At 45.7% G+C, this 71679-nt stretch overlaps 2 protein-coding genes across 4 annotated transcripts; both read left to right on the forward strand.

Annotated features, from left to right (window-relative positions):
- Positions 1 to 20608: 20608 nt before the first annotated feature.
- LOC122692723 (translation initiation factor IF-2-like) lies at positions 20609 to 21497 on the forward strand. The gene is made up of 2 exons (XM_043900566.1): positions 20609 to 20703; positions 20791 to 21497. Exon 2 carries the CDS (start codon positions 20883 to 20885, stop codon positions 21495 to 21497), a length of 615 nt encoding a protein of 204 aa, XP_043756501.1. The 5' UTR covers positions 20609 to 20703; positions 20791 to 20882.
- A 1486-nt stretch (positions 21498 to 22983) lies between these two features.
- IRX5 (iroquois homeobox 5) lies at positions 22984 to 46195 on the forward strand. 3 transcript variants are annotated; one of them, XM_043898494.1, is made up of 4 exons: positions 22984 to 23742; positions 24811 to 25216; positions 25366 to 26145; positions 46093 to 46195. In XM_043898494.1, exons 1-4 carry the CDS (start codon positions 23494 to 23496, stop codon positions 46155 to 46157), a joined length of 1500 nt encoding a protein of 499 aa, XP_043754429.1. In that variant the 5' UTR covers positions 22984 to 23493; the 3' UTR covers positions 46158 to 46195. The 3 variants fall into 3 exon arrangements, with proteins under 3 accessions (XP_043754429.1, XP_043754430.1, XP_043754431.1); XM_043898495.1 differs by lacking the exon at positions 46093 to 46195 and adding an exon at positions 41606 to 41670; XM_043898496.1 differs by lacking the exon at positions 46093 to 46195 and having other exon boundaries at positions 22985 to 23742; positions 25366 to 26465.
- The last annotated feature ends 25484 nt before the right edge of the window (positions 46196 to 71679 follow it).

The raw sequence follows: 71679 nt of genomic DNA on the forward strand, positions 1-71679 counted from the left end.
AGTTAGATAGTTTTATGGTTAATGTACTGTGGTATAAATAAATATAGCTTAGCCTAAGTGTCTCCACTGAAAATATGTATGTCATAAAATGACAAATAAAATAGGTCAATAACCAAACCCACAGTAAATAATTCAAGCACTAAAGTACATAACATTAGAATAAACTAAAACGAGCCTTCTTCAACACTGACCATAAATATATTCACCATGACTTTTCAAAATGAAAAACAAAAATGTCCTAAGTGGGGAGAAAAGAGAGAAGAAATTGCTCATTTGTACCCTTTTGATAAAATCTAAATAATCACACATTATATTCATGAGAAGAGGCTGTAGGAGAATGAATCTAGGCTATGCATCTGGGTAAGGATCTAGTAATATTCTACACCACTCATTTATTTCACAACATAATGACCTATTAGGTGCTCAAAAGATCATTGTTTATCTGAAATATAATTTACAAGTGCTCTGGCTGTCACATAAATAAAAGAAGCTAGATATCAGGAGTATCATCAACTTTTCTTGGAGGTGTTTAGACCTCTAAGACCTATGGAAAGGGAAAGAGTTTGAGATTGTAAAGGAAACCACTCCACTGCTGGCTATAAAGCACACCTTGATTCTGACTGCATCTGGGGGCAAAACCTATTGGGGGAAGAATGTCCCATTCCGGTTATTTTTCAGAGTAGGAGACTGTGGATTATCTGTTGTTGTTGTTCATTTGCTAAGTCATTTCCGACTCTTTGCAACCCCATGGACTGCAGCACACCCTTCTCCAAATAGGATCAGGAGATGATGCAGACAAGGCCAGAGTCCCCCTTCATGGCTCCCCTGGCACAAGCCTTGCTACTGGGTCATCTGTTCAGTCAGGAGACAAAAGATGTCCTGATTTGTGGCTTTGGGGAAATAGGGTAGCAGGGTGAACTCTATGGAGCCTCTTGAGAACAGAGCGTGGTGACAAAGACCATCATAGCATTAGCAAGCCTCCTCTACTTGCTTCCCTGATGCTAATAATGTCAGTGTTTTAATAACCCCACTGTTTTAGGTTTTAATTTACATGGTTATTTGGTTTGAGTATTTTATAGAGTTTATGACCATTTGATGGGGAAGGCAATGGCAACCCACTCCAGTACTCTTGCCTGGAAAATCCCATGGACAGAGGAGCCTGGTAGGCTGTAGACCATGGGGTCAAGAAGAGTCAGACACGACTGAGCGACTTCACTTTCACTTTTCACTTTCATGCATTGGAGAAGGAAATGGCAACCCACTCCAGTGTTCTTGCCTGGAGAATCCCAGGGACAGGAGCCTGGTGGGCTGCCGTCTATGGGGTCGCACAGAGTCGGACACGACTGACGCGACTTAGCAGCAGCGGCAGCATGACCATTTGAGCCATTTGAGGCAGGTGTACTTGCCTTTAATGTCTACTGGCCTAACTGATGCTTTGCTATACTGTCTACTTTATTATTTCAAAGACAGGATATCAGTAAAGCTGTGCAGTTTTTCTCATAGACTGAGAATTCTAGACAGTATACTAGGTCATGGACATGGGTATTCCCCCTCTAGCCTTACCCAGTTTATGAAAAGCTCAACTCTACCTTCCAGGTCCAAATTCCACATAGCCCAGCAAAACACAGGCAGAGCACCAAAGATATTACCAAATCACTTTATGATAAGGTTTTAGCTCTCATATCATTCACAGTAAGCATCTCATATGTCTATCTCATTAAGACACCTGGGTTAAGGATTAATTTTACAAACTCTTATACATGTCCAGTGTATGCCATTGCATCTTTCACTCCACCAATAAAGGACATTTCAGGCCGCTGCAATTGATTGGCAAGTAGGGGCAGATTACTCGTTGTTTATGCTATTCTGAAGGGAAAAAATTCAGGAATTTAGAAACTATAAAGGTAAACTTAGTGAAGCCTCGAAAGGCTATTTAGAGACAGGGCAGAAGAAAGGGGACATTTTCCTTCCTTTGAGCAGGGTTTGGCAAACTGTAGCCCATGGGCTAAATCCAGCCTGCAGCCTGTTTTCATAAATGTTATTGGAACACTTTTGTAAAAGTGTCATTGGAACTCAGCCACACCCACTTGTCTATGGCTGCCTTTGCGTTGCAGTGACAAAACAGTTGCAACAGACATTGTCTAGCCCACAAAGCCAAAAATATCCATTATCTGGCTCCTTCGAGAAAAAGTTTGCCAAGTCCTGCTTTAGAGGCTCTCTCTGTGAGGAGGATGGGAACCCCAGGGGAGCTGCTCCATCCTGGAAAGTTAGTTCCCCACCCCTGACCTTGAGTGCCTCTTCTCTGGTCTCCCCAGCCCTGAGGCATCCAGATGCTGGTTTCAGGGTTATGTAGTAATTGCTCCTACCTAATGGCCTGAAACACATCCCTCTTTCCAGTTGTGAGATACCCAACGAAGACACAAGGATACGAGGTTATCAGAAGTGTGGCTGAATCTGTAAGTTTCCCTTCCAGCTTCACATTTAAAACTGACAGAGCTCCTGGGTCTCCTTCATCTGTACATTTGACATCAAATGCAGGAAAATCCCCCAGAGGATGATGTTAAAGGATATATGGGATTTCACCAGAAAAGAGTGAGTGGAGGGAAGGCCTTCCAGACAGAAGAGGCCACAGATGCACAGTTGTTACCTGTGATGATGGAGGCGTATGATGGAAATGGTAGTCCGTGCTGTGATCTACTTTAGGAAAACCAGCCTCTGGAGAGAAGGGTGCATGGGCTGGAGTGGTAGAAATGATGTCAGATGGGTCCTCTGGTCAGGTGGAGAGCAGCCTTGTGAATGGGGCTGAGAAGCTGGGGAGCATTAGGCAGAGCGTGTCTCTAAAGGATTTAAGCAAGCGGGTGACATGGTCTGATCTCTATGTTAGGAAGATCACTCTGACAGCTCGGGTAAGGTAGGAGGGGGAGAGGAGCTATCTTTGCCCTCCCATAGGCTGCTGTTCCCTCCCCATCACATCCACTCTGAAAAGCCCTAATCACCCTTTTCTTTGTACTCCAAACAGTTTGATCTTCTTCCCCAGGGATCTCAGAGCACCTTCTAGACAACTGCAAAAGTGGTATAATTCCCATCCCAATCATTATTTTCTTGACTGCCTCCTACTCCCATGCTTCTCCACTTATCTGGAGTAAAGGGCCAATTGCTTACTGTTGTTTTGTTTCATTCCTATTTTCTAATCTTCTGCAGACCAATATTTTTGTAAAATATAAAATTATGTACTTGGATATCACAGCAATTTCAAAGAACTATTTAGGTTTCTAAAACACTTTCTTTTCTTTTTGGTGTCACAGGCTGATAAGTATTTGTGGGCTTCCAGTTTCTGGTCCAACATGTAAAAAGCTTAGATGTCAACAACTCTAATATAAAACAAGTAAAATGCTGAACAAACTGAAAAATCATCAATCCTGCAAGAGTCATAAGAGAAGTGAGGTTACAGGGCAAACATTTGCCCCCAAAATTGGAGAGAGAGACAGGTGAATACAGAAAACCATAACTTAGAAGAGCAGAAACCCACAAGCAGAAACCTCCATGAGAGCAATAGTGGGGTAGGAGAACCTGAATTGTAATTGACCAGATGCCAGAGGCTCAGTGTAGACAACTCTGAGAAGCAACGGGGAGACCCAGGGGGACCCAATCAGAGGAAGTTTCCCCACACTTTTATGAGTTTTACCTCCAGGAGCTCAACCAGATTCTCACAGTGAATATCCAGAAAGAAAAAAAGACATACAAAAAACACAAAAAACATTGAGTTTCTGTAAGGGGGAGGGGAAAAGGAATTATTTTAAAATGTTCCAGAACTCTCATCTTAACAAGATCTGTCCTCAGGGGAAACTATTTTAATAGAGTCTAACCTGCTAGGGTATTACCAGAGCCTAACTGACCTGAGGGAAAACAAACACTCATTTCCAGTGAGCTCGAGCCTTCCACAGGGAAGAAGGGAAATATGTAACTCCAGCCCACCCTAGTCACCCTGTCCTAGCTAATGAGGAGGAAGACTAAGAAGGATTGTGAAGTTCAGGCAAGAGGCATAGGCTCATTAAATCAGAGACCTAATCTCATTCACTGCTGGTAAGAATGCAAAACAATACAGCCACTTTTATAAGACAGTTTGGCAGCTTCTTATATATCTAAATACTCTTACATATGGTCCAACAATAGCACTCTATGGTATTTACCCAAAAGAGTTAAACATTTATATCCATATAAAAACCTACACACAGATGTTTACAGCTCCTTTATTCATAATTGCCAAAACTTGGAAGCAACCAAAATGTACTTCATTAGGTAAATGGATAAACTCTGGTACATACAGAAAATGAAATATTATTCAGCACTAAATAGAAATGAGTTGTAAAGCCATAATAAAACAAAGAGAAACCTTAAGTGCATATTATTAACTGAAAGAAGCCAATCTGAAAAGTCTAAATACTTGATGATTCTAACAGTATAACATTATAGAAAAGGCACAACTATGAAGACACTAAAAAGATCAGTGGCTGTCAGGGGTTGGTGGAGAGGAAATGAGTAACAGGCAAAGCACAGAGGATTCCTAGGGCAGTGAAACTATTCTGTATGATACTTTAATGGTGAATCCACATCATTACACATTTGTCCAGATCCACAGAATGTAAAACATCAACAGTGAACCTTAATGTAAACTATGGACAATGGGTGATGGTGTCAATACAGGTTCATCAACTGTAACAAGTGTACTACTCTGGAGGGGAATGTGGACCCTGGTAAGCAAACAAGTCACAACTCTTTCTCAGCCACTCAAGAATATCTAGGAGCTACTATCCACATATGTTCCAGTCCCCTGCTTCGAATAACAATTCCACCAGCCCCACCTCAACAGGTAGAAGAAAGTCAAGGCAGCCTGAATCCTTTCTTTTTCTTCCTGCTGTGAACATCGCAGTGCCCTCTGGAGGAATAGATGTTCATTTCTATGGGATCTGAGAGTCGTAAGTTGTCCTCCCAATGTATGTCAATGATAGTAAACAGATACAGACAGAAATATCATAGAGAGCTACCTTCAGAATTTATAGTCCTCCAGCTAGACTACAAACTGTGAGGGAAGGATCTTGCCCAGTGTGGTCCCTACTCAATGGCCAGCACTGTCCAGTACCCTGTACCCAATACCCAGTACATGCTAAGTAAGGGCTTGTGGGTGAATGTTGAAAGTAATATGATCCAGATAATGTTACTTACTAATCACTTAAGCATATATTGTAATCCAAACTCGCCAAGCTTCTAAAAACAAAACTATTCTCCAGTCCTTTTTTCCTGGAAGTGTTTTGCCCCTCCCTCTCTATCTTTAAATCCCTCTGCACAATTGAAATTTAGTGTACTTAATCCATTGAGCTGTTTAGGGGACAGCTATCGCCAGGAACAGTCTTTCACTTTCCTTTCTTTATATACTTCCGAACTACATCTTTTTTTTTTTTTAAACAAATGTTGCCCAGTAATATTGAACAGTTCATCTCAGACTTGCTTTCCATGGGATCATTACAGCTGTATCACACGAGGAAAAAACATTTAATAATGAAAGAGAACACTTTTTTTTTTTTTTTAAGAAACCTGCCTTTCAGAGAAAAGAAAATGGACTGATATGAAATAGATCGTGTTCTTTGACTGCTTCAAGATTGTGAGTTCCAACCCCCCTCGATATTCTACTAGTACCTCAAAACCAACTGATCTGCCCACACTGTCTTTTCTCCATTAGACCTTCTTCTCTTAGGTTCCCTGTCTTGAACCACCACCACCACAACCTAACTGCTGCAGCCTTCAGGACATCCTTACTGACATGCTCTTCCTTTGCCTGCATTTGTAACCCTTCAGTCACATGTCCTTTTATTTCTAGCATCTTAACATCTCACATCAATCCACTGACATCCCTCCTTCCCCTGGCCACTTTCTCAGCTCCTGCAACTGATCTCACTCCTGGACAACTACTTGCAAAAACCACTGAAAGAGTCTCTTATCATCCAGTCTTGCTGGTCTCCAATGGACTCCCCATATCACCACTGAAAGTTTTACCTCCATAATGCAGAGCTGATCTGGTGAAAGGAAGATGAAGTCCAAGCTGCTCTGTCTGGCATATAAACTGCTGTTCCAGCCTGGCCCCTGCTTACTCTCATTTCTTTTCCATCTCTGCACACATATCTCCTGCTTCCTTCGAGCTCCTCACTGACTCCCAAAGGCACCAGGCTTCCCCTTCTTTCAGGACTCACCGTGCTGAGCTGAAATGGTCTGTTTATGCCTCTGTAGCCATGGCAGATGCTAAGCTCCAAGCTCCACAAAGACAAACACTGCATGCTGCTCACCGTTTCAACTCTAGGCCTGAGTCCAATGCCCACTTTGTTGAATGCAGGGAACATGTATTCAGATTTGATTCCCTGAATTTATCACAATGTTAAAACCCAGCAGGTATGCATAAATAGTAATGAATACATGGAACATTCTTTTGGTTAAAATCCAGTTCTGAGATTAACATGCTCTACCTTGTTACTTGTACCCATACTGGGTGCCAAAACCTTTGGATGGCACGTACAGATGGTGAGTTAGACATTTATTTTTGACGTCTGTAAAACAAAATATTATGAAGAATAGGGTTGTGATACAAGCATCTGAAGACTGAATTTCCAGAACTGGGGACAAGCATCTTCAAGTTGGCAGCATCTGCTTTGGAGTCAAAAGATCCTTATTACCATTGAGGCATTTCATCTTCCCAGGACTCAGCTTCTTCATGTGAAAAACACGTCTTCTCCAGCTTCAAAAGCCTGCAAGTGGGAGCTGCCTGCTATTTTTATGCATTGAATTTGAAAGGTGTTTTGAATAAAAAGACTTCTGGAAAGAAAAATTAAATAGCCTGCTAATGTGTCTTGCAATTGACACTTCAGTATATTCATACATAAAGCTTAAAGATGGCAGGTAGGCTAAGGTAATTTAGCAATGTAAGTTGTTCTAGAAACACTTTGTGGATAAAATATACATAAACAATTATAGACAAAATTATAAAGTGCTCGGTATTTTAAAAGAATATACAGAGAATATAGCAATCACAGCAGAGTCAGGAAGTCTAGTGGTAACCAACCTATGATTTGCAGTATTTGTAAAAAAAAATTTTAAACTATCTAAAATAGCACCATTTTCTGTTTCTCTTCTTCTTTTTTTTTTTCTTAAACTGCTAGATAAACAGTATTACAAGATGATTCCACAATGCTGGGTCATTATGTATATTTGGAGCTTTTAATTCGCCCACCTCATGTAGCACTTTCATAAGACCCAATTCATCTTGGTGTCCTTGTTGGCAATGGTATACAGTTGAGGGTACTGGAATTTATATTATTATATGTAAAGCCCTGAGTGTCTTAATTTGGATGTCTTTTATAACCACTTTGATCAAATCTATGATTTATATAAACTTAAAGAACTCTAATGGTCCCTTAGGTGGCTTCCTTTTTCCAAGTTCCTGACATAAAGGGCCTCAGTCATATTAGAGACTCCTGGTTTAGCCTCCTAAAATTGGATGCATATTTAGAAAAGACTCTCAGCTCTCTTCCTACCTTGAATGCTTGAAAAAAATGCAGAGAAATACTTGTATTTTCTTAGGGTGCCCAAAACAGTTTCTTAGTAAAGCCATCAGCTCTATTACCATCTTACAAACATGTTCTTTATGTAACTTTTATCTACATGTGATCTTGCAGTTTTAATTTTGGAGCTCTTCTAAAAGAATTTAAAGTTCTTTTATTTTAAACCTAAAATAAATAAAACATTTCAAAGTATTATATAGTCTTAAAGGTTATGCATTTAAGACGTTAGAAAGCTACAAAATATTTTATCCCTTATCAAATATAAAGGGAAGAAAATATTTTGGTTTTCATGAACTGAGCTTCATAACAAAAACATACTCCCAAGCCCTGGTTTTAGGAGGAAGAGTATTCACTTGTTTTTTCTCTCAAACGCACATAATTCAAATATTACTCTTAAAGAAAGCCTGCCACATTTCTGGTGAGTTCCTAAAACATAGGAAGCTATTAAGTATACTTTGGGGCAGTCACAAACCATTTTAATGTCGCGGGAAATTCTAGCCAGACCAGACTGCACCCCACTTGCAACGAAATGCACTGCAGCTCGTTTCTTTCTCTTCCTAATGTCTTTTTTTCCCCATATCATGTATATGCTCCATCCCAGTTGAAGCCCACCATTTTCTGTGAGGCCTGTTCCAGCAGCTTCAGCTTTCCTAGTCTCTTTCCTAAATTCTGAAGGTTCTGGATTTCTAATAACACATAATCATGCTGGTCTCTATCTCCGTTTCTTTCTACTTCTCCCCTGTCCCCATCCGCTAGTCTAAGAATCAAGAGAGCCACTCCAAGAGCTCAGGGTCTGTGTTGCTGGTCTTTATCATTAGGGGTCCCAGTGCCTAAAGTGCTAGACAAAGATGCTTCCCTTGCTGCTTCATGACGAGTGACCACTGGTATTCATAGATTCCATGTGTCCACAATATCTTTTGTCCAGGTCATTTTCAAGGGCAAGGGCTATTTTATTGTCTTATGTAATTTATATCACTGTGGTCATGGCCATAATGGGTTAAAAATGAAGTTATATTTAGAATCACTGCAAGATTGGGGGTCTGCTTGGCCTAAGGTAGGTCCCTAAGGCCTCACTCAAAAAAATTAAAAATTTATAATATTGACTTTTGTTAGAAGGATTATTGTAACCCCTTAATGACATCCAAAGTTTTCTAAAAAGAAATGGGGCTACATCTTCAGTAAGAGCGCTAAAGGCAATATATGGTAGAAAATCAAAATAAAATTATCCTTGAAAATTCTTTCAGAGGGTTTCTCCCAAAATATAACATAGATGGCTTTGTATATGCTTCATTACATCTCAGTAAGTATACCAGCATAATTTCTACCAGAGTTGGAAACAAAGCCATTCTTCCACTAAGCATCATATAAAGTAGCTGCATTTTAGGGGCCAGGTACTAGAAAAGATGGGTTTCCCAGGTGGCTTAGTGGTAAAATATCCACCTGCCAATGCAGGAGACTCAGAAGACACAGGTTTGATCCCTGGGTCAGGAAGATCCCCTGGAAAAGGAAATGGCAACTCACTCCAGTATTCTTGCCTGGAAAATCCCACAGATCAAGGAGCCTGGCAGGCTATAGTCCACAGGGTTGCAAAAGAGTCGGACACAGCTGAGCATGCCTGCACTAGAAAAGATACTTTTTGTTTTTCATTTCCTTCTTTTTCTTCCTACATGCATATAGTTGAATTAGATGGGCATGAAATGCAACACAGCTGAACACAAATTGTAAAGATAATGAATTTATTCTACAAATAAAATCTGCAGGCAACACGGTAGTGACAAAAGTTAAAGTCTACAAATTGAAAAACTATTACAATATACCCTTGAATGTTAAGTCTCCTATTAACACTTGGAAATCTTCCCCAAGTAACCTGTCAGCTTTGCAGCCCTGTTCTATAGTGTATGTCTGCCTTTATTCCATTACACAGAAATTGCTTCCCCCGCCCCCAAAAGTCAGTCTTTTCTCCAAAGTATTTCTCTAGAAATAAGAAGAAAATCTAGTTTGTGGAAAAATGGTTTTTGGTTTTTTTTTTTTATATCTAGCTACAAGTTATTTAAAATAGTCTGTATGTTTTGAAATCATAGACAAATCCAGTTAAAGCAAAAATACCACAAAAATGTAGATGTTCTCTTTGTCTCCCCTTCCATACACACAAAATCAATTCTAGTCTTAAAAAGACTCTATGTAATTATCATATGACCCACAATCACACTCCTGGGCATTTATCCCAGGAAAATGAAAACTTATGTTCACATAAAAATCTGTACATGCATGTTTACAGCAGTTTTATTCATAATAGTGAAAAACCAGAAACAACACTAAAGTCTCAACTGGTAAAATGGTTAAACAAACTCTGGGGCAACCATACCATGGGATATTACCCAACCATAAAAAGAACAGAATATTGATAAATGCAAGTTGAATCTCCAGAAAATTGTGCTGAGTAAGAAAAGTCAATCCCAAGAGGTTATATACTATATGATTCCATTTATAGAACATCCTTGAAAAGAAATTAAAGATTATAGGGAAGGAGAACAGCCTAGTGATTGCTAAGATTAAGGAAGAGGACCAGGAGAGAAGCATGTATGACTACAGAAGGGCAGGGTGAGGAATCCTTCTGGTGATGGAAGTTCTATATCTGGGCTGTAATGACACCAATGTCCAGGTTGTGATACTTTCCCTACAGAGGGGAAACTTACTAACTAAAGGTACAGAGGACCTCTCCATTATTTAGTAAAACTGCATGTGAAATCTGTAATTATCTCAACATAGAAAGTTTAATTAAAAATAAAAAATATTCTAGCCTAAAAAACTCACTTTGCTGTACGGAGTTCTGAGTTTAAGAATTTTTCATAGCACTCTGTGAAAACTATAGAAGTGGATGAAGTACAAACTAGGTCATGTACAAAAACAGTCACTCACCACTACTTCTTCAGGTGTCATCAGCATCTGTGCATCTCTCCAGTCCCCTCATTAAGGGCTACCTCTGGTCAGACATAGTCCTTGACAGTGTTCACACCACACAAGCCAGAGGCCTGCCTGCCACAGAGGAATACTTCCGTTTTCCTTCAGCCGCCACAAAGGCCACAACAAGGAATTTCCCAATGACAAGGCAACCCCTCATTATTCAGTCTGCCCAAATACAAGAACTCTGTGAAAGACTGGATGTCAACCTTCTTTATATAAACCAAATATTCAAACACGTAACAAATGCTCTGCCAGTTGAGATGATTTTTCCCTCATACCTGAGTTGAGCTAATAGATTTTTTGAAAAGAAAATGTTCCATTCCAGAGGGACTATTATAGAGAATTAAAATTATATATACGGATACCTTTTAAGTCTTTCTTCTTCCATAAATATAATAGGGTCGCATTAAATTTTAGATCTATTCTAATGATATCAGATTGCCAGAAGAATTGCTATAATGGAGAAAGTGATTTTTCTCAGGGGGGAACCCTCTTTTTCACGTATAAACATTCATTCAGTCCAATAAAGTCATTTTAGAAAAAAAGTCAACATATAAAATTGATTTTATTTTTTCTATACTTTGATTAAAACAGCATTCAGTAACATACTATAACACTAAGCATTTCAAATAAAATTGGTGATCAAGAAGGGCATAACCTCCTTCTGCATGACAACTGTGGATTTTAATTGGAAAAATCCTGTAATCTATAAGTAAGAATATCCAAAACATATTTAAACCACTTGAGCACTTGATTTTTCCATGTCCTTTGCATCTAGATTGAATAGACCACAGGAAATTTCAAATACTGATTGCTGAATCTAAAAGGGGGAAAAAAAAAAAAGATTTAGTTGTCATGATCACTGTTACCATCAACCCCTAATATCTTCTTATAGTTCACCAACCTCACTTAATTTTGCCCAGCTGCTTTATGCTTGGGAGAAGACAAATCACTAATCAATCATGTACACTAATTAAAAATGCTACCTTTTGGAGGCATTGTAATACCTTAGTAATAGGGGTGAGGATTTCCTCTAACTGCTTACTTTTAAACATTTTTGATAACACATGAACCAGGATGCAGTGAACATTTGCAAATGCTTAATTCTAGAGTCTACATAAAATATCAAATTGCCCCCCTCAAAAGTGGTGGTACAATTCTGCAACTGGTTGAGGTCACATGGAAAATAGAATTATATGCTAATTTGTTCCTATATTAAGTTATCATAGAGGGTCAGACCAAACAGAGTAAAATGAATTCTGGAAAAAAATTAACTAAGTAGATTGGTATGTACCGTATCAAAGTAAACTGTTTATCTTAATAGATACAAATGCAAGAAAGGTTTTTCAAACGGGGCATTTTCTCCTTTTCGAAAAAAATAAATGTTTTAACCAACCCCAGGCAATGACTTGCATGATTTAAAAACACTTTATCTAAATAGTTTTTCCCTAAAGGAGAACAAGGGCAGGATAGTTTTTTTCAAGGGGAGAAAAGAAATGGAAAAGGGCAGAGTATCCAAAAGAGAATAATTTCCCCAGAAAAAGCTTTGTTTTATCTATGTACCTATTAAATTTTACTCACATAAATAGTTCTGCACATGTATTATAAAATGAATAGCCAGGTTTAAACTACATGATGGGGTCAGGAGGTGCTTACCATATATATTTATTATTTTACTCCAAAATAAACTAAACAATAACATAGATGTTTTCCTTAACACAGATTTGTCTCAAGAAAATATGCTTTATTTTTTTAAATTACTGAGGAGAAAGATCTATATTTATTTTTTTCTGGAGGGTATACTCTGTAGATAAGTCTTATCCATAGGTAAGTTCTTAGGATATGAGATCAACTTGGAAAACTATAAACCAAATTAATGATTGAAGAATTTGGGCTGTCAGTTTCACATATGATGATGGTGCAAGCTTTATATTTCTATTTTCAAAGGTCCTTTATAAAAAAAGGGAAAGAATTTGGAGGAGAGGATAATGGAGAACTAAAATCTTATAGCATTTGAAACCAAGGGACCAGTATTTTTTTATAAAGTATCCAGTTTATTGCAGGACACAACTAGGACGAGTAACAGAAATCATCTGTCTCACACCCTCAGGCAAATTCCTGGGGAAAAAAAAAAAACAAAATGATAATTTTTGTTCTAGAGTCTATCCTATTTTCCATTGAAAGACCTGTTTGTATTTTTCATTTTATTGCAACATTTCCGAAGCAGTGCTGCAAAAGAACTAGCACTCACAAAGAGTCATCTGAATTTTCTTTAAATCAAAACTCATTAATTTCTAAAGGGACTTTACCTATTGCTTTCAATAAAATTTCATTACTATTAGTTATCATAAAATATGTTAGGTTATACCAGTTTAGGCATAAGATCTTCAGGCTCCTCAATGAACTATAAAACAAAGCTATATACTACTTTACTATCATTCTTGTTTGAAGGGCCTTATATTTTAGGGCCTTAATCCATTAAAAAGTTGAGAATTACATTTGGAAAGGAGGGGAAAGTCTAACCAAAATGGAAGCATGCACTGCTGCCTAAAATATCAGGACTTAAGTAAATTAATCTTCATTCCCAGTGAAAGCAATCTGATGTCCAGGGACTGGAAATTATTCTACCATAAAATACAGCACATTAAATACTACAATAGACCCATTTGAAATGTCTTAACATAATTATTATGTCATCTACAAATGACTGGATATAGACTTATATGTTAATATTCAATACCAGAGGTTCTAATGCAAAAGATGCTGAAATGGTAAATATATTAAGTTGGCTAAAGGTAACAGCAAGTAAACCAGTGTCTATTCTATGACTAAATGTAAGACTCCAAATAAGATTTGAAAAAGAATCGATAAAAGCAAGGGCAGAATATTTGGACCCTGGTTATCACAAATAACACTATCATTCTGATGGTTTGCATATAAAACTCCTTATCTCCACTAGTTGAAAAGAATGAAAAGCTTCTCACAACCAGCTAAAAAGAAAGTCTTTACCATGCTCCTTGAAAAAGCTCATTTTCACATTACTCAGGCTTCATTATGCTAAATCAATATTCGTTTAGTCACTGGGGTTATTGACATATTTTAAAATAAAAGTATACCCTTCAGCTACTGCACTCATTACAGGTAATTTGTCTTGTCAGAGAGCAGGGAATATTATCCTAGTCTTTCAGGGGCTGACAGCCCATGGAAATACCTCCCCATGGTTACAACTGTAAATAATTTTAAGGTAAAATATTGAAAAATCAATGACTGTTTCCTGCAATCTGTCACAAACAAATCAATCATAATCTGCACTGCCAGAGAGTATGATTTGAAGGAGATGGGAGCAGATGTAATTCTTGGCTGGAATCTCTCATTTCAAAATCACTTCACATAATGGTGTCATCATTTAAACACTTAACAGTCAGCGCAACTGCCACTGTAACATCTAGTTGGACAAAACCACAAGGAGGAGGAGGAGAAAATGCCATCACTATTATGTTAACAAACATTTAATTTAAATGGTTGCTGCATTAGGAAATTTCAGCTGAAAACAGTTTTACCTGCCCCCTTTCACAGTTTTAAATTAATCAAGGCTGAGTCTCTGTGTACTAATGCTTAATAAATTAGTCCATGACTAAAGCACATATTCCTTTTATTTTAAAAGTCCATTATAGAGAACAAAACTTGGAATTAATAAATAAAACATTTGAATTTTAGAATAATCCATTATTCTATCTATATTTCAAAGACAAAAAAATAGTGTCATAGATGTCAAGATTATACTTTTAAAATAGGTTTAAAGGTCTCAGTTGCCCAGATATTAAATTTTATATTTTCCTTCTATTAATAAATATTACATTTCAACTTTGTAATACTGAAGCACAATTTAGAATGACGAGCAAGACTTAGTCAATTCAAAAATACCCTTGTATTCCATACACAAGCTATACCATAGACTGATATTTTAAAAGCTGGAGTAATAACCCAAGTAATATGAAGTGTAAAAGTTGGTCAAGGTCATAATATTGAATTGTTCTGCAAATGTAAACTGCCTTCCAAGTAATCACTTTTAGATAATTTTTTTCCAGGCCACATGTTAACAGCTCTTCAGCTGCTTCCAACCTCTAAGCTAGGCCAGAATAAAAGAATCTGAGATTGGTATGCTTCTTCTTCCTATTATGTTAACCAAAAGTGTCATTTGATTTAAAGATTACAGAGTCTTCTTCTTGAAGTTTTTTGTTTTTAACTCTATACTAGCTGTTTAATAGAAGAAACTGATTTTAGCTACTACTACTGTTGCTTACCCATTTCCCAGTTATATAATTAGACATCATAAAGTCCTTCATTATTCCATTAACATCCTTCTATATAGTTTGGGGAGTAGATGTTTTTGACTAGAAAAGTATATCATTTTTCTTAAAAAGGAAAAAAAATTACATAAATACCATAACACAATTTAAGCCTTTATAAACATTCTTCGAAATAGAATGATTGAATGATAGACTGATATTTTATAAAAGGATTTGACTGTTTTTAATTTAACTTGCACAGTCAAGGCAGCAGCAGAGCCTGAAAAGATGGAAGCTTTTCCTTTTGATACAAATTTTCTAATTTTTGATTTTTGTTGTTCAAGAATCGTAGATTCACTCTTGGACACCAACATTAGGTTTTTGACACTGAACAAGCATGCGGAGAAATGCTCAGAGATCTCATCCAGAATAAAACAGAGTCCTCCATTCCATGGGAATCCCTGCAACAGCTGCAGAAAGCAGCAAGCCAACCTAGTGAGAGGAAAGGGAAAGTATTACCCACAGCCCAGGATTACACAGAAAATGGGAAGGACCTAAAGCTGACAGCTAGGGAAGGGACCCGAGCGGCGGAGCGCCCGGCCTCCCACGCGCTGCACGGCCCGGCTGGGCCTGGAGAGCGCCTTGGCAGAGCTCTGGAACCAGTTGTCAACCAGCGAGTCTCCCACTCTGAGCTGGGTGGTGGCTGACAGTAAACTGCCCTGCAGACAGCGTGTGCCCCCAGAGAGGGCAACAAAGCCAGGGAGGTCAATGAGGACAGCTAAGCAACTGCTCAATGCGTGCACATCAACCACACACTACAATGACACCTCCTGGGATGGGTAGGCCACCATCACAGCGCTAATTCTCAGCAAGAAGCTATTTTAAGGGTGCTGAGTAGGCCTAGCTGTGATTTATCAGCCCTCCCAACACAGCAGTTCAAAAACTCAGCAGAGAAAAATCAGATTGTTTCCATACCCCAAATTTAAAGAAACCGCTGCCTCCTAGATAAAGTTCTTATATGTAATAAAGGCACAGGATTACAGAGAAAAGTATTTTCTTAAAAGAGATAATATTACCTCCCTATCTTCAGAATCTCCTCCTTCCAAAAGCCAGTACAGTGGCTCCATTATGGACAGTAGATTCTTAAAGAGAAAAACAGCAAGAGTTAGCTTCATCTTTCCTACCACTTCCTTCCTTCACTGAATTACAATTTAATTGCCTATACTTCAATTGATTTTATTCCTGAATGATATATTTCTCAAAAAGCATACCTGAACCATTTCCACCAGAGAACATTTAGTATAACCTTCTCAATTCATCAACCATAATCTATTATTGTTGGAAAGGACATGCTTTCTTCATCTTTTCAAAAGTAGGGAACTCCCTTTCACACACCTATTTTATATAAAATGAGAATTAGTTTTAATATATTTAAATGCCATTAATATATAAGTAATAAATATGAATCTTAATAAATTTTGTTGAATAACAGATATAAAATCCAACCAATTTGCCTATATGTTTCGATTTTCCTATATTCATTCTTAGGAAGGAAAAAAAAAATCTAATCCTCTGTCTTTTAAATTCAACAAGTTTATAAGTGGTTAAAAAAACAAAACCAAAAACTAAGCTTAAAGACAAACAAAGAGGAATCAGATTGTTCACTGTATAACATTGCTTTGTATCTGTGTTTTCTAAGTCACTATAATACTTCAGTTCTTGGTCATAAATGAAAACCTATAAGGCTCAATCAGTTACAGAAGAACACAAAGGTGCTATTTAAAAACAATTAGATATTACTTCATTTAATATTGAGAATCACTTTAATGCCTTTGAAAGTATTCACAGAGAAGCACTGATTCTATAGCAGACTGTACTCGAGTTGCCTTCTGTAGAATTAGCTTTTTTTTTTTTGGTCCTCTAACCATCTTTTTTACTTAAGAAAATATTCTCTATCGCTGAATCCAGTATTTTGCTCTCCCCACTAGACAGCACAAATATTCTGCACAATTTTTTTTCTTATGGCTTTTCTCATCTGCTTGTGTTCAGCAGCCCCTATTCTGATGAGAAGGGACAAGTTTTGTGCACACCTGTATGTCCTTTGTCATTTAGAGAGTTTAGTACCTATGACTAGAACTGATACCCCATTATATTTATTCTAAAAAGAATTGGGGTAATGAAAATAATAAAAAGCTGGATTTGATATAAATATTTCCTTCAAATAATAATTCTATCTTTATAACACATCATAACCTTAGTCTTGATTTTTATGAAAAGCACTGAGTTCATAAATTTCACTATCCAAAGATACCATTAAAAAATAAATCATTCAGTACATTTCCATGAAGCAAAATGCTCCTACTTATTAATACATTGGTAAAATTGTAGCAAAGACCTCAAGTGACCTTCTTTCCATTCTGTACTGAGACCGTCCCTATTACCAATATAAATACTTTGGTAAAACAAACACTGATGCTATTTTGGGTTTACTCCCAAATATACAAGCACAACTGTGCAGACACTCACTTACAGATGAGCGAGGGGATGCTCAAGGACAAATTTCAGTCAACACTTGGAGGAACCCCATAGTTCAGATGTGAACTTAGCTGAAAACATCCAAATGTATTATGGAAGCATCATACTCATAACCTGCACAGAAAATAAAAATGATTCTGTTTAAGGAAATATAGAAGTCTGGTTAAATACTTCTGAGATATTAGATATGAATATCTAATCTAATTTTCTCCAAGGTATCACTTTATATTACTGCAAATAAACAAGTAAAGACTGTATCAAGGTGTGGAATATCATTAACCTGAGAAAAGGCTAGAAAAATGGATTTCATAAAAGATAACTGCAGGAGAAAATTACATTCTCTTTTCCTGAACAAATGTTAAGTGCATCCTCACTAATAAAGATTTAAATTTTAACTACATTTGTATATACTGGTTTTCAATTTTGAAGCATCTAAGTTAATTTACCACGCTAAATTGGTACTTAGGTATACTTCAGCTATAAAAATACTACGCATTTATGCAGAAGTTAAGTCATGAGTACTACACTCCATAGTGCTATGAAAGCAAACCAGAGTCATTACCAAACAAAAATAATAATAATTCCAAGGTTTTACATCTTTTCAGAGTTGTATCAGCTGCTATTCTATTAAGGACAATTATTCTCTATAAAAACAGCTAACATTTATACCAAAAAGATGTTAAAACTACAGGAGTCAACACAATGTAGACACTGAAGGGAAATATGTAAAGATATTGAGGTACTACCACACAAAACAAGCTCTGCTATCTCAGAGTGAAAACGTTATTCCAAAATACGATACTGTTTTCATAATCTGTTTTAAAAAACATGTTTAATTCACTCAGGATCACATGATCTCATTTACTTGCACATTATCAACTGAAAAACACTGAAAATTTCCCCAAGATTTCTATACTGTAAAAATATATAATTACATATTAATACATTAATTATTACTTGGTATTATTTATTAGACCAGATGACAGGTAATTAGCTCATATTCCAGTTTCATCTCTTTTAACATAGCATATCATACTTGAAAATAATAGATGGATAATAACACTGGGATGCTGATACTGGCTGCCAGAAAAAAAAATTTTGATGGGGGAGTTGGGGGATAACTAAAGCAATTATCTCAAAAGTAATGCTCCTGTTTTCGTTTCAGCAAACAAGTCTAAATAAATCATTCTTTGATTTTAGTTTCCCATATAATGCCAGGCAGCTAATTATTCCTGGAGTCACGAGTAAGCTGTGACTCCATACCTGGCCTCTCCTATCATAATGCCTATGGCCTCCTCCACTTTCATTTCCTTTTTCTACAATGAGTTTTAATATTAAAGAAAAACACTCACACATCTTACATACACACTGATGGACAGCCAGCTTCCAGGAAATCATGAGCTACAAAGAGAGGGGGGGAAATCTTAATGCAATACTTATGTTGAAGGGTATTAGGTGCTGGGTAAGCCAAGGGGTAATATAATCAACAGCATACGTCTTGCTATTGTTTTGGCATTCAGAGATCTGAAGTAAAGGACGGTAATATTATTTTAGTGGTCATCTAGGTTATGATTCAGATCCTTAAACTAATCAGAGTCTAAATGCACTGTCTTCACTTGCTCATCAATTCGAATTTACAGAAACACATTTTGGAAGAAATAAAACAGTTTTCTTCTGTGTCTGGAAATAAAACAAGGCATTCCATAAACAATGTAGCTAAGTACTTGAGAAGAAAAAAGAAAATGTTTTAGATCATGAAGACATCCTAAGAGACTTTTTTAAAAAAATGAAGGGACATAAATTTCTTATATATTTACTTTTTCATTACATTCCTGTTTCTGCACATTAAACATGTCTTCCTCTACATATTTTTTTCTGAATACTAATAAACGTTTGCTTAATAACATACTAGGTTATTCATGCTTTCCTTTCTAAATCAGAAACCATTATTCCACAAAGATGGAGCACAAAGAAAGCAGACAGAGGCATTGCCAAAAAAGCCACAAGTAGTATCAATACATGCCAGAACACTTACATTGAACTATCATTTCTCTCAAACTTCTACTGCCAAAGTGCTCACAAAATCTGGAACTCAAAGACAGATTTCTAGTGCAATTAAATTCTCCAGAAGCAAAACTGTACAAAAATATGCCGCCTTTCTTATGTCACCATTTTATAGACAACATTTTCTCAGGATCTTAATTAAGATAACGATGCACACCTGTGTCAACATTCTCTGGCAAGACAGCCTTATCAATCATAATCCTTTAAGTACACTCCAAAACAGCAAAGCGATATGACAGAAGCAATCTGTTGCCTTTCCTAGCCTCAGTGTTGTGTCTCTCCCACAAGAATGATGAGATCTTTAAAATACAGCAGATCTACTTTTATAAGTCTTTAAAGTTTTTACTGTAAAAAGTTATTACGCTAAATAAACAGGAATAACCTCTTTTGCACTTGATTTAAACAATGACAACTGTACAGCCAAAACTCTAAGAGCAAGCTCCACACCATGTCTTAGCAATACAATTGTGTTGTTATTTTAAAGCTCTAAATTTTAAGAGTAATGCGTAACAGGATCCGTGCAGACATGACAAACCAATAAACCCTTAGGAAGTTTTAAAATTAGAATGTTTTAAAGTCTTTCATTAAGATCAAGGCATGCCTAGCCCTAACCTAAGTGCAAATGTTCAGAAAGATACAAATGCACTTGTAAGCGGAAAAGAAAGAGTCGTCTTAGTAACCTGGAACCAGAGGGAGTTAGTTCCTGCCTGCCGGCGGGGGGGGGGGGGGGGGGGGGGGGTTGAAAGCTTCAGTGACAGGAGATGAGTTAAACTACTGCTAAAAGTAAGCAGGTCCCAAACTGGAAAGCTGATGAATAAAGGGGGAAAAAGAGGGAGGGGAGAGAAAGGAACGCATCCAAGGCTAAAAGTTAAAACCTCGGGTTTACCAGCAAAAACGGAAAGCTTTCACATGAAAACGGAGAAAACACGCCAGATGCCACCCGCCTGCCTGCTAATAATCAGCTCTTCCCTCTCGCATATTAACACGAGTCTATCTCAGACGCCGGGCGGCGGTGGCCAGCCGAGCAGCAGAGCTATCAATGTGCAAATAAAGCAGAAAATAGAGACATCCTTAAGAAATGAGTCTCAAATTTGACGCAGAGCGGAGGTGACAACCACAGCAACAGAACCATAAATTCTAAATGCTTCAATATCTTTCAGGATTCTCTCCAAGTCTTTGACACCAAAAAGAAGACAGTATTAGAAAACCGGGGGGTGGAGGCGCGGGAAGGAGTTGTAAATATGGTGTGTGTGTGTGTGTGTTTTGGGGGGGGGGGTAGGGGGGTTGCCCAGAGTGGCAGGATGATGTAATGAGGATGTCTGTGTTGACAGACTCAGATTCTCGGTGGCACAAACCTCCAGGGCTCCATTTCCGAGATCAGCATCCTGGACCAGAGCCGAGAGGGTGAAGCTGCCGCGCGTGGATGGAGGGGACCACGCCCACGCCCGCCCGCTGGGGGGACCGTCACACCACGAGAATCCCGCCCAACGTTCACCGGCCCATGCCTACCGAGAGCCCGGAGGGGCGCAGGGCACCACCGCGTCCATCCCGTCCACGGGCGGACGTGGACGCGGCTCGAGAGGCAGGAAGCCCGGCCGAGACGCGGAGGGTACGTGGTGGCAGGGTGGACGCGAGGCTCACCTCTCCTCCGCGGCGCGGGAGCGTGAGCCGCGGACGCTCCCTCGTGGCTGGCGCGAGCCCCCGGCGGGCGGCGCGCGCGGGCCGCTACCGACCGTTAGCGCGAGGGGCTGCGGCGGCAGCGGCGGCGGGCGGAGCCGGGGGCGGGCGCTGTGGAGCTGAAGGGCCGCCAGAGCGGGAGCGACGCGAGCAGGGCGGGGACGCTCCTGGGCACTCCCCGCGATCACCCCGGCCTAGCCCGAGCCCCGGAGGACATTGCCCCCTTGGCTGCCTGAGAGGCCGCCAGCGGTCGGCTCCGCGCGCTCGGGGCTGCTCGGCCTCGCCTCAGTCGCGGCCGGTTCGCTGCCACCTTAGCTGGGCTGTGCCCTCCACAGCCACCGCCGGCTTCCCGTCTCCATGACAATAGGGCTACGACGCCCCGCCCCGCCCCGCCCCCTCGGCGCCTAGACTCTGAGGGAAGCGGGCTCACGTCGCTGAGGGGCGGAGCCTATAGAGGCCAGCGTCCAATTAGAGGTGAAGGCAGGGAGGGATGGGGCCGGGCGATTTCAGAAGTTGTAGGAGAATATCCGCCTGAGGGGCGGAGCCTGGGAGAACTGATGGGGAGGAGTCTGCGCGCGTGCGTGAAGTCGCGCTGCAGAGTGCGGGTGTGGAGAGCGGGCTTGTGTGCCAGACCCTGCTAGAACTTAGGAAATAAAAGTGTATCTCGACTGTCACAGTCATTGAGACAAACTTTGTGTCTAGGCATACTTCGGCTTCCGTGTGACTGCATTAAAAAGCGACAAAGTCCCTGGTCTACTGGAGTGCTCAACACTGTGCCAGCCCCTGTCCTGGTTCACCAGCGCCCCTGTCTGTCCCAGAGTTCGAGTGCTTCTGTGGCTTGCGGCGGCGCTGGGTGTAGAGACAGGCAAAAGGTCTGTTTTGTATTCTGTGTGGCCTTCGTGGGCAAGGGCTCGGCCTGTGACTCAGTTGTGTTTGCCTTGCCAGCGCCTCGCTGAACAAACAGTGGTTGGGTTGGTTACTCCTCCGCCGACAGCTAGCGGTGGAGCGTGGGCGGGTGCGAGCGAGAGTGCGTGCGAACGGGAAGAGGACCCGCACTCTCCACCGCAGTCACCGCCGGCCTGGCGGGGAGAGCTGCCGGTGATGCAAAGCCCCAAGAAAGGGGCAGCGAGCCATTGCGGGAGAGGGCGTAATGGAGTCCTCCGGTGTAGCTGCTTCTCCGCCGTCTGGCAGCTCTTGCCCACAACCTCTCTAGAGAAAAGGCCCCCCCCCCCGTAGTACTGGGTCCCGTGTCTCCTCCCTCGCCGTCTGGCGGGGAGTTGGTGGAAGGGAGGCTGAACCGGAGACGTGCAGATGTCCAAGGCCTGTCTCTCGCCCACCTGCTGCTGCTGGCGGAGAAGGACAGTCACCCCGGCCTCCCAGCGCCCTGAACGCTGGCATCCATCCGGCTCTCCCTTCATTCAGGGGCCTTCATTCCTGGTCTCCAGCTCTCTCGTTGGTCCTTTAACTAGGGGGAGAAGCCAGGGGAGGGTGGACGGCGATCCGCTTTGGAGCCCAGCCTCCTCGCGAACAAGAAACCCGCTAACTCCGCGATTTACTGTGGCGTAGAAAAAGCGTTCGCTGCCGCGCGGTCCGCTGCCTCGTTCCCTTTGTGCTTCGGAACAGCGGACCGGCCATCAGGACCCGCTTGTGTCGGAACCGCCGCTCCGCCTCCCCGACTTAGCAGGGGAGGAAAGTTGGAAGAGATCGTCGCGCCTGGGATATGATTGTCATCCTGGGGCCGGCGCTCGAGAGTCTGAGTGAGAGAGAGGGAGAGACCGATGTGGTGGGGGGGGGGGGAATAAGAGGAGGGGGGAAAGGAGGGCCGCGGAGGAGAGGCGGGCGCTAGGGAGGGGCGAGGGGAGCGCCAGCGAGCGGGAGAGGGAGCCGGGGAGGAAGAGGGAGAGGACGAGGAGCGCCTGGCGGCCGGGTTGGCTGCGGCCGCCCAGAGGCTCCTGCCAGTCCTCCCACCGACTACACCCCGGGAAGGAGGAGCTTCAGGCGCGCACAAGGCGTCAGAATCCTCAATTTCCAACTTAGCATCTTGGCAGGACCTTTGCGAAGCCAAAAGCGGAGCCCCCCAGTGCAAAGAGCGAGGGGGAAAAAGAGAAAGCAACAAGGGAGGGGGGGAAACCCTGCCGGGGCGAGCGAGGCGCGCAGAGGAGCGGGCTCTTCGGTCGCGGCCGGAGGCGCGCGGGAAGCCAGCGAGGAGGCGCCGCGGGCCGGAGCCTGGGAGCCGGGGCCCGAGGAGCGGCGGCCCGGGGCAGCCGGAGACCAGGTGCCCGCCCGCTCGCCCTCGCAGGGCGCCGCCCGGCTCGTTGGCGGCCGCGGCGCGGAGCGCCCCATGCCCGTGTGTGGCCATGTCCTACCCGCAGGGCTACTTGTACCAGCCGTCCGCCTCGCTGGCGCTCTACTCTTGCCCGGCGTACAGCACCAGCGTCATCTCGGGGCCCCGCACGGATGAGCTCGGCCGCTCGTCGTCGGGCTCCGCGTTCTCGCCCTACGCCGGCTCCACCGCCTTCACGGCGCCCTCGCCGGGTTACAACTCGCACCTCCAGTACGGCGCCGACCCCGCGGCGGCAGCCGCCGCCGCCTTCTCCTCGTACGTGGTAAGCGAGCGGGAGCCTGGCGGGCGAGGGCAGCTGGGGCCGCGCGGGGCGGGCGGGGGCTGCGGGGGACACGGGCCTCGGCTTCACCGCGGACCGTCCCGCCGAGCCTCGCGGCCCCTGCGAACTTGGGTGGTTGTCTCTCTCGGCTTCGTCCGGGTCTCGGGCTCAGGAGTTGCACGGAGCGGAGAGCCGCGTCCTGCTCGGATCGCTAACTTGGCGGAAGGGGTTTTTTTGGGGGGGGAGAGGTCGCTTCAAAGAGCAACATTTGGTTCAAACGTGAGCTCTAGGCCGTCCTGCACATTTTACTCTATTTCATTTTGGGGGGTTCGGCCATTTGGCGAAAAGTAGTTCAAAAGAAATAGATCCGAAATCTGAACAGAAGCGTGCTCGGTCTGTGTAAATGTGTTTGGCCTCGCCTTTAATTAGTCCTCCAAAATGTTGCAAATCCGTAATCCTATCTTCGCAATCCGATTTGGAGGTATTAAATTTCTGAAAAGTCGGGCGAGCTGCGGTGCATCCGGGATTTTTCGGCCGGGTGCACTTTCTGGAAAAGCGCTGTGGCTTCGGTTTGGAGTAACACTTTTGGAGGGGTGGGAGTGCAGGGATAAGGCTTGGCTCTTCGTTTGCCTTTCTCTGTGGGGGAAAAAAAATTCCTTGACTTCCTTTGCTCACTACCCTTGTTTCTACTGCGCAGCCACTCGGGCGCAGAGAGCAGAGTCGCCGCCGCTGCCGGGGCCTTTCTCTGGGTAGAGGGGCCTGGCCTCGGTGGCCGGATCTGCTCACGCGGGGGAGGACGTGCCCAGCCAGAGGGGGGCCTACCAGGTGCCGGGGAAGCCAGGACTGCTCCAAGCGCCTCCAAGGACTCAGGGATTGGCGGCCTCCGCTTCCTTCTAAGGAGGAAGAGGGGTTGCCCCAGGGTCTGAGCCCTCCAGCCCTACCCCAGGGGAAGCCTGAGTGCGGGCCTCGCTGCCCGAAGACCCTGGGCGCAGGGGAAGTGTACTTCGGTCGCCCAGGCGGCTACTGGGGACCTCGGCCCACTCTCACGTTCTCTCTGCCCGTTCCCTGCAGGGCTCTCCCTACGACCATACACCGGGCATGGCAGGTTCCTTGGGGTACCACCCGTATGCGGCGCCCCTGGGCTCGTACCCGTACGGGGACCCCGCGTACCGGAAGAACGCCACTCGAGACGCCACCGCTACGCTCAAGGCCTGGCTCAACGAGCACCGCAAGAACCCCTACCCCACCAAGGGCGAGAAGATAATGCTGGCCATCATCACCAAGATGACCCTCACCCAGGTGTCCACCTGGTTCGCCAACGCGCGCCGGCGCCTCAAGAAAGAGAACAAGATGACGTGGACGCCGCGGAACCGCAGCGAGGACGAGGAGGAGGAGGAGAACATTGATCTGGAGAAGAACGACGAGGATGAGCCCCAGAAGCCCGAGGACAAGGGCGACCCCGAGGGCCCCGAAGCAGGTTGGTGGACGCGGGAAAGGGTGTGTGGAGCCCAAGAGGGGCCTGGAGAGGGGGCGCCCAAGGCCTGGAGGTTGGGGACAGGGCTTTTTGCCTTTGCGGGTGGGGACCTGTGGCCTCCGCGCCTCTGACCGCCTGGGTTTCACCCGCAGGAGGAGCAGAGCAAAAGGCGGTTTCTGGCTGCGAACGGCTGCAGGGGCCGCCCACCCCTGCCGGCAAGGAGACCGAGGGCAGCCTCAGCGACTCGGATTTTAAGGAGCCGCCATCCGAGGGCCGCCTCGACGCGCTGCCCGGGCCCCCCCGCGCCGGCGGGCCCTCCCCGGCCGGGCCCGCGGCAGCGCGGCTGGCCGAGGACCCAGCCCCTCATTACCCCTCCGGCGCGCCGGCTCCGGGCCCGCACCCAGCCGCGGGAGAGCTGCCCCCCGGTCCCGGAGGGCCCTCGGTCATACACTCGCCGCCGCCGCCGCCGCCGCAGGCGGTGCTCGCCAAGCCCAAACTGTGGTCTCTGGCGGAGATCGCCACATCCTCGGACAAGGTCAAGGACGGGGGCGGCGGGAGCGAGGGCTCTCCGTGCCCACCGTGCCCCGGGCCCGTAGCCGGGCAAGCCCTAGGAGGCAGCCGCGCGTCGCCAGCCCCGGCGCCATCGCGCTCGCCCTCGGCGCAGTGTCCCTTCCCAGGCGGGACGGTGCTGTCCCGGCCTCTCTACTACACGGCGCCCTTCTATCCTGGCTACACGAACTATGGTTCCTTCGGACACCTTCACGGCCACCCGGGGCCCGGGCCAGGCCCCACCACGGGTCCGGGCTCGCATTTCAATGGATTAAACCAGACCGTGTTGAACCGAGCGGACGCTTTGGCTAAAGACCCGAAAATGTTGCGGAGCCAGTCCCAGCTAGACCTGTGCAAAGACTCTCCCTATGAATTGAAGAAAGGTATGTCCGACATTTAACGCGGGCTGCGTCGGTCCCGGACTTTCCTAATTTATTAAAAAAAGAAAACATGGCCTTGGCAGTTATTTTTCCATCAACATGAGAGAAAAGCAAAACTATCCCTCCTACTAAAAAGTTTATAGTACATGGAGATGGATGATATAAAAATGTAAACATCTCCACACACCCACAGAAATGTCTTAACCAACTGAAAAGAAAAATTTAAAAAAGGATTTGTATTAAATCTTATTCTGTATATTTAATGTAGCATTTTTGTATTTAAATTGATAATTCAATATCTTTGAAGTAAATTATGAAATTAAGACACCTGTACAGGCATTTAATGTTTTTTGTAATATAAATATATACATTTGTGTTTCCCCCAAAACTGTTTCATAGTTTAAAAATACAAGTTTAATTTAATTTTTTTACACCTATTGATTTTTTTCTGGGTATGAGCTAAAGTATTATTACAGAAAGGAAACAGGTTATACTCTTAGATTTGAAAAGTAAAAGAAACTGCAGCCGCCTTTGTAAAATGCAAAATATTTAATTAAAAGAGATTTTAACATAATCAGAGCCACTTATTACTTGTTAGAAGCCTCAATAAACTGTCCATCGCCCTGGACAAAAGGTGCAAACTGCAACTTTTTTTTCCGAAGTGGGGAATGAAAGGTTCCACCGAACCCAGTTTGCCAGCGGGAAACCGTAATTAGGCTTCAAGCTCCAGGGAACGCGGCCCTGCCCGGAATGCAAATTTGGATCACTGATGCGGGCTGCTCTGGGGGGGGGGTGGTGTGGTGATTGGACCCTGGAGGAGGGACGAGAGAGACCCAAGTGTGTGCCCAGAAGGGAGAAGAGATGGCAAAGCCAGTTAGAGACACGCACCACCCGAGCTCCAACGCTTAACCTAATTACTTCCAATCAGTGTCGTGTTTTATGCAAAGCAATCAGCTGGTGAACTTTGCTAATGAGTTCGATTTTATGCCGGATTTAGCCCTTATTACTATTTCAAAGGTGCTCTGGGCTAATGCGGGGGGGAAGCAGTTGGGAGATGCCAAGGAGAAGGCTTTCCCAAGTCACTGTCGTCTCTACCCCTTCAAAATTGGGCATTGATCTCTTCGCTGGATTTGATTAAATTAGTAAATGTTCCATCCGCGACCGTGCGGGTGGTAGGCGGCCGGGTAGATTCCCCGCGGAGCCGCGGGGCTGGGGCCGCGGGACCAGCGAGGGGACGGTTACCCCCTTTCACAGGTAGGTGTCACACTTGTCCTGAATTACAAGCCTGCACTTTGCAGAGTCGGAGATTGGAGAGAGAGGGGGCGGAAGTGGGGGAGGGAGCACCGCAGGCGCTTGGGGGAAGCAAGGGGAGCCCCGGATGGATCAGAAGAGTCCCCCGCCCCACCCCACGGACCCCCTTTTTGGACAAGAGGCATTCAGCAGCTAAAGGACGTTTGCCCAGATAATGAGGCCGTTGTGGACTTGATCAGGCTTGTCGGCACCTTAGCACTTCTCCCATCGCGGATTCAAGAGTCCCGAGTAGCTGCAAAAGTATTTCTGAGGTTTTATTTTCTCCGTTTAATCCGGCACATTTCATCTCGAAACGAAGGCAGGTCGGGTCTCAATCCCAAACGAGGAAGAGAAACCGCACTGCGCCCGAGGCCCGCTAGCACTGTCGGTGCTCCAGTCTGCATTTGGCGCTGGAGATGGAGAGTTGAGGACGTGTGGAATTTCGTGGGAAATTTTCACTGGTCGGGGAAGGGGAGGCTTTAGAGCAAAAACATTCGCCAGCGAGGGGAATTAATTTGCTCTATTAAACCTAAGCCTGAGTGTAGAGAGAATGTGTTTGCACATAACACCGGTTTAATTAGGCTAAATAAAAATGCACATATTTGCATTTCTACTCAAGACTACTTTAACCCTACTTGGTTTTTTAAACACCGCCCAAACTTTCACCGGAGTTTTTACTTTTGCTACTTTTCCTTTTTCCTTTAAACCTGCAACGGGGCTCCTTTAGCTTATTCGAATTTAAACAAGTTTGAAAGCCGCATTGTGCAGATGTTTTGGCGAACAGCAGTCGACTTCAGAGTTTAAATTAGTGAGAAAATTCACGCAGGGAAAATGGTTTCAAAGTTGGAAGTGTGAATGATTAAATATACATGAGACGACCGTATTTTACTTTGTCCCTTTAATTATAAATGATTTTTTTTTAAACAATTGAATTCCAGAGATGGCTTGCCCTACCCCCCGCGCTCCAATCCCCTCCATCCACAACTGCCCCCCGCACACACAGCCCGGTTCACAATCAGCTTCCCCCGCCCCCCCTGTTGAATATGCAACCCCAGGAATCACCTTCTCTTCTAAAAAAGTCAGAAGAATAGGCCAGTCCCCTTCTCTTAAGAGAGAGTTTAAGGACGACATCAACTCTGCGGGATTTGGAAGCACTGGCCCTAAACCCTGCCCAGTGATTTTAAAAAGAAAATTACAGGCCTCCTTGTGTTCCCGGGAATATGCAAATGGCGAGGCGCGGGCCTCCCGGGTCTGATTGCCGAGGCTCGGGGCTGGGAGCCGAATGCCCGCGGGGGCTGCCTGGGAACGGGAGCCGCGCACCGGGGAGCCCGCGGCATTTCTTCCCAACGAGGGGCTGCGGGAAGCGCCTCCAGCTGGGCAGCGAAACCTCCAGAGGTTGGAAGGCTGATGCCCAAATTCGCTGTCCCCTGCCCGCATCCCTCCTACCCTTGGCCTCTAGAGTTTTCTTTGCGTACTTCGCCCTAAGTACAAGCCCCAAATTAAGTTTAGGGTTTTCTCCTTTGCAGAGCTGGGGTTCGCTGACCAGTGGTTTTTCTGGTGTGTAGAGGCTTTTCAGTTTGGGGGCGGCCTGCCGGGCGGATCGAGGTATGTGCGGTTAAGACATGTCTCCCGCGTTTAATCCCAGAAGTAGTGGCTTGTCGGTAAAGTTCCAAGTCCCTCCTAGAGCCTCTGAGCCTCTGCTTGGCCGCATCTTGGACCGTGTCGAAGGCGATGCTTTCTGCAAGGGGCGGTGGGGCGGGGAGGGCGCAAGGGGGAGAAACCTTCCGGCCTGTGCCAGGGGTTTGTTCGCACACTTGAACTGGGGCGCGTAAATTACACGATGCGAAGCAGCGCCTAAAACACCTCGGTGCTTGGGTTGCGTGGCATTTGTCACCTGCGCTTGGCTGCGCTGGTTCCAGTACCCAAACAGAGGCTAGCCTGACACTAAAGGTGACTAGGAGTCGCTGAATCTCGCAGAAGAGTTGCTGAGTCCAGCAACGGAAGCCGCGGTATCATTGAGTGGGGTCCCTGCAGTCAGCCCCCTCCACCCCCACCGAGGCAGCTCCAAACCGGAGACCCGCTGGGTTTCTTCCCTTTTCCCTTCTGTGCGCGGCGGAATCAGTTTCTGGGATTTGGGGTGAGAAGCCAACAGCCCAGTCAGTCCCCGAGGGCTCAGAGAGGTTGAGGCTGCAGAAAGGGCCCTTTTTCCTCCCCACTCCTCGGATCCGGGGGCCAGGGCCCGAACTGTTGTTCTTAGGCCTGGGTGAGGAGCCTTCATCTAGGCCTCCTGGTTGCAAACCCCTCGGGGCCCTCTCATTTCCCCCGAGGTGTACGCAGCTCTTGGAGCCTGGAAGATTGAGGGGCTGGGGTAAGGTGGTCGTGCGTGCGGCTTCAGAACGGGTGGTGCCTACCAGACCACCTGTCCCGCCTCACAAGCTGCCAACCCCGGGCAGAGACACAAAATAACGCCCTTGCAAAGCGCCCAAAGTGAAAGGAATGTGCTTGCGCTCCCAAGAGGGAGACGCAGGCGGATGCAGTTCAGGAAGGGCGCCGCCTACTGGTCCCCGGGCGCCCTGCGGCTCGCAGAGAGGAGGAGTTAGGCGACACCCGGCCATGCCCCCTCCCCACCCCCCCGCCGCGGGGTCCTTGGCTCTGGACCCCAAGAGGGTCAAATGTAAACTGCCCCGCCATTCCACTGGCTCCGGCCTGGGACCCAGAACCCAGTTAACACTGGGGATTCGGGAAGCAGATCCTGCGACCAAAAGAGGATTAACCCTGCAGATGCCTACCACGGCTGGGGCACAGTCTTTTACTAACCAGCGGCAGGCAGTTGAGCAATCTGCGGGCGGCCAGAGCAGCCTGCCGGTGGGGGCCGCCGCCCCGCGCAGTCCGGGCATTTCGGGTGCTCCCGCTCGGCTTTAGGGGCACGCATTCCGTTTCTGCGGGCCTTCCCACGCCCGGCCTCTGGGCCCCCGGACAGTTTTTTATTTGCGGTTTGGCACGTCGCGGGGTCTACCACGCAGCCGCGACCCTCTCCCCCCCGCCCCCCCGCCAAAGATCATTTCTAGCATTTGCCTGTGGGTTAGACATCTTTAGGAAAGGGAAAAATAAAACTACCCTAGAATTCTTCAAACCCGATCTCTAGCGCATCTTTAATAAGGTTGGCGTGGCAAACCTGGACATGCCCTCCACCCCTTCTGAAGGTGTCCCCTGGTCTCCCCTCGGGCCGGGACGTTGGAGGGCAGCGGGAGGCGCGCCCTCTGTTTGGCTCTTCGCATTCCGTTGCCTCTCGGTCGCCGAATAGGAGGGAAATCGGCTGGACCCGGATCTTGCCCCCTGCTCTTCCCCCTAAACTGGCCAAAGCTGCCGAACTGTCCATAGACCCACCCGGCGGGTCTCCCTTTTGGACCAGGCCGGAGCGGATCTCCTTTTCGTTTTCGCTCTAAATGCGACTTGGGTCCCAGGCACCAGGTGGGGCCCAGGTTGTGGCCTAACACGATCGCCTCGGGGGCCAGGCGGCAGCTCCGGCTGCACACCCCGCCCTGACCGGGGCCCCTCCTGGCCGTTGGGGATCTCTGGCCTCCAGTCGGCCTCAAGCCCTAACCCTAGGTCCCCAAGGCCGCCCTCCAGGCCGCGCTCGTTTCCGGCGCGCGGAGGAGGCCGGCGCTCCCAGACGCCACTTTTCCCAGTGAAATCTGCTTTTATTTGCTCCGAGCAAACCCCGGGCTCTCAGCGCTCCCGCCTGATGGATGCAAATGTAAATGTGCACTTATTTAATTGGATCAGGCCCCAAGATAAAAGAGATAAACGGCTCCCCGTTTGCTAACGTATTTTCCGAGGCAGCGCCGCGTGGAGGGGAAGCTAATGAAGGAGGGGCGCATCGCCGGGCGCTCGAGCTCTCCGCGGCCGTGCGCGCTGGTCAGTCGGTTCGGCTTGGACCGCGGCTTCTCGTCCATCTCCCCTGCCCGCCGGGTAGGATCCCCTTGGTCCCTTCGGTGCTCCAGGACCGGAAAGTGAGAAGGCGCGGCTTTGGCTTCGCGCTTGCAAATACCCAACCATTCGCCACAATGTTCTGTGGTTTGTTCCCCTCTTCTTTCATACCCAACGCCCTATACTGGAGTCCTACTGGCCAGGCCCATTCTATGGAAAATCCTTTCCTGCTCCCCTCCCCAGGCGTCTTCTTTCACCCCATGTGGCTAGGGCCACGAAAAAGGCCAGGCGTGTCCCCCGCCTCGAGACACCAGGGTCCCGTGGAGCCGCCCTTCAGGCGGCTCTCTGTTCCCAGACGGCTCTCTTTTGGATCCGGGGATTTCTTTCAGGACTGGCATGGACACTCCCTCTCCCCAATAAAATATGCCCGCAATACACACAACCCTTCCATGGCTTCAAAGGGTCGCAGAACTCCGACATCCAAGGGCTACCTGGTTTCTCCTCCCCTGGGCGGGAGTTCAGAGCTTCAGCATCAGTGCGTCTGTCTCCTTAACCCTCGGGAGAAGTTCGTTACCAGATTTTGATCCTCGGTGTTTCCAACAGTTTCTTTTCTGTTTAGAAGGGTTGAGGAGCAGGTAGGGGTGGGTGAGGGCAAGAGGGCGGCTGAGACAGACTGCGGAGTATGGGTGCAAAAGAGCTGTGGAAAGGGGACGCCCTAGGACGAGACACTCGCCAAGTAGCCGCCGCAAGCTAGGCTGGGCAGGGCCGGGCCTGGTGAGGGTCGGCTGGTCCTAGCAGCCCGGTCGCGCCCCATTCCCAGTGCGCTGATGGATTGGCTTGTCAGGAGAGCTCTATGCACGGAGCCCATCAGAAAGCACTTACCTCGCTAAACTGAAATTACTGTCTTTTCAGGGGCTAATTTGTGTAACTCCCATGGAGGGTCTTGGAGGGGGTTTGATGAGGCATAAAATGATGATTAATGAATTTATTGGCCGCTGCTCATCAAACAAGGGCTGGAGGGCTCCGGTGCGCACCAGCGGCCTGTCGGAGGCGCTCAACACAGCTGGGGCGCTACACACAGCTGGGGTTCTACCTCGGAGGATTCAGCATCTTCAAGGATTGCCATTTGCACCCAGCCCTGGCCCTGGGCGCTTTCCTTTCCAAAGCCGCCTTTTGCTGACCAGCCTTATATTTGGGGTGTGGGCTCCAGCCCCAGCAGGCTGCCGGCTCTAGTGTGGGGTTGGGGGGAGCAGGAGGGACTCCTGTGGCAGCAGGCTCAGAGGTGGACAGCACCCCTCCAGTGTTCTAGAAGCCAGGAATTGAGTGTGGCCAGGGCACCCCAGGCAGCATGGAGATGGAGATGTAGGCTGTTGTCCAGAGACATTAGAGCTTACTGCTTGGGCCCTTTGGCCTTGGTGACTCAAACCTACCTCTGCAATTTAATAAGCTGTGTGTCCCCGGGCAGATCACATAAGCTCTCTGATCCTCAATGGCCCCTTCTGCACAATGGCCTGTACCACCTACCACCTTTTTGTGAGGATTCTAATGGGTGGCACATGGTCATCCTTTAATATACTTATTATGGTCATATTCTCTTAAGACCTCACTTCACTGAAGATGCTAGCCAAGGCCTGAGGGTGAGGGAGGAAGGGAGGGAGACTTGAGGATTTGAGTTCTGACTTGGGGAAAATCCTGCCAGCATGGCTGATGTCCTGTAGCACTCTTCCCTTCCCCACCTCCCCGGCATCTGTACATTACTCTCTGGAACTTGACTGAGAGGGGGCAGTGGGGAGCCTGGAAAGGCAGCTCTGACCTTTGGGAGCTGACTAGACCTGGCTTGGGATCCCCTACAGGGGCAGAATTGAATTCCCGGTTATCCCACATGACAGTTCACAGCTATTCTCATTCACACATAACCCACCCTTTCTCTACAGGCTCCTGTCTTTTGGAGTGTGTCCCAGGGCCTTTTAGCTACTTCCCCTAGTCTGAATCAAAAACCTGCAGCCCGTAAACTTATAAACTCAGCTTGGAGTCTTTGCCTCCCCTGCCTACCTGTACCCCCCCACAGCACCCCACCCACATCTCCCAACAACAAGCTCTACCTTTGTCTCCCTAGGACTTGCCGCCCTGCTGAAGCAGAGCATGGGGAAGCCCTTGGCATTGACCAATCCAGTGGAAAGCTTGGGCTGGCCTCTATGTTAGTGCAGCTCCACTTAAACCATTCCCTTCTCTCTCTCCCACATATATTAACTGAGCATCTATAATGTGCCAGATACATTGTTCTAGGTGCTGACGATGCAGCAAGCAGCAAAGCAAAGACCCTGCCCTCCTGAAGCTTATGTTTTAGAGGGAAGGACAGAAAGTAAACAAATAAGTGTGATAATGGTTCATCACCATCTCCAGGTGATGAATATTTGGAAAAAGAATTAAGGCAAGGCATTGCCTGGGAGGGGCATTTGAGCGGATAAGTTGGGGGAATAGGTGCGTGTGCAGGTATTTTCATTCAGTTGTGTCTGATTCTTTGTGACCCCATGGACTGTAGCCTGCCAGGCTCCTCTATCTATCGGATTTCCCAAGCAAGAATACTGGAATGGGTTGCCATTTCCCCCTTCAGGGGATCTTCCTGATCCAGGGATTGAACTCGAGTCTCCTAAATCTCTTGCGTTGGCAGGTGGATTCTTTACCACTGAACCACCTGAAAAGGACAAGCAGATAATTGGAGGGAGAGAATTCCAGGCAGAAGGCATAGCAGGTGCAAAGATCCTGAGGTAGGAGCAAGTTTGAGCAACAGCAAGAAGACTTTTGAGGGAGGGAATTAGACCAAGGCAAAACCAGGTTCACATTATATGGGGCCTTATAGGTCCATGTGAGATCTTTGGATTTTGTGATGAGAGAGAGAGGGAGGAAGTGAGGGAGGGAAGGTTTTCAGGGGAGAGACAGGATCTAAGTTATGTTTTAAAGGCATCCCCAGGTATGAGGCGCTGAGACTCTGGAAGGGGAAGAGTAGACACAGGGACCAGTTAAGAGGCTGATGGAGATTGGGGGGAGGTGATGGAATTCAGTCTTGGGCCAGCATGGTAGCCAGGGAAGTAGGGAGAAGCAGTCAGGTCTGGGCAATATTTTGAAGGCAGAGTCAACAAGTTTTGCTGGTGTGTTGGATCTATAAACACTCTTGGGAACAAGAGAAATGGAATTCTGGATGCCTTCAAGAATTTGAACCTGAAAACCCAGAGGCATGGAGTTGCCATTTGCTGAGTTGGCCAACAGTAAGGGAGGAGCAGGGATTTTTTTTTTTTTTTCAGAGAAGGGGGAAGTAAGACACTCCCTAGACCTGATACCCAAGTCCTTTGGCCCAAAGGAGTTGCTCTCAACATGCTGGCAATCCAGTGGCAAAGGAGTTGGTGTCCAGGCCAAACCCTGAAGTGAACAAATCGTACCTCCTGAAACCAGAGAGCTCAGAACTCTCTAGTTCAGTTCCCTTTTTATTCCTGTCTTTTCCCCCTTTTTCCTTTTTTTTTTTTTTTTTTTCAAAAATCAGTGGAAAAACTGAGGTTTAGGAAGTGAAAATGACTTGCCCAAGCTCACATAGTGAGTTTATGTGTGCGTGTGTGCTAAATCGCTTCAGTCGTGTCCAACTCTTTGTTATCCTATGGTGAGCCCTCCAGGCCCTTCGGTCCATGGGATTCTCCAGGCAAGAATACGGGAGTGGGTTGCCTTGCCCTCCTCCAGGGGATCTTCCCAACCCAGGGATCAAACCCTTGTTTCTTACGTCTCTTGGATTGGCAGCAGGTTCTTTACCACTAGCGCCACCTGGGAAGCCCCGCTGAGTCTATGCTGCTGCTGCTAAGTCACTTCAGTCGTGTCCGACTCTGTGCGACCCCATAGACGGCAGCCCACCAGGCCCCCCTGTCCCTGGGGTTCTCCAGGCAAGAACACTGGAGTGGGTTGCCATTTCCTTCTCTGATGCATGAAAGTGAAAAGTGAAAGTGAAGTTGCTCAGTCATGTCTGACTCTTAGCAACCCCAAGGACTGCAGCCTACCAGGCTCCTCCATCCATGGGATTTTCCAGGCAAGAGTGCTGGAGTGCGGTGCCATTGCCTCATCTGCACTGAGTCTATAGGCAGAACCAAATGGAAACCTGAGTCTCCTAACACCTAGGCTGTGTTCTGCTCTCCCTCTGTTTCAGCCAAGCTAAGATCTCACCGATATCTGTATTTTAACTGAGAACTCCTGGAAACAAAATGCCTTAACAGAGAGGAATGAATTTATAATGGTGGAATCTCAGACACTGTGACAGGCTGTCCAGGGAGATATTTTTAGGCTGGGCCGGGAAACATCTTAGCCCTCCTCCAACGCTGCTGGAGGACGGGCTGCCTCCTCAGGACTCCGTGTGTGAAGTACAGATGAGGGAAAAGCTAGGAGTATGTCATCTCCCCCAGACACTCACCAGCAAGGAAGGACTAGGACTGCTGCTCCTGCCAAGGAGTGTTTACTTCCCTAAATAATTGCCATCTGAAAAGATTTGCTCATTTTTCCTGTTGGAAGTGACTGCCTGCCCGCCCACAATGATCTCACATAATGCAAGCAAAAAATGAATGTGCCTTCGCCCATCATTTTATAGAGCAACTTCTAGCAAACAGATTTGAGTTGGGGACAAGGACTTCAATCATGAGTCTTTCATGCATTTATTTTGTATTTCTTCTTATTTTTTTAAAACTTTAAAAAAATTTTGTTCTTGTTGTTGTTTAGTTGTTAAGTCGTGTCCAACTTTTTTGGGACCCCATGGACTATAGTCCGTCAAGCTCCTCTGTCCATGGGATTTTCCAGGCAAGAATACTGGAGTGGGTTGCCATTTCCTTCTCCATCTTCTTCTTCTTCTTTTTTTTTTGATGTCTCAGTTTGACTGTTTTTTGCTTCCTCCAACCCCTCAATCCTTTTCTTAAGTCCTTGTGTTGTATATATGGTCGTCACCTTGGGGATTTTTTTTTTTTTTTCCTGTAAAAACTACCAGTGGCTTTGTCCCCAAGGGAACCCACAGGCCCTTAGAAACATCATCTCAACATCTTTCGAGCAGCGTGAGACATCTGTTAGCCCTAGATTCCAAATACACTCACAGTTCCAGCACATACCAGACACCTTCCCAGCTAACACAGTTTGACATCAGACTTACCACACAGTTGTCATTTCTGAGACTTTTTTTTTAGATCTAAACCACAAGTTTTTTTTGTTGTTGGTTGGTTGATTGGTTGGTTTTGTTTGCCTTCTATTTGTATCCAGCATCTAAATCTAAACCCTGTGGTAATAGGTGGCTCTTCTTCTAAACACTCATATGTGCAAAGATCTTCATGGCTAGTTGAGGACTGACTCTCTTGGATCACATAAAAAAGTGGATGAGTGGTGACTTGGAGAAAAGGGCTCATTTGGAATAAACACCACCTCTTTACTCTCATGAAGAATGTGGTAGAAATCATTGGCCTAGTTTATTTTGGTTGGTGGAGATTATTTTTTCTCTCCAGATTTGTTTTTTCTTTCCTACCTTCTTTTAAATTTTTTCTTTGAACCTGGTAAATGCCTGACAAGTTGTAGAAAATGTCTGAGAAGACTCCATAGGACTCAAAATTGCAAGGAACGAACCCTTACCTTCCTCAGTGTTCCCTGAAACTTACTCATTTGAGCCCCACCCTCCCAATACTTGTCATCACCTCTAACTCTTGAAATTCCTATTTACAGAATAATTTCCTTCGAATTTTGTCACCATTTCCTTACATTGAAAGGAATGTTTATACCATCACAGTCACTGAAAAGCTAGTATCACTTGTCATCAATGGAAGACAATGATTGCAAAACCAGTTAACTTAGTGAAGTTCTTGGCTGCCTGGGCTTCGAAGGCAACTGGCATCTCTCAGGGTCTCTGGTTGTTCTAGAGGTTCCCCCCACCCCAGTCCTTCCGCTTTGCCCATGATTATGTGTCTCCTTCTCCCCTTCTCCCCCCGCCTGAGATGTGCTTACTACACTTCGAAAAATAGTAACTGCTCATTTTACAGAAATGGAAACTCAGGCCCTGAGAGGTAAAACCATTTGCTCAAGATCATGCAGCTGGTTGGTGACAGAGCAGTCAGAGATGCCTGCTTCCTGTCCCCACCCTATTCCCCCATGCTCTTTCCTAATTAATCCCCTGCACTATAACCCTTACAGCTTTCCAGGTGGCTCGAGGGGTAAAGAATTCACTTGCACTGTACGAAATGCAGGTTCGATCCCTGGGTCAGGAATATCCCTGGAGGAGGGCACAGCAACCCACTCCAGTATTCTTGCCTGGAGAATCCCCATGGACAGAGGAGCCTGGCGGGCCATGGCCCATAAGCGATCACAAAGAGTTGGACACGACTGAAGTGACTGCGCATGTACTGTAACCCTTATCTCCAGGCGTGCTTCTACAGGAGCAGGACCAGGATGGGAGTAATGTTAGAAACCTGCTAAGCTTTTGTTCCTTCCATTCCACTGGTTCTGCAGGGCCTGAGTCTCTTTTATTGTACTTCATTTTTGGGGCGTTAAGAACTTCCCAGGTGGTAAAGTGGTAAGGACTCTGCCTGCCAATGCAGGAGACACAGGAGACAAGGGTTAGAGAAGAGTCGGGAAGATTCCCCGGAGAAGGACATGGCAACCGACTCCGCATTCTTGCCTGGAAAATTCCATGGACAGGGGAGCCCAGAGGGCTGCAGTCCTTGGGGTCACAAAGTGTCGGGCAACTTAGTGACTGAGCATGCACACTTTAGGAATAAGAGGCTAAGATCTACAAACCAATATGCTCTTTGACACCATGAAAGACTCTAGTCCTTCTCTGCTCCTTCTGCAGGGCAAGAAGAGAGGGTTAGAGTCCAGCTCTGAGCAAAGTTTGGGGAAGGGGTGGGTGAGCTTGAGGACATGGATACATTGCCCTTTGAGAGGTCCCTGCCCCATCAGTGCCCCCTTTGCCAGATGCTTACAAAAGGGAGGTCCCCATCTCTCTCCTCGTCTTCCTAAAGCCGACCAAAGAGGCACATGGAAACTTTGGTTAGTGCTATCAAGTAGAGGGCTGTTGGGTTTGCAGCTGTAATGTCACTCGAAGTTAAGCCCCCTCCCCAAACATACACCTTGTCCCTTTCCCCCCTCTTTTCTTTTCTCTCTGGGTGAGGACCTTCAGCCTAGCTTGTTTATTGGGTAGGCCCTCCCCAACCTGCCCAGAAGCTTTGCCACACCTCTCAATGGGGCCGCAGCGCACCTGGCCTCCCTCCAGTGCCACCCCGGCCCCTGCTCCAGGGCACTCATCTCACTACCTGAATTATATTTCCAGCTGGAAGGACTTCAAGTAACTCAAATTCAAAATGTCCCAAACCAGGTTATTTTATTCTTTTCAATGCCATGGTAAATGGGATTATTTCCTCAATGTCTATGTTTCCTTAATTTCTATATATATAGTAGAGTACTATTCACCCATTAAAAAGAAGAATGAAAATTTGCCATGTGCAACAACATGGATGGACTTTGAGGGTATTATGCCAGAAAGTGAAATCAGTGACACAAAAAAAGACAAATACTGTCTGATATCACGTGTGTGTGTGTATGTGTGTGTGTGTGTGTGTTAGTTGCTTAGTCATGTCTGACTCTTTACCACCCTATGGAATGTAGCCCACCAGGATCCTTTGTCCATGGGATTCTCCAGGCAAGAATACCAGACTGGGTTGCCATTTGTTTCTCCAGGGATCTTTGTGATCCAGAGATTGAACCCTGGTCTCCTGCATGTGGAATCTAAAAAATACAACAAACTAGGGAATATAACAAAAAAGAAGCAAACTCACAGACACAGAGAACAAGCTAGTGGTTACCAGTAGGGAGAGAGAAGAGGAGAAGAGCAATATAGGGGTAGGGGAGTAACAGATACAAACTAGTAGGGATAAAATAAGCTACACAGATATATTGTATAACACGAGGAATATACCCAATATTTTTATAATAACTGTAAATGGAGAATAAACTTTAACATTTGTGAATACTATATTGTATACCTATAATATATAATATTGTACATCAACTACACTTTAATAAAAATAATTATATATATATTTTTTATATATAAGAATAAAGCCATATAAAATGACAGATGAAAAAAAGTGTCCCAAACTAAAGTCACCTCCTTCCCATTCCTAGCCTCACCCCAGATCTTGGTTTCTCCTGTCTTCCTTCATCCAGTGATCTGGTGGAAAGACTTCAGAAATGTGCCAGCAGTTTGCTTTCCCCCATGCTTCACATGCATGCACTCCTCAAGTCCTGTAGATCCTTCTGAGGAGTCTTATTCAACTGTCTCTCCCCCGCCCCACAGCACTAGTCTGAGCCTCATCATCTATCACATTGACCATCATATACCCTCCTGAAGGTCCTCCTGCCCCAGCCATCTTTGTAGAACCAACATAGAGACCAAAGCCTGGAGCATCCTGGGTATTCAATACATGTTGATGGAAGTGAAAATGAAGAAATGCACCCCAAGCCAGGGTTCTTGGATTTTCCCATAGAAATATGAATTTTAAAGCTGCTGTGGGGTCAGACAGATGGAAATTCAAATCTTGACTGTCTCTTATCTGGGGTGTATTGAAGAACCAGATTAGACAATCAAGAAATCTAAACAGAGAGGCCCAGGATCTGTGGTGATTGAGAAGGTAGATTCTGTTGGGTGCCAGACTTCTTAGATTTCATTCCTATCTGTGCCCTCTGTCAGCTGTGCAACCCTGGGAAAGTTTCTTAGCCTCTCTCAAATTCAGCATCTGCATCTTTACAACAAGAATAATACAGTACCTACCTCATTGCTTGTTTAAATGTTAGAGTGAAAGTGAAAGTCGCTCAGTTGTGTCCAACTCTATGACCCCATGGACTACACAGTCCATGGGATTCTCCAGGCCAGAATACTGGAGTAGGTAGCTGTTCCCTTCTCCAGGGGATCTTCCCAACCCAGGGATCAAACCCAGGTCTCCCACATTGCAGGTGGATTCTTTACCAGCTGAGCCACCAGGGAAGCCCAAGAATACTAGAATGGGTCCAGTTCCAGTTCAGTCGCTCAGTCGTGTCCGACTCTCTGCGACCCCATGAACTGCAGCACGCCAGGCCTCCCTGTCCATCACCAACCCCTGGAGTTTACTCAAACTCATGTCCATTGAGTTGGTGATGCCATCCAACCATCTCATCCTCTGTCGTCCCCTTCTCCTCCTGCCCCCAATCCCTCCCAGCATCAGGGTCTTTTCCAATGAGTCAACTCTTCCCATGAGGTGGCCAAAGTACTGGAGTTTCAGCTTCAGCATCAGTCCTTCCAATGAACACCCAGGACTGATCTCCTTTAGAATGGACTGGTTGGATCTCCTTGCAGTCCAAGGGACTCTCAAGAGTCTTCTCCAACACCATAGTTTAAAAGCATCAATTTTTTGGCACTCAGCTTTCTTCACAGTCCAACTCTCACATCCATACATGACCACTGGAAAAACCATAGCCTTGACCAGACAGACCTTTGTTGGCAAAGTAATGTCTCTGCTTTTTAATATGCTATCTAGGTTGGTCATCACTTTCCTTCCAAGGAGTAAGCGTCTTTTAATATCATGGCTGCAATCACCATCTGCAGTGATTTTGGAGCCCAAAAAATTAAAGTCTGACACTGTTTCCACTGTCTCCCCATTTATTTCCCATGAAGTGATGCGACCAGATGCCATGATCTTAGTTTTCTGAATGTTGAGCTTTAAGCCAACTTTTCCACTCTCCTCTTTCACTTTCATCAAGAGGCTTTTTAGTTCATCTTCACTTTCTGCCATAAGGGTGGTGTCATCTGCATATCTGAGGTTATTGATATTTCTCCTGGCAATCTTGATTCCAGCTTATGCTTCATCCAGCCCAGGGTTTCTCATGATGTACTCTGCATGTAAGTTAAATAAGCAGGGTGACAATATACAGCCTTGACATACTCCTTTTCCTATTTGGAACCAGTCTGTTCCATGTCCAGTTCTAACTGTTGCTTCCTGACCTGCATACAGGTTTCTCAAGAGGCAGGTCAGGTGGTCTGGCATTCCCATCTCTTTCAGAATTTTCCACAGTTTTTTGTGATCCACACAGTCGAAGGCTTTGGTGTAGTCAATAAAGCAGAAATAGATGTTTTTCTGGAACTCTCTTGCTTTTTTGATGATCCATCGGATGTTGGCAATTTCATCTCTGGTTCCTCTGCCTTTTCTAGAATGGGTAGCTTATCCCTTCTCCAGTGGATCTTCCCAACCCAGGAATTGAACTGGGGTCTCCTGCATTGCAAGCGGATTCTTTACCAGCTGAGCTACCAGGGAAGCCTAAATGTTCAAGAATGAGGATTAAATGAGATAATGGATGCAAAGCCCACTGAAGCCCATGGTGCACTCTCAAGAAATGTGAGCACTTACCATTATTACTTACTACATATGGTTTCCTATGATTGAAAATGACTTCATCTGAGAACTTCTAAAATTGCGTAGCATGTTTTCTCCAGTTCTTAACTACTTCACATCTTTTTGCTGACCGGCAATGGTTAAAATGGCTAGAGTTAAAAAAAAAAAAAAAAAGCTTATTTTAAGAATCACTCCTCGGAACATTATTTCATTACTTAAACTTTCTGCTGACTCATCTGTTCCATGGTAACTGAGTCTCTCTTTACCAATAACTTTAATTACATCAATCACTCACTTCCAAAATTGCTGAATAATGAAAACTCCTAGAGGTGACACCATGGACTTCTGTCACAAAAGCAGGGAGTTTTGGAGGGAGATAGAATAGGCTTTTCTTTATTTTAAAAAATAGTCAGTACTTCAAATAGGGAAATATATTTAGCTTTCATGATTTACTATCTGTCCATCTATCTCTCTATTACTTTATAATTAGGAATGACAAGTCACAGCTTCCTGAATTGAATGGAATGGAATTTGTTTCATCTTCTGACATTTCTTAATCATGTCTCCACCTTGATGATAAGATAAATGATGTTTGAGAATTCCAACACCTACTCCTCTGCTAAAAGCTGCTAATCAATTGCATAGAACAGCAGTTAACATAATACCTAAACAATTATTTTGCTATTGATAATAATAGCTACCTCATTGAGCTCTTAGTGTATACTAGTTATTCTACTGAAGGTTTTACATACATGAGCTCAGTAAAGCCTCATCAAAACCTAGGGAGTATGTATTATTATTAGGCCCATTTTATAGGTGAAGAAACTGGGGCACTGAGGTTTACTTCCCTGAGTCAGTGTCAAAGTGAGATATGTACCTAGGAATATCTGACTTCTGTCTTTTGTGCCTAGATGGATCCAGGAGGGAGTTGCTGTGTGTTCTTTACAGTTTTAGGCAGTAGTTGTTTTTCTGGCTACTTTGTGGCTCAATTCTACTGTGAGTAGAATAAATTACCTGCTATCTGCTGAGCTTGAAATGCTATCTGATGCTGCAGAGAAGTGATGATCCTGTGTGATGAGGACCAGGGTGATGGTGGGGAGGGGGTTGGTGTGCATCTCACGAAACCCCTCCCTGAAGAGTATGCTCTTCCTTCCTCCTGTCCCCTTCAGGCCCTTATCCTCTCCATCTGGGACTGTGACATCAGCCTCCTAATAGGTCTGTCTGTCTCCAGGCACTCTCCCATCTTTCCATTCACATGCTCTTGCCTTATTAGCCAGGAGACAGTAGCCAAGGGAGCTACAGAAAGTTGTAGAATGGGAGAGTGACAAAATCTAAGCTACATTTCAACCAATAGGAGTCACAGTTCCTCTCTCTGTCTTTGAAGCTCTTCATCCGTCTAACCCCATGCGCCCATGTGACAAGACCCTTTCCTGGGTGTCTTATGCTCTGGTCACACTGGCTACACAGTCACTTTCCAAGCCACTTTCCCCCAGCCTGGTTCCTTGGCATCTGAGCAACCTCCCAGTCACCCGTCCAAATGCACTCGCCCTTCAGAGACTGTGTTCAGTTCTTCTAGAGGCTTCCAGGACTTTCTCAGTGGCTCCAACCCCACACTGCTCCCTCTCCAGGGGAGGTGCTGCTGGGGAAGAGGCATCAGGGAAGTCCTTCCTTCTTGCTTTTCTTGTTCAAAACTATTCGACTTGGCTATTTGGGAGCATTTATGCTTCCATGCAAGTTTTAGGATGAATTTATCATGTTGAAATCATTGGTTTTTGTTCTTTTTCCCTCAGTACTGTGCCAGGTACAGCGTCTGAGCTTCAGGGTAATAGGGATGAGAGCAGCCAGGTAATTCTCTGAGGATACAGATGGAGAAAGGAACTAGGTGCATGCCAGATTCTACCAGGAAATCTGAGGGCCCAGGTGTCTTACCTTGAGAGGCAAAGGTGGGGGCTCCAGGCAGGATGAGGAAGGGGCTCACTGCTTGGTGAGTGGCCCTCATCTATGCCTGGTGTTCTTTGCAGGGTGAGGAACTGGTTGGGTGAGGACTTATACCCACACCCAATGAAGGAGGTTTCCTCACTTGGATCAGGGTTCCCTTAATACCCGTGGCCCAGTCTTGAGCCCTATCGGGGGATAAGGACAGGGCATCCAGAGTACATCATAATGAGCAATGCAGCCTCAGGAGCCAGGATGCCTCACTTCCTGCCCTCCACCCTCACCTCCCGCCTGCCCCACCTTAGCCAACGGCACCACCATCTGGAAACCTGAGACTCAGTCTCAGCTGTTCCTGTCTTCTCCAGAGTGTCATCTCCAGTTACCAAATCTGGATTCAGATTTGGTGGATTCAACGTCCTTGATTTTTTTCTTGAGTCTCCACTTCCTTCCCATCACCAACGCTGGAATCCAGGCCACTGTCATCTCTCATCTCCTTAATGGCCTCTCAGATCTAGTCCTATTCCCTGAAACTGATTTTCCCCATGAAGATAGATTGGATATGTGATGATAAAATTCTTCTGCCTAAAATATCTATCAGTTCTCTACTGCCCTCATAAAGGCTTAAACTCCTAAGTATGATATTCCTTTAATTATTAGGCTCTAAACCTACAAAGCCATTTGTCATTTCTATGTACTATTTTGCCTCTGGGATTTTGCACATGCTGTTCCCTCTGTCATGCCCCAGTTCCCACTGTTTGCCCCCGACCTTTCTACAGTTAACCCCTAGATGGTGAAAGATTTGCGCTTAAAGTTCCCTTCTCCCTCAGTGATAAAGGAGCAAAGCAAGGGGCAAGCAAAACTACCTACTGTGTGAACTTGGGTACTTAATTCATCTCTGAAGTTTGGTTTCTCTTTCTCTAAAATGGGGCACCGTCATAGTTATAAGGGTCCATTCTAGATAGACTGTTTAAAAGTCATAGGATTGTTTTGAGGATTAAAAGAGATCATTGCAGGCAAATTTCAAACAGAGAGACCCAGTCCTAGCCTTAAGGAACTTTCCATGAAATCAGATTCACACCAACACGGCTGACAGCTCCTGGAGAACCATTTCCTTCCTTCTCTTTTCCTAAAGGAACCCCACCTCTGTGTGGAGTGGCAACGTGCCCAGCCCTAAGGGATGGACCATTTATATCTGGGCCAGTTGTGATCATTCTATTCCCCTTGCCAGATGCTCACTTTCCCAGACTTCCTTGCAATGAGGAGGTCAGGTGACCCATTCTGGCCAATGAGACATGAAGAGAAATCTACTGGTCTTTCTGAATCTCAGTCTCAGTTTTTTTAAAATGAGGAGGTGGGATCAAAGACTAGTGTTATTTAGCCCTCTTGTTTTGTTTGTTTGCTTTTTTAAGTAGAGAATCCCACTTTTTTAGTTCCAAAGAAATCTTACATGGAATGCTAATATTTAATAAACAGAGCACAATTACTCTAATTGAAAGGGAGCTTGGAGAGTGTGGAAACTCCAGTGTAGTCTTAAAACCCGTGAAACAACACTTGGAAAGCCACTGGGTCGGAGCATCTCTACATCCTGTAGTGGATATGCATAATTTTATTTGTGTATATTTTTGGATACTTATTCTAGTCCAGCATTCTGAATTTCCCTTGGGAACCATCTGTCTTCACCTCTGGGTCTAAATGCTTTTGATGAACTTAATTCAATTTTGATTCTAGTGCTAGACATATGATTTAAGACTGCCCAACATTCCATCCCCCTGGGTTCAGTGACTGGTTTAGGAATGTACACATGACCCGAAGTGGTCAAGATTGAGACTGAAGCCTCAGATTTTTACTAAATTTGAAGAGAGGCACAGGCTCTTTTTTTTCTCATGGAACTTTAACTTGGGTCTGTAAAGACCTGAAAACAAAGTCTACAAGGAAAGGAACAGAGCTAAGAGATGGTAAAAGACCAGATGTTAGAGACTTTGAGTCCTTGGATTAAGTTTTGCCTGAAGACAGACAGACCTGCCATGGAATTTTAGTTTTGTGAGTCAATAAATTTCCTTTCATTTAAGGAGTCTGAATTTCACCTTCTATATTTGCAACCCAAATTGTCCCAATAAGTACAGATCCTTTCCATATCTAGAATCTTGGATACTCTGTTTCACAGACTTTTGTTTCACAGAAAGGCTGTGTCACAAACTTTTCAGTTTTTCTCCTCCTGGGCATGTAGGAGAATTGTCCTTCTCCACTGGTTCTGAGAGAGACAGGGCATATGCTTTCCTTTGCCAAGGAAATACATTGTTTCCAGGTGGGTCTTTAAACATCCTGCACAATTCACCACGCTCTCTTTTTCCTTCCCATAATGATGTTCCAGATGGTGGAGCCTCTATCATCCTGGGTCCCAGACTGAGGACAACATGGAGCGGAGAACCCTGCTGACCCTCGATGGATACGCACCGTGAGCAAGAAATAAACCTTTGTTGTTTTAAGCCATTGAGATTTGGGGTCATTTGTTATAACAGCATAACTTAGCCTATCCTGAATAATATATTCAGAAACATTCTCCTCCTCCTCTTTCTCCCTCTTCCCCTCCTTGTCCCTTCCTTTCCCACAGCTGCCCTGCTCTGCCCAGCAGTCTTATATAACTCTATTTCTTAACTTATCTTCTGTCAACAGACTATTAAAAGGCATCCATGATTGGTCATCTCCTGCCTTCCCAGTGATATTCAAGTGGACCTTGGCAGGAGATCACCAGCCTGCCCCACAAGGCCATGTCCCTGGAACCATCAGCAGTGCCCATCAATTACAACTGTCAGTTAGCAGGCCTCCCCAGCACTGTCCTCAGCAGGAGGTAACTTCCTAAGCAAATTATTGGATCCACAGGGCTCTGCATTCTGAAACAAAACCTTCTCCAGGAATGCCCATCCATTATCTTTGGAAAATGAACAAGATCCTGAAGTTCGTAACAATACTCTGCCAACATTAAAAAAAATTGACAAATAAAAGAATTATATATGTTGGCCTTCATTGTTAATATGCAATTTCTAGAGCTTATCAGTCAATGAAGATGATGTATGAGATTCTGCAGCTGTGGTGAAGGTTTGGCGATGACTAAGTTCTTTGGAAAGCAGAAAAGAAATAAAACATTCCTGAGGCTTGAGTGTGATCATCTTTATGAATAGGTATGATATTTGCACAGCTCAAGAGTCTCAAACTTCCCTGCTGACATGGCCAGAAAGGCCATACAGATGGGCAAGCAAGCCATATGAGGGTGGTGGCAACCAGGCGTCCTAGTGCTGCCTTTCCTACGTTCAGTACTGGCTGATTGTCGCCATCCAGGAATGCAAACCCCATATTGCTAGTTCTTTCCTTTTCTTTTTTCAGTGAAATTTGAAGTCCATATAAATCATCAACTGCATCACATTTTCCCTAAAATACTCCAACATCCAAGCTTAGTGGGTAGGCACAAGTAGAATGTTTCATAGAATATAACTTGGTCACCCTTATCATCTCTTCCTATTGTACACCATCTCCATTTTCCAGATTAGGAAACCAAGGTTCAGAAAGGGAACGTGACCTACCCAAAAGGACATAGCCAGCCTTTGAAACTCAAACCATACCTTCTAACTGCTTTTCTTCCTCTTGTGTCCCAGCCATTTTCTCACGGCTCAAGTATGGAGCAGAGGACTAAATGTCCACCAAAGGGTCATACACTCACTTCTGTAATATAGGTTGCTAGTGGGAGGCAGCCACCAGCCAGCACTACATTTCCCAGCATTCCTTCTAGGTGAGGTCATGTGACTCATTCTTACCAATGACAGGATGTGATATGATTCATTTTCAGGCACCAGCAGTTAAGAAATGTATGTGCCTTCCCCACTTTTTCTCCCTCCTTCCACAGCTCACTGCAGATGAACACAGCAAACTTGGAAACCATTGTTGAAGATGAAAGGACCACAAGGCATTGAATCTGGCTTCCTGAATCACAATTCGGAGGAAAGACCCCTCCAAGTAGGAGTATCCATTTTGGACTTGACATTAGGGATAAATAAACTTCCATTGTATTTGAGCCATCATATAATTTTGGCCTTTAAAAGTTATAGCAATCAGCATTACTTTAACTATACACATAGATTCTTAAAAATATTTCTTTTATTCCCCTTTCTATAGTGTTGGTGGGGTTTCTAACAAGGCCATCCACATGAATTCAACCCACTTGAATTCAATGGGCCTTGAGTGAGAAAATGGTGCCAATTAAGTTGGGTTTCTGGGTATAGAGGTAGAGGGGCTCTGAGTGTCACTGCATCCTGCCTCCCTCCCCCTGCCCCCAATTGGCTTTGAAGAGGGGCTTGTTCATATTTCAGCTGAAGGTGCGCATATATCAATTGAGCCCTCCTGGAGGAAGACGAAAGACAAAACAAGCATTTGGCTTGTCTGGGCCACACACCCTCAACCAAGATAGGAGTGAACATGTTTGGGAACATCAAAGGCAGTATGATATCTTAAGCATAAGGAGATTAACATTTACAAAGGTTTGCCCCTCGGCCGGTTCCCAAGAATCCAGCAGACAGAGCCAGAAGGGACAATTAACATCACCCATCTGCACTGGGGTCTTCTGACGTCTCATATTAATTTCTTTTGAGCTTTCTGCTAGATTTAGGGTGGAGGAGACAAAGTCTGGTCTCCTATTTCAACATGAATCCTCCACACACAAGGGAGATGTTAAAAAGGACTGTGAAATGACAGCCTAGGAACCAAGTCTTGGGGAAGTATTTTGCCCTCACAGGTACCAGACCACTTGCACTCAGAGACAGACTGACAAACAGTCTTTACAGATCTTCTCATAGTTCAGAAACAGTCAGCAATCTCCTAAGCCAGCCAGTCAGTAAAAAGCAGGGCTGAGACTGTTTGCATGAATGGAGGAGGGGTGAGGCACTGGTTTTGTCCCTTTGAAGCAAGAGGCCAAGAATATCTCAACACACTCCAAGTACCAGCAACAGTAGGCAATGGATGGAGACCAAAATCCCTTACAGCTGTTGGAAACCATACCCTATTCAGAGATAATTGGCAATTAGTTAAACAACTCCTGTTTAAAATACTCCTCCTCCCCACCCTCAAAGACAGCTGTGTTTAAAAAGGGGCGGGGAGAGACTTCTCAAGAAATGTGGAAACCTAATCTTCAAGTCAATAAAACAAAACAGGGCCCTGAGAGTAAAGGAGTTAGAGAATTAAAAAATATGTCTAGGTAATGGAACATCTTTTTGAAAAAAATCCATCGCTCCATTTTTCTCTCATAGTAGGACTTGGTGGTCAGGAACACAACTTTTGGGGTCTGAAAGGTCTAGGTCTGAGGACCTGTGCTGCCATTTACCAGCTATGTGAACTTGGCAAGTTTCTTAAACTAATAAGTCTCAGTGTTCTCATCTGTAAAATGGGAATGATAGTAATTGTACTGTGAAGGTTAAATGAGATAGTGCATGGGGCCTGGCACATAGTAAGTGTTCAGAAGTGTTAGCCCTTAGGCATACATGCTTATACAAAACCAAATTCCCCATCTGGGCATTCAATTTTGCAAAGCTAGGCTTTGCAATTTTTCTCCAGCCTACTCTTCCAAACTCTTCTCCATTGCTCCCTCTCCTTTCAATTGGCAACTAAAAGGAGCCAGTCTCCTAGGCCTTAATTTCCTAATCTATGAAGTGAGATAGACAAACTAGATTCTCTCTAAGGATCCTGCCGATCTTTTCTTCCCATCTTGCAAGTCAGTTTTACAAGGACAGGTTCAAATGCCACCATGAACCCTTCCCTGGGAAAGAATTGATTCCTTCTTGCAAAGCTCAAACCTGAGTTGAAAACTAGTGGCCCTTTTGTTTGACCTGCACTATGTTTTTAAAAATCAGAAAATGGTACCCCAAATGGTGCTTTTCCATCTTCTTTCAAAAGAGTCTAAAGACCTGTCAATCCTGGTCCCACATTCCTGGACAAAAACAATTGTTTGTAGATGGGTCACTGCTGCCCCCTGCAGGCGGGGCAGGCATTTCAAGATTTCTCCACTTCTGTGGATTCCCAGGTAAACTTGTTTGACTGAGCCCTGAAGGCAACTAAGATCCTCCCTCATGCCCTCTCCTCCTACTCCCCCTTCTCTTCCACTCTCTGTTTTTCTTGTAGGTGCTATTTCTTGCTTTCTATCTTCTGTAAGAATTACTAATGTTTACAGGCATCTTCAGGGCTTCCCCAATGTCTCAGCTGGTAAAGAATCTGCCTGCAATGCAGGAGACCTGGGTTCGATCCCTGGGTTGGGAAGATCCCCTGGAGGAAGTCATGGCAACCCGCTCCAGTATTCTTGCCTGGAGAATCCCCGTGGACAGAGGAGCCTGGTGGACTACAGTCCAGAGTGTTGCAGAGAGTTGGACATGATTGAGAGACTAAGCATGCATGCATCCATAGGCATCTTCATCTCCTCTGCTACAGACTGTGTGATCCTTGGGCTGGTGGTGGGAGGGACTCTCTTTTATTAGCCTGTGAAGCCCAAAGTACCTGTCCTGGTGTCTGGTTTCAGAAAGAGAATGAGCAAGGTGCCTACATATGTAATGTCACCCCCTGGAGCTGTGCAAAGTGATTGACTAAGTGACCTAGTGAGTGAGGGAAAGGGTGAATAAATGATGAAGGCGTGCACTTATAAAGCACCTACTGTGTGCCAGGCACTGGACTAAGTACTTTACAGATAGATGAATAAACATAGGGTATACTGAATACCAAATGAATGGGTCTCTCTGTTTGGTTCCCAGCTCACAGTTGGATGCCCCTGCTCTGTGAAAGTTACAAACAGATATTCCAACTCTGGGCCTGGGAAATTTGGGGGCTCAGTCCAAGTGCCAGGTCTAGGTCTTAACAAGATCCACTCTCATCAGTGGAATGGGGATACAGACATTGTGATTGTTTTCAACTTGAAAACATTGCTTGTTGTCCAAAGAGGAAGCCTCAGTGAGACCCCAAAACCAGTAGACAGAGGTCACGATAGCTGCAGAGCTAGACTATCTCCTTAGTTTCTCTTCCAGTGTCACCCAGAACATCTGTTAGGGTTTTATTCCCTGGAGACAGAATAAAACACTCTTTGGACCAAATCTGTTTCATGTGTATGATGTTTCAGAGCTTCAAAATATGTCCCCATTCATGATCTACTCGGATCTTGAAAAACTACATTTCTCTCCCTCCTTCCCACCTCCTTTAGGAGGCACATAAAACATGTGTTGCCTTATACCCATTTTATAGATGAGGAAACAGGCAAAAATGAAGGAAAGGATCTGTTCTAGGTCACACTGGAAGGCAGAGGTTATTACTTGGTCTTCTGACTCAAATCTTTTTCTAGGTTTCATTGCAAACCACTACATATCCACTCGCCACTGATGTCATTTCAGCAGAGAGGAAGACATGGTGGCCGTGCGGACTGAGGGGGGAAGAAAAAGGTTCAAAGGAGTGTGTGTGTTAGTTGCTCGGTCATGCCCAACTCTCTGTGACCCCATGGACTGTAACCTGCCAGGCTCCTCTGTCCATGAGATTCTCCAGGCAAGAATACTAGAGTGGGTAGCCATTCCCTTCTCCGGAGGATCTTCCTGACCCAGGGATCAAACCCAGGTCTCCTGCATTGCAGACAGATTCTTTACCCTCTGAGCCACCAGGAGAACCTTCAGGGAGGAGAGACCTGGCAAGAGTGGCTGGGCTACAGGCTCAGCTCCTTCTCTCCACCCCCTTCCCCATTAGAGCCCCCTTTCACAAGCCTGTCCTAACCTGAGGCAGGGGAGCAAAGACCATGGGCACAGATTCTAAGAGAACCAAAGAGGAGGAAAGCAGGAAGGGACCTCAGGAGCCACGAGAGGGGCAGGGCAGAGTGAGTGGGAGCATAGCCTCTGATGTGGTGACGCCTGGGTTTAAATCTCCCTTCCTTCTAGCTGTGTGATCGTGAGTAACTAACTGACTTAAGCTCTGTGGCCTCAGTTCAGTTCAGTTCAGTTCGGTTGTGCTCAGGCTTTGTGACCCCATGGACTGCAGCACGCCAGGCCTCCCTGTCCATCACCAACTCCCGGAGTTTACTCAGAGTCATGTCCATTGAGTGGGGGATGCCATCCAACCATCTCATCCTCTGTCATCCCCTTCTCCTCCCGCCTTCAATCTTTCCAGCATCAGGGTCTTTTCAAATGAGTCGGTTCTTCGCATCAGGTGGCCAAAGTTAGCTCATCTGTAAATAAGGACTGTGATTGTGCCAAGGCTGTTGGGAAGAAGAGCTGAGACCCTATGTAGTAAATACTCAATAAGTGGTAGCTGTTGTACATATTAACTCCTTTGATCTCCTGGCTATACCTCTAAGAGAAAGGAACAGGCTCATCTCTAGTCACGAGGTAAGTGAGGGACCTTCCAGCCCACTGCTCTTCCAACACATCGCTCAGCATTCTAAGTGGGGGGTCTGGAGGCTCCTGGGGGACGCAAGCCCACTCTCCGGTTAACAGATACTGTACCCTATCTTCACTGTCTTGGGCTTGTCCCAGTCTTAGCAAAATTTCCTGTTGGTTTAAAAGTCAGGTGATGAGACCCAGCAGGAGGTGACATTTTACGCCACCTGCGATCTCTCCCTTCTCCTCCAGAAAGATGTCCCTTCTTCCTAGGTTGGGAGGCTGGTTATGATCCACTGCCACGCCACTGAGAAGGTCCCGGGACCCCCGGAGGTAGCTCCACCCTCCCTCTCCCCAGCCCCAGCATCCACACGCCCACCCTCTACCCTTGGCCAGCAGCTGCCGCCTCCCTCTCCCCGCCCCCCCCCCTCCCTTCCAGACTCTCTTCCTAAGCCTGCCGCCCCGACCCGTGTCCTCACTAAAGTTTAACTGCACCCCTGCCTCAAAGGGCTGAAAAGAGTCAACCATCGCGGAGCCATCGAAGACTGCAAGAGAAATGAGAGCCAGAGAGAGCGCGAGGCAGATACATAATTTATGGTATGGCGGAGGGTGAGTGACAGGCAGCAGCAGGAGGCCTCAGCACCTTATCGATCCTTTCAAAAAACCTGAGAAAGGGCCCCGTGCTGAGGGCCAGGGGAGGCATGGAACGTGCAGGCGGGGGCAAGGCCATTAAGGACGCACCGCGACCAGGCCGGCCGCCGGGGGGTGGGCGGGGGGCTCCGGCAGGTGGGGCACCCGCACGCGGGCCTCCGATCGATGACACCATGTCAAAACATAAAATGCATGCTTTGGCTCTTAAGCCAAATGTGCGTGAGATTTTTTAAAAGCATTGATTCAGGATGGATCAATGGAAATCGAGGCGTATCTTTTTTTTTTTTTTTTTTTCTCTTCTTCCTCCCCTGTGCAAAAAGGGGGTAATAACACTTTGCAGAGAGGCCCCCGGCAGGGGTGGCAAGAGTAAATGTTCTACCAGGAGTGCCTTCTATTCCTCTGCTGGCCACCAGAGAGCTCAGGAGGAAGGTCAAGGTGCTTGTTTGTCTCAGCTTGCCCTCCCGGCATGGAGGCGCCCACCGCAGCGAGGGGCTGAAGGCTTGCTTGGCTGCCTGGCCAGGTAGGGAGCGGCATCTTGCTCACCCGGTGCTCCCCCTGTCACCATCCCAGGGTGATCCCACTCTTTCTCCATTGCCTAAGCAACCCAGCCAGCTCTGTCTCCAGGATCCTCACCTCCATTGCTTCTACCTGCCCATCTCTTACCTGGACTACTGTCTCTACATCCATTTCCCACACAGCAGCCGGACAGCTCCCATCTGGCCCAGAGTAGCGTCAGTTCTCGCGAGATCTGACCACACATCTCCTCCGACTAGTCCAGACCCCACTCAGAGACGCCTTCCCAACTGTCCAAATACATTGTGCCCCCTGCCCATTCCATCCCACCCTGCCCCACCCCAGGACCCTTGTCCATTTTCTTTTCTCAAAGTGCTTCATATGATTTATAGTATTATTGTTTGTATAGTCGTTGTTCAGTTGCTAAGTCGTGTCTGACTCTCTGTGACCCCATGGACTGCAGCACACCAGGCTTCCCTGTCCTTTACTATCTCCTGGAGCTTGCTCAAACTCATGTCCATTGATTCAGTGATGCCATCCAACCATCTCATCCTCTGTTGTCCCCTTCTCCTTCTGCCTTTAAACTTTCCCAGCATCAGGGGCTTTTCCAGTGAGTTGGCTCTTTGCATCAGGTGACCAAAGTATTGGAGCTTCAGCTTCAGCATCAGTCCTTCCAATGAATATTTAGGGTTGATTTCCTTTAGGATGGACTAGTTTGATCTTGCATCCAAGGGGCTCTCAAGAGTCTTCTGCAGCATTGTTTGTGGGTTTGTTTCTTTTTCTGTTTATTGTCTATCATTTCTTTATAGAATGTGAGTTATGAGAACAGGAATCTTGTCTTGTTCACTGCTGGATTCTCAGAGCTTAGAACAGGGTTTGGCACAGAGTATTTGCTCAGTAGATGTTTATTGAAGTAAAGGTGAGAGGAAATGAGAGACGAGGGAAGGAAGGGAAGGAGGGAAGGAAGAGAGGGGGGTGGAAGAAAGATGAAGGAAGGAAGAGGAGAGGGAAGGAGGGAAAGAAGGAAGAGGCTACACTCAAGGAGGAGACAGCAAAGCATTATGAAGCTACCGTCAGCACTGTTGCTATAAAACATGAAAACAAAAAGAAATCCCATCACCAGTTATGAACAGCATAGACTTTCACAGGGGCTGGTCCTCCATAGTTAGGAGTTCTAACTAGAAGCTCTGAATTGAGGAGTTAGTATCATTGAGGAAAGTGTATGCTCTTTTTGAGGGTCAAGCTCACCTTTCTCTCTGATTCAAATGAAACTCAAGCAGTGTCATAAATAAGCTTTGGTTCCCCTACCCAGCCTCTTTGGGGCAGGGCATCCCTAGGGCTTGACCTCTCTTTCTCTGGGGTCCAGTAGGGGAGAAGAGGCTCCTGCCGTAAATCCGTGGAACCAGGGGCTGTGGGTTTTCCTGCTGTCCCAGGGAGACCCGGGCTTCCTGCCATCCCAGCCACCAGCATCTGGGCCCCCACTTGCAGATGGAGGCTGGAGACCTGCCTTTTATTTCTCTGGTATCCTTCCTGGAACCACATTCCATTTTTCACTGTCATGAGTACTTCCTCAGCCAGGACCATCAGACATGAAGATGAAATGAATCTTTACCACCCGTCAGGCAAAGAGAGAGAAAGACTGAGGAGTTAATTCCACCAGCAGGCCGGTAACCTGGTTCCCCAACCCTTCCTCCACTGCTTCAGACCCTCCTTGGAATAAAAAGGGGGCAGAATCGTTTTATTTGGCCAGTACTCACAAAGAAAATAATTCAATTATTTCCCTAAATAATTTTCCAGGAGGCCACTCTCACTCTATTTGTTATGTATAGGATAACTTAATCACAACTTTGACCGGGCAGGGAAACAGGGATGGGAACGAGGGATGTGGGGGATGAGGGATGTGGGGGAAGGGGAGATTAAAAAGAGCTTGTTCAAAATGATTCTCTCTCCTTTTATTTTTTTTCCAATTGCTTCAATATGTCTCTCTTCCCCTTCTCTCTCCATCTCACTCCCTCCCCATTCCCTCTGCTGGCCTCTCTAAGTCTGCTTCTCTTTCTGGTTTAATAGCGCCCCCTCCCCCGCCCATTCTCATCTTCCCACTGTGCCCCCTCCCTGCCTTGGCCCCCAGGCTGGCTCGCAGACAAACTTGACCCCTAATCATTTCTGACAGTAAGATCACCCCTGTGCAGAGCAGAGCAAGGTGCCCACCTTCCCCATCTCATCTTTTATTGGCACATCCTGTGGGTTTCCATTAGTGAACCCAGACCCTGGGGAAGCCTCAGACATGAACATCTCATTCCTGGGACTCCGTTTGGTCCCAGTCGAGGGTGTCTCCCGACCCGTGATCCAGGCTACATCATCTGGTGCTGTTCAGAGTTAGGGAGGCCCGTATTTCTCCAGGTACCTTCCCCCATACCTAGATGTGAATTTTGCATGCAGGTTAGTGGCCCTCAAGCCTGAAGACGGCCTTTGTCTAGGAGATAAGGCAGAAAAGCTGGAGGACTCTGGAGCCAGATTGCAGTACTTACTAGCTGTGTGATCCTGGAGCAACTACCTAAACTTTCTGGGCCTCAGTTTCCTGATCTGTACAATGGGGATAAGTTATACCTCCTTCATAGCGTTTATATAAGAATTACCTGTGTTAATACTTATAAAGCACTTAGAACAGTGGCTGACACATACGTACACATTCAGTGTTTGTTATCATCAGTATCTATCATCCCAGGTTGCCATCCTGGGGAGGCACTGTCTGGCCTGGACCCAAATAGAACAAGCCAGTCATCTTTTTTTAAAAAAAATTATTTGTTCATTTATTCATTTCTTTTGGGCTGCGCTGGGTCTTCCTTGCTGCACACGTGTTTCTCTAGTTGTGGTGAGCGGGGGCTTCTCATTGCAGTGGCTTCTCTTGTGGCCCAGGTTTTAGGGCACGTGGGCTTAGTAGTTGCAACATTCAGGCTTGATTTCCCCGAGGGACATGGGATCTCAGTTCCCAGACCAGGGATCGAACCTGTGTTCCCTGCATTGGCAGTCAGATTCTTAACCACTGAACCACCGGGGAAGTCCCCAAGCCAGTCACCTTGCTGCTCATGAAGCTTAAACCTTGAGCAAATCACATTTCTTCCCTGAGTCTTAATTTTACTATCCCCACAATGCAAGTGCTGCTGGCACCCGTTTATAGGAGTGTTTGGAAGCAGAAATGAGTTAGTGCATGTTGAGAGCAAAGGTGCTAGCGCCAGCCAGGCCTTGTGAGTACAAATCCCATCTCTACCGCTTACTAGCTGTATGACCTTGGACAGGTTGCTTAACCTCTCTGTGCCCCAGATACTTCATCTGTCAGTAATATTCCCCCACCCCCAATCTCCTAGAGTTTTGGGGAGAATGAAATGAATTAATTCATGTAAAGGACTTAGCACATGGTCTGGCACAAAGTAACACCTAGGCAAGTGTTAGTTTTTACCGATGACTCCCAGAAAAACATTGCTCACCTCCCTTCTGTCTCTGAAGGATTTTTTTCTCCTCTCCTCACTCTCTTCCCATCAGGTGGCTCAGGGCAGAAGTTCCTAGTTTTTCATCTAAATCCAAATTGTTCTGACAGACTCAGCCTAGCAAGTCTTACCTCTGGAGGCAGAGGGAGGAGTTGAGATGTCACAGGTGGACCCATGTCAGTGACAAACTGGAGAAGGTGATGAGGAGCTGAAACTCCTAGACCTGGACCTTGGGAGCTGGTGCTGGAAAAGCCAGCACCTCCCAGTGTGACCTTGATGGGCCCCTTAATGCTTTTTTTTGCTTCAGTTTTCTCATCTGTCCATTGGAGCTGATTGCCTACTTCCCATGTTATCATGACACTTTAATAAGATAACCAAGAAGTAGAGAACATCAGATTGGAAAAAATGCCAGAGTCCAGGGTCATCTGCTCTATTTGGGTTCTCTGGGTGGCAAGAAGCAGCCCCACTCAAGGGGCGTTGTGTCATGGAGGGCACATGGGCAGGAGCCAGAGAAATAAGGCCTGCCAACCTCTGGAAAGGTGGGGATTGAAGGGCAGCTCCAGTCCTAAGTCAAAAATGCATGGATTACCTATCTCTATGAGCTTTACCATCCTCAAAGGCTTGTTGGGTCTGCTTTTTCAGCCTCCCAGGAAGTACTTTGTTCCTTTATTCTCATACCTGCCTTTTGGTTTTGCTGTCTTAAAACATCAACTTGCACGTGGTCTTGTTTGACTTGAGGGCTTTCTCCATCCCCCTATCCATCTACCTATCCATCCCTCCATCCATCCATGCATGCCTCCATCCATCCACATATCCAGTTATCCATCCATGTATGCATGCATGGATCTACCTGTCTATCCATCCATGCATTCATCCATACATCCATGTGTGCATCCATCCATCCAAAAAATATTTGTCAATCTTCTGCTCTGCACCAGGCACCATAGTAGGTGAAAGTGTAAGTCACTCAGTCATGTCCAACTCTTTGCGATCCCATGGACTGTACAGCCCATGGAATTCTCTAGGCCAGAATACTGGAGTGAGTAGCCTTTCTCCTTTTCCTTCTCCAGGGGATCTTGCCAACCCAGGGATCAAACCCAGGTCTCCTGCATTGCAGGCAGATTCTTTACCAGCTGAGCCCCCAGGGAAGCCACCATGACCACTGCTGGGGTGTTCTTTCCCCACAGAGTCCAACAAAACCTAACGTAGCCAGGCCTGGTCCTAGAAGTGACAGTGTCAGGAGTGAGGCAGACCCTGGGCGTCCTGCCATTGAGTCCAGGCTGGAGGTGGACCGGCTTAGGCCAGCCTAGAGCTGAGGGAGGAGGGGATGTGTGGGATCTACAGGGCTCTGGACATTCAGTGTGGCCTGGATGAGGCTCTGGTACCTGCTGTTCTAGCAGGCTGTGCACTCAGGACTGGGGATAAGGAGAGGTTTATGAAAACAGGCGATTCACTCTGGTGCTTACCGATCAGCGAGGCAAGGTTTAACTCCCGCCCTGTTCCTTACTAGCTGATGACCTTGCACAGGTACCTGCCTCTCTGAGGCCCAGTTTTCCCACCTGTAGAAGGGACACAATCACAGTGCCCTCCCATGGCCATTGGAAACATCCAGTGATAATGGCTGAGCACATAGAGCTTAATACATTTTAGCTATTTTTCTTATAGTCTTTTTTTTTTTAGCTCCATGCACCAGCAATTCTGGGGCCTCCCTGGCGGCTCAGCAGTAAAGAATCTGCTTACAATGCAGGAGATGTGGGTTTGATCCCTGGGTCAGGAAGACCCCACTGGAGAAGGAAATGGCAATCCACTCCAGTATTCTTGCCTGGGAAATCCCACGGACAGAGGAGCCTGGTGGGCTACAGTCCATGGAGTCACAAAAGAGTCGGACATGGCTTAGCGGCTAAATGACAAACAACAACAAATCAGCAATTCTAGATGACGTTAGCAGTAAAACACCCTTCTCCATTTGACTTGTAAGTGGTGACCTTATAATTTATTGCTCACGTTGAGGCATCGGGACAACAGATAGCAACTGAGACCCTTTAAGATCCTATGGGATCTGGCCCCCAGCTACTGCCCTAAACTAATTCCTTGACATTTTCTAACTCATTTAAACTGAGCAGCCAACTCTGCGTCACAAATGTTCCAAGCTTCTTCCTACTTTGAGGCTCCGCCCAAGACCTGAAGGCTGGGACTTGTTTGGGGCAGAGGGAAGGGTCCCTGTAGCCTGAGGGAGGGTCTTTCATGAGGGCTTCATGGCACTTCCCTTGGTTCTCATCCAGGATCTCCAGGCCTCAGGATCTTTTTAGAGGTTTTCCCTAAAACTAAGCCTTCAGTGGGACGAGGTCTCTTTCTTACATGGCTCCTTTCCTCCACATCTTATTTTACAGTGGTGGTTGTTTTGATATTCATGTGATTACTATTTATGACCCTCTCCCCAGCAGGCTCTAAGTTCCATGATGTCAGAGGCCATGCCTGATTTGTTCATGTTTGTACCCTCGGCCCATGATGCGGTATCCAGCACATAGCAGGCACCCACCCAAGTATTGATCAAGTGCATTTATGCGTGTCTGATAGAGCTGAGATCCAAAAAGAGCCCACATTCTTTCCACCACCCTCATACTAAGACCGTCAGCCTGGTAGGAAACACTGTTCATGTCCAGGTTAGAGACACTCTTTATCAAAGTCAAGGTCAAGATCAGTGGGAAAGGATCAGATAAAAACAAAGGATCCAGATGTGCAAATTCTCTTCAATGAGGCAGATGTGACCCAGTGATTCCACGCCAGGCATAACGGTTGCCTCTGATTCCTCATCTCCATGAAAGGAATCGTAGCAGGTGCAAAACCCGGAGATTATCCCAAGAATTAAGATATGAAAAGCATGTTAGATCACTAAACTCCAATTAGGGAAATTAAATTGTGCACACTCCCCTCCTGATGCAATATCGGGCGTTTGCATTAGCTCTGGGCTCCGGTTCTAATAAAATTAGAGAATAACACTTTAATTGAATTGTGCTTAAAAGGATCATGCTGACAAATGTGATTGTATCTGGCTGGGATACACACCTTCTCCAGCAATCATTAAATCCAATGAAATGCCAGTCTCAGGATCTTGACAGTTTTCTGAAACAATCTGTGAACCGTGCTGTATCTTGGAGTATCTAATCAATTTAGAGCCGCCTCATTAGGACTTGGCTGCTAACGGATACTTAAAAATCAAAGCAAATTACTGCACTCCATGGATAACTAGCTAATCATATCGATACAACATGGCTGGATTGTGTTGCAACAATTCATTTCCTCTTTAAGAAGCTACTGTCACCCATAATTTAGGGATTGAGATTCATAAGCCTGACACAGACAGCTCCAATGTCAAGGATTTTTCTGAGCTCAGCACCAACGGGTACATGCCACCCCAGCCAGTGAGGGTGAGCTAAAGCCAGCCCAGTCTCCTTTTATTTATACCCTACCTGCCCCCCAAGTTCATTCCTGAATAATGAATCCAAGACTGCTATTGTACAAAGGAATTGGAAACTTAGAGAAGAACAGAATATTTCCTAAGGTCACACAGCATATTAGTGGCACAGCCAGGATTTGGCTCTTCTTAACATGACATCAAATTTTCCAATATCACTTTAATAGGCATTTACAACTGTGATTTTTCCTTCATTGACAGTTTACTTGGGTCCTTCTTTAATATCCTGACTATTTATTAATAAACAGTACCACCATCATTATTATTGTAATGTGAACAGCCTATATTTACATAGAACTTATTATAAATTGAATTCCTTTCATTCTCTCAACACCTCTAGAAATATGTTATATGATTATTTGTCATCATTCAATCACTAAGTCCTGTCCGACTCTTTCCAACTCCCTGGATTGTAGCCCACCAGGCTCCATGGGATTACCCAGGCAAGAATACTTGAGTGGGTCGTCATTTCGTTCTCCAGAGGATCTTCCCAACTCAGGGATCGAACCCGGGTCTCCTGCATGGCAGGTGGATTCTGTAACCACCGAGCCACCTGGGAAGCCCTCTGTGATTACTGACTTGGCATTAATGCTATTCACCGAGTATTTCTGGCTTTCTCTCTCCAGAACACACGGATTGCCCTTCCTTTAATTGGAAGGATCAGGAGACTCTATCTGGCCATTGAGTATGAATGGGGAGACGTGTGTTATTTACAGGCCAGAGCACAATTGCTGGTTCAGGATCTCTATCATTCTTTTTCCCTCCCATTATCACCCAGCAACACTTGGGTTGGTAGCCACTCTGAGCAAAATGAGCAGAAACTCCTTCATGACTCATAGCGGACTTGTGGTATAAGTGAGAAACATACCTGTGTTGTTGGAAGCCACTGAGCTTTGGGGTTGCTTGTTACTGCAAGATAACCAAACTTGTCCTGCTTCGTGGAGTTATCATCCCCATTTTACAGATGAGAAAGCTAAGGCACAAAAAGATTTGATGGCTAATACTAAGTCCAGTTCAGGCACTAGCAGTACATTTCTAAAACCCAGACATCTCCTTGGCTCCTTTTCCATTTCCCAGTTTCTCTCCTTGTCCTGTGGCAAGTCCTTGATAACTACTTCTGGGCCTTCAGGGCTGACAGTAAGCAGTACGTGCTAAATCTCAGTTTAGAGACTCAGGTCTGACTTATCCAGACCACTCAACACTGTCGCTCAGATCAGGGCTGGGCAGCTCTACTTTTTTTTTTAAATTGAATTGTAGTTGATTTACAATATTATGTGAGGTTTAGGTTTATATGCACAGCCAAGTGATTTAGTTATAAACACACACACATATATATTTATATATTCTTTTTTCAGATTATTTTCCATTATAGGTTATAACAAGATATTGAATATAGTTCCCTCTGCTATATAGTAGGTCCTTGTTGGTTAAGTACTTTATATATAGTACTGTGTATATGTTAATCCCAAACTCCTAATTTCCACCCCCCCATCCCTCTTGGTAACCACAAATTTTCTATGCCTGTGAATTTATTTCTGTGTTGTAAATAAGTTCATGTGTCTAACTGTTTTAGTTTCCACATGTAAGTGATATATGATATTTATCTTTTGACTTACTTCACTTAGTATGATAATTTCTAGGTCCGTCCATGTTGCTGCAAAATGGCATTATGTCTTTCTTCTTTATGGCTGAGAAATATTCCATTGTATATGTATACCACATCTTCTTTATCTATTCCTCTTCAATGTACATTTAAGTTGCTTCCATATTTTGACTATTGTAAATAGTGATACTAAGAGCTTTAGGGTTCATGTGTCTTTTAAATTATTTTAGTTTCCTCCAGATACTTGCCCAGGAGTGAGGTTGCTGGATCATATCATAACTCTATGTTTAGTTTTTTAAGGAACCTCTAAACTGTTTTCCATAGTAGTTGTACCAACTTACATTCCCACCAACCGTGTAGGAGGATTCCCTCTTCTCCACACCCTTGCCAGCATTTATCTACTTTTGAATATGTTCTGTTTTAGGCATCTGAACCATTGACTTTCTCTGAAGAAGTCCTTTTGGTATCCTCTAGTGATAAACATTATCTAGCAGGTACTTTATGAGAGCCACGCTTTACCAAAGGACTGAGTCTCTGATGGAGATATTCCAGGCACAGTGAAGGTCTGGGTAGAGATCATTAACCAGGGACTTTTCTGCACTGTCCCTCCCCGACCCTTACACCCTTACCCTCAGCTGCAGCCATGGATCTGAGTTGTGGGCAAAGAAGGCCCTGCATTTCTATTCCCTGGATCATGCCTCGCCACTGCCCTTGAAAGAGAAGTTTAAGGGATAGGACTGGAGGGAGGGAGCTTGAACCCCCAGCTCTAGAAGAGGGAGATGAGGGAAAAGTTTGCAAAAATTGTATACAGCTTCAGGAAATGTCTGCCCTCCACCAGCCATATCTGCGTCGGTTAAGACAGTAATTGCAGACCTTCCCCGACACAGAGAGAGGGCAGGATGGCAGGGGCTGCTATTATCATGTTCTCTCAGGCACAACAGCTTGTTTAGGGAGGGCTGTGGACGGCGGGGCGATTGTCTGGTGGCTCCGGGGCAAGGGCTGCTGCCCCAACCCCTGCTTGTTCTTGGGCCCATGCCAGGAGTCCTGGTGACCAGTCCTGGGAGTGTGCCTTGCCAGGATGCTCGGCTGGGGGGCGGGTTCCTGGGGTGCAGTTTTCATGCACGCATGTGTGCCCACTTGTTCTGTTGTGTTCGACTCTTTGCGACCCCATGGACTGCAGCCTGGAGGCTCCTCTGCCCATGGGATTTTCCAGACAAGAATACTGGAGTGGGTTGCCATTTCCCCCTCCAGGGGCTCCTCCCAACACAGGGATTGAACCCACCTCTCCTGTGCTTCCTGAATTGCAGGCGGATTCTTTACCACTGAGCCATTGGGGAAGCCCTTCAGACCTTTCACTCAATTTCTGTTATTAGCTCCCATTCAAGCCTCATCGCCTCCCTACCTGACACACACAGGCCCAGAGAAGGCCAGCCCAGCTCCAGCGGGGCTTCTTCACTGGAAGGCCCTGGGGGCCTAAAGGCGCAGAATCTGCCTCCCACTCTGGACTCTGTTACTCTCCCACTGCGGGACCCTGGAGGTTCCATCTCCTGTCACACCCTCCATCTTTCATTTTAAAATGAGTCTCACTGGGTTAGTGCTTATATATGTTATGTACCCAATCCTTTCAAAGTGGGGGATTGCTTCTTGTGGATGCTGAGGTTCAGCACAGATTCTTTTTGTTTTAATATCCCTCTGATATTTATAGGTATGTTGCAAACCCACAGAAAACTATGACAGTAATATAAGCAGAAACATATGAATGAAAGACTGTAGAGTGGCTAATAGACTCCTTGAAGACCAGTGTACAAGAATGGAGACCCCATAACATCAAATCAAATGGCAGAACTGGTCCTACAGAGCTTGGGGTGGGAGCCCTACTGGCAGAGATGCCAGAATTGTCTCTGCATCTTTTCATGTTAAGTTTCTCCCTGTCCCTTTTCTCCTAAGCCCTCAGTGATTACAGTTGTTGATACCAGTGTGAATGTAACCACAAAAGCAGACATGGCTTTGGAAAGTGTATCACTTCTCAGTTAGAAGGTGGTCACCCCAGTGGCCAGTATATTCTGAGAACAGTAATCAACGTAAAAAACTCTTCACATTCCCAAGTCCTCCACAATCTAAAGGTTTCTCTCACATGTTCCCTCCAACTTTGTATGGTATATATCAGTCCTGCTGGACAAAATTTCCAGTTTCTCTCCCCTTCCAGGCACAGAGGGATTACATTTTCTTCTCCTTAAAGTTGAGTGTGGCTCTGTGACTTTCCCAGATCAAGAGATGTGGCACTTCTGAGTAGAAGCATTTCAGATTAATTCACAATTTTCCACTTTCACTTCACCCTGTTATAATGACCAGGGATATTCCAGATAGTAGTACCACTACCAGCCTAGCTGAGTGAAGATGACATGGACTAAGCTCTGTGCCAATGGGATAAACATGAGCATGTGTGAACAAATGCATCTTTCTTGTTTCAAAGCACTGAAAATTTAAAGTTGTTTGTTACACAGCATGACCAGTCTGTCCTGACTGATACACTTAGTAAGGTAGGGGTTACAATTTTTATGATCTCCTTTTTATACAACAAATAACTCTGGCACAGAAAGTTAGACAACCTTGCCCAAAGTCAGACAGGTAAAAAAATTTTAGGTGTAGAATGCAAATCCCAGTCTAAGTCACTCCAAATCTCAGGTCTCTCTCAGAAACTCACACAGGGGAGATGACAGAGTCTCTACAAAGACTGATTACGGCCAGCGAGGAAGGCTAATAGAAAACATGGCATGTCTTAATGGCTGGAGTACAAGTTTTCATAGCCACCTATGTGAAAGACCATGCTGAGTGCCAAGTACATTTCCACTTCAAAGTTTTCCAAGCTTAATAGTGAAGCATTCTGAAGGTTTAAATTAAAAAAAAAGATCATAGTTCTCAAATTCTTTCCAACAGCCAGGGAGGTTCGAGAAGATGACAGATGTGTTTGGAGCTGTTGAGCTTCCATTCGAAGAAGCAGTCTCTGACTGTAAACCTGCTCACAGCAGTGATGTGTATCCCGGTGTCTGTGGGTGGGCATGCAGTTTGCAGAAGAGAGACTCTACTTTCTGCCTAGAGGGCTCCACCCCACTTTCACTTGAGAAGCAAGCATCCCAACTGGAGGCCTGTAAGACAGGTGACTCAGGAAAACACCAGGGGGTATTGGAAGTTCACTGTCTCTTTCACAGGATGATATTAGGGGGCTGCATCTAGAAATAGGTGGACTTCCCAGGTGGTGCTATTTGTAAAGAAATGCCTGCCGATGCAGGAGACATAAGAGATGCAGATTCAATCCCTGGGTCAGAAAAATCCTGGAGGAGAGCATGACAATCCACATTGGGATGCTTGCTTGGAGAATCTCATGGACAGAGGAGCCTGGTGGGCTACAGTCCATGGGGTCACAAAGAGTCAGACACGACTACAGTGACGCAAGCACTAGGGTGAAAAGAGAGAGATGCCCTTGAGGGCTTGGTCAGAACGATAACGCTCATGCTCATTCCCTTGTTCTGTGAAGGTCCTTGCAAACCCGGACTTCACTGAGATGACTCCCTGCTTCTTTTTCCATCCCACACCACCATGGGTGACCTTTCTCCTCCTGATTATTTTCTTTCTTTTAAAAACACTTTTTATACATTCCACATCTCTCCATTGGCAGGTATTTTCAAGTTCTGAAGAATGGTAACCATAATCAGTCCTCAAGATATGCTGCTTCCTACAGGACAAAGGGAAAGAGGTTCCATGCTTTCTGTGTCCTTAATAGACCCCTGTGGGGACTCTCTCAGCTCGACCATTGCAGACCTCAAAAGGAAGCTAGGGATGAGGTTAAGTTCATGACTGAGTGTGGATTCCACTTCAGCCTCTGCATCCAAGAGACAGGTACCAGTGTTCTTTCTAGATTACCTGCAAGCCTGGGACACCCTGTCACGATGGGTATTCATCTTCTTTGGAGTCGGTTCTGTTTGCTCCCGTGTGGAGAAGGGGCCGTTTTTCCCATTAACATGGCTTTGCTGCTGCCCACTGGGAACTCCTACCATTCTTACCCCCCCACCATCATTATTGTGCTAGCATTTCATTTCTCTTTTTCTGCTCCTACTTGACCCTAGCTTCTTTCATAAAGACTATCACATCGACTGTAAAAAGATCTGTCTGTGTGCAACCCAGGAGAAAAGATGCTTTTGATCTTAACTGTCCCCCTGAAAAGGGGCATGGACTCCTGCCATATACACTCTCTTATTCCATCTCCCACCTAATTTGTGATGGTTATATCATAATCCTCATTTTGTGCATTTGCAGAATTCAAGATTCAAAGACATGAAGTCATTTTTTCAAGATCACATAGCAAGTTAGCAAAATTTCAAATCCAGATAGACCAAGTCTATATAATGTAAGGTAATGCCAGCTGTAAAACAGATAAACTTCAAAATCTCGGCAGTTCAACAAAGAAAAATTCTGTTTCTCACTTGTGTCCAGTATCCTGAAAGGGAATTTCTCTTGCACTCCAGGACTCAGGCACCTTCCTTTTTGTGGTTCTTCCCGTTGCAGTACTTGACTCTCCATGTTACCCCAGGGACCTTTTTAGTCCAGCCAGGTAGAAAGGGAAAGAGCAGAGAAGATACACAGACGGGCAGTTTATGGGGGAGTTCTGAGTACCACCCACCCGCAGGCCGGACTCATTCTCTCCTATGCTGAACAGGCTCTGAATCCCCTCCAAACAACTCTGTAGGCTGCTGCTACTAACAAACTGAAGTTGATACCTAAGAAGAAACTCCCCTGCCACCTTGATTCCAATGGCTCAAGCAACACACTTTCTTTTTTTTTTTTTTGGCTCTCTAGTTTGGAGGTGGGGGCGGCGGGGGGGGGCGGGTGCCGTGGAAGAAGGGCATCAGAACCATGTCTGAAAAATTTGTAAAAGGTTTTGAAATGAGCTGGAAATAAATGGTTGTGTGTGCTGTTTCGTTCCTCCTTGTGGATGACCGTCACATTTCTTAGTCTTTGAGCTATTTTACATCTCTGAAAGTTGTGGAAAACTAATAAGAATTTAAATGCTTCTCATCCATTGGAATGCAAATGAATTTTGTTTGGTTGCAATGCAATTGATTAATGCTGGCCAGATGGATTATTTTTGCATCTATTTGTAAATTTATTTCCCCGGTTTCTCAATTGCCTATATATGTGGGTGCTTTGAGTTCTCCTTTGAACAGCTGTAACGTCGAGCTTGTTGCCTCATTAATTAATGAATTAAATAAAATCTTTGACACATGTTCACTTTATATTTGTATGTGAATCATGACTTTATTATATATATATACACACATATGTATAGATAGAAAGATAGATAAATCTTTTAACAACTAAAAATCCCCAGGGAGAGAAGGAAAATCCTTTGATACAGTTCACTCCCTTGCTACTGCTTTTCAGGTGCCTCAAACTCATTTTAGAAGAGAGTCTGGGGAAGGATTTTTAATTCCATCTTGCAGCTCAGGAAACTGAGACTCATAGAGGGGGACTCAAAGATGCCAGAGATCTCATAACTAGAAATGGTGAGGCTAAGAGTTCAGTTCCACCTGTTTTTGACCCTAAAACCTGCGATCTTAACCACCCTGACCATTTCTCAACAACTTCTCCTTGAGGTGAATGGGATATAAACAAGGGTAGATATTAACATCTTCCTCATTTGATAAATGATGAAACTCAGGCTCAGAGAAGTTAAATGACTCAGAGGTAAATCTGGATCCAGAACCCAAGGCTGAACCTCTGTTTCCTGGGTCATCTTTATATAATCCAAGTGAGTATGCTTTTCTAGCTAGGATGTTCCTTGAACATCTTTTTTTTTTTTTTTTAAAGTCAGGGAAGATTACTAGGTGGTTTTGGTTCCTAAAATGCTCTCTGAACCTTTATTCATAGAAGCATAAGTGAGACAGGAACCTGGGCCAAAACGGGCAGCATCTGCCTTGTAGAGCTCAGGCTTGGCCCCTGGAAACGGCCAGCAGCTGCAGAGCTGGCATGGGACGCTCCTCCGGGGCCACGGGAAGGTCATGGTCAGTAGACGTTCCTGCTCAGAGGGCTGTTCTCAGGATTCGCTAAGGCAGAGCAGAGTCAGGACTGGGAGGCTTCCCAAGTGTGGAAGACACTGGCTTAGGGATGAGGCCGATCAGAGTTCAAATCCTTTTTCTGCCACTTATCAGACGTGTGACTTTGAGCATGAAATGTGCGGCACCCTTCTGGACTTCAGTTTCTCCCTTGGTAGGATGGAGATCACCACCCTCATATTCCAGGGGGAGCCCAGTCCAGCCTGCCTTCCACTCAACCAAGTCCCGTGCCTGGGGAGTGCTTCTGCCCAGAGTGGATGCTATTGTTCAATTCACCTGCATCATACGGGCCTGCAGCCTCCTGGGCGATCATGAATGGCTGCTTGGGAGATGGAGTAGGGAAGGGTCCTTAGAACTGTCTCACCTTTCCTCATACTTCTTTCCTCTCTCCAATCACCAACCTCCTTTCCTTCTGCAAGATGACTGCAACTCATCACAGCTAGCTAGTTAAGTTCATTGACATCTGATCACAAAGGGTAAGCAGATCCATGGAAGTATAGCAGAGAGGCCAGGACCAGGCCCCCAGGTGCCTAGACCCTCCCACGCCTGGAGTCTGAGCTGGGACCTCTCCCTAATAAAGCTTGTCAGGTTGTGCCCTAACCATCTTATTTACCACGTCCCCAAGAAAATCCACCCTAGAGATGCCCGAGGTCTGCCCCTCTGTTCAAGCTGGTTTTGCCGGGCGAATGCGTCACCACTGGATCCTTGTTTTCGACTTCTCAGGCCCAGGTCCTGCGGGAACCCTCTGTAAACTTCACCTCTTGTCAATGGTCCCCGTTCAGGAAAATTGGCTCCTTTGACACCGTTTTAGACAAACCATAATGTGTGTGGAGCTGAAAGAGGTTCTATTTACAAGTCTGCAGGAAATAGCCCTGGGCAGAGGATGGTAATTGTAGGGTGAAGGTTCACTAGGGGCGCAGAGGGGAGCAAGGTCCGCCCTGGGGAGAGGGTGCTGTGATGGGCAAGAGAATGCAGGAGCTGCCTCTGTCCCCGTGACCCACGGCAGAGGGGCGGGCCTAGGGCCTGGAGGACTCTCCTTCTGTATCCTCCAGGATCCCTCAGCACCTCTGAGCTTCACACTCTCTGCTGGGGTGCTCTTCCCCCAGGTGTCTGAATGGATCATACACTCACGTCCTTCCAGTCCCGCTTCAAACATGAGCTTTCCTGATCTCCATTCCCAGCCCCCTACACAGTCTCACACACACACACACGCACACACACACACCACACACATGTATATGTATACACACTGATGTACACACACACACATGTCGCACACGCATACCCACACACATAAACACATGCATGCACGCACACACACCTGCACACAATGTACACACAGAAATGCATGTGCACATGTATATGTGCACACACACATAGAAACACTCTAACATGTACATACACACAGAGAGAGACACATGCACACACAAGTGCATACATAAACACATATACACATACACACATACACCTACACACATTCAGTTCAGTTCAGTCCAATCACTCATTCGTGTCCGACTCTTTGCGACCCCATGGACTGCAGCACACCAGGCCTTCCTGTCCATCACCAACTCCCAGAGTTTACCCAAACTCATGTCCATTGAGCTGGTGATGCCATCCAACCATCTCATCCTCTGTCGTCCCCTTCTCCTCCTGCCTTCAATCTTTCCCAGCATCAAGGTCTTTTCCAATGAGTCAGCTCTTCGCATCAGGTGGCCAAAGTATTGGAGTTTCAGCTTCAACATCAGTCCTTCCAATGAACACCCATCACTGATCTCCTTTAGGATAGACTGGTTGGATCTCCTTGCAGTTCAAGGGATTCTCAAGAGTCTTCTCCAACACCACAGTTCAAAAGCATCAATTCTTCAGCACTCAGCTTTCTTTATAGTCCAACTCTCACATTCATACATGACTACTGGAAAAACCATAGCCTTGACTAGACAGATCTTTGTTGGCAAAGTTATGTATCTGCTTTGTAACATGCTGTCTAGGTTGGTCATAACCTTTCTTCCAAGGAGTAAGCGTCTTTTTATTTCATGGCTGCAGTCACCATCTGCAGTGATTTTGGAACCCCCCAAAATAAAATCTGCCACTGTTTCCACTGTTTTTCCATCTATTTTCCATGAAGTGACGGGACCAGATGCCATGATCTTTGTTTTCTGAATATTGAGCTTTAAGCCAACTTTTTCACTCTCCTCTTTCACTTTCATCAAGAGGCTTTTTAGTTCTTCTTCACTTTCTGCCATAAGGGTGGTGTTATCTGCATATCTGAGGTTACTGATGTTTCTCCCAGCAATCTTGATTCCAGCTTGTGCTTCATCCAGCCCAGCATTTCTCATGATGTACTCTGCATATAAGTTAAGTAAGCAGGGTGACAATATACAGCCTTGACGTACTCCTTTTCCTATTTGGAACCAGTCTGTCAGTCCATGTCCAGTTCTAACTGTTGCATCCTGACCTGCATACAGATTTCTCAAGAGGCAGGTCAGGTGGTCTGGTATTCCCATCTCTTTCAGAATTTTCCACAGTTTATTTTGATCCACACAGTCGAAGGCTTGGCATAGTCAATAAAGCAGAAATAGATGTTTTTCTGGAACTCTCTTGCTTTTTTGATGATCCATCGGATGTTGGCAATTTGATCTCTGGTTCCTCTGCCTTTTCTAAAACCAGCTTGAACATCTGGAAGTTCACGGTTCACGTATTGTTGAAATATGTTTCAGCACACATTTCACATATATATATACCTTCATACATATACACATAGAAACATTCACACACATACATGCATATATGCTCATATAGAGATGTGTGCACAAACATACTTATTCATATACATATACATACACACATATATGGTAGCTTCCCTGGTGGCTCAGTGGTAAAGAATCTACCTGCCAATGCAGGAGATGGGAGTTCAATCCCTGGGTCAGGAGAATTTCCTGGAGAATAAATGGCAACCCACTCCAGTGTTCTTGCCTGGGAAATCCCATGGACAAAAGAGCTTGGCAGGCTAGGGCTACAGTCCTTGGGGTCACAAAAGAGTCAGACACAACTTAGCGACTAAATAATGATAACAAGACACATACACACATGCATACACACACACACTACATATTTGTTTAATCTGTTTTCTTTTTCTTCTTGGCCCCCATCACTTTTGAACACACTGCTTCATCCACTGGTGCCTTGGCTGTCTATTTCTTCTACAAAGTAAGTTCTATAAGGATTTAGGGCATGGATTTCCTCCCCTCTGAATGAGCGACTGAACTTACTGAACTGACTGAATTGCTATTGTCTAGATGAATGCCTGGAGAAGGCAATGGCAACCCACTCCAGTACTCTTGCCTGGAAAATCCCATGGATGGAGGAGCCTGGTAGGCTGCAGTCCATGGAGTCGCAAAGAGTCGGACATGACTGAGAGACTTAGCAGCAGCAGCAGATGAATGCCTGAACGTAGGTGGTGCTTCCTCAAAAATCTTGAAAGAATAACTAAAGAATGGAACAGATGAGAAAATGAATGAATGAATGATTAGATCCTAACATCAAGGGTCCATTAGGTTCCCTCTTCCCCCTGGATCCAATCTCCCCAGGTAGAGATGGCCTCACTAAGCAGTAGACTTTGACCTTCAAGCTGAAGAACCCACAGTTACATTGGAGTTCTCATCTGGTAGAAGCCATGGAAAGTCACCCAAATAAGCTGTTTGCAAGGTGGTCAGAGCCAAGGATCTGAGGCCTGGGAAGCT

This window comes from Cervus elaphus, chromosome 4 (assembly GCF_910594005.1).
Source record: "Cervus elaphus chromosome 4, mCerEla1.1, whole genome shotgun sequence".
NCBI classification, from domain to species: domain Eukaryota; kingdom Metazoa; phylum Chordata; class Mammalia; order Artiodactyla; family Cervidae; genus Cervus; species Cervus elaphus.

Coding starts and splice junctions, on each gene's coding strand:
- IRX5 (XM_043898494.1), top strand. CDS start 23,494: ATGTCCTACCCGCAGGGCTACTTGTACCAGCCGTCCGCCTCGCTGGCG. Junction 23,743..24,810: donor CCGCCTTCTCCTCGTACGTG/GTAAGCGAGCGG, acceptor CGTTCCCTGCAG/GGCTCTCCCTACGACCATAC. Junction 25,217..25,365: donor CCCCGAGGGCCCCGAAGCAG/GTTGGTGGACGC, acceptor TTTCACCCGCAG/GAGGAGCAGAGCAAAAGGCG.
- LOC122692723 (XM_043900566.1), top strand. CDS start 20,883: ATGGAGGGGACCACGCCCACGCCCGCCCGCTGGGGGGACCGTCACACC.